This window comes from Pelmatolapia mariae, linkage group LG16_19 (genome assembly GCF_036321145.2).
Source record: "Pelmatolapia mariae isolate MD_Pm_ZW linkage group LG16_19, Pm_UMD_F_2, whole genome shotgun sequence".
Classification (NCBI taxonomy): domain Eukaryota; kingdom Metazoa; phylum Chordata; class Actinopteri; order Cichliformes; family Cichlidae; genus Pelmatolapia; species Pelmatolapia mariae.
In genome coordinates, this window is record NC_086241.1 from 61594093 (window position 1) to 61655013 (window position 60921).

The 60921-nt window shown below is 39.3% G+C and overlaps 2 protein-coding genes across 2 annotated transcripts; both read right to left on the reverse strand.

Moving 5' to 3' along the window:
• Positions 1-6490: 6490 nt before the first annotated feature.
• On the reverse strand, positions 6491-22575 carry kcnk5a (potassium channel, subfamily K, member 5a). The gene is made up of 5 exons (XM_063498470.1): positions 22152-22575; positions 11053-11164; positions 9625-9791; positions 9353-9521; positions 6491-9244 (listed from the first exon to the last, which is right to left on the reverse strand). Exons 1-5 carry the CDS (start codon positions 22335-22337, stop codon positions 8310-8312), a joined length of 1569 nt encoding a protein of 522 aa, XP_063354540.1. The 5' UTR covers positions 22338-22575; the 3' UTR covers positions 6491-8309.
• A 30408-nt stretch (positions 22576-52983) lies between these two features.
• LOC134644719 (potassium channel subfamily K member 17-like) lies at positions 52984-59280 on the reverse strand. Its single transcript, XM_063497756.1, has 5 exons — positions 59065-59280; positions 57302-57416; positions 54984-55150; positions 54718-54886; positions 52984-53249 (listed from the first exon to the last, which is right to left on the reverse strand). The coding sequence occupies exons 1-5, from the start codon at positions 59278-59280 to the stop codon at positions 52984-52986; spliced, it is 933 nt and encodes a 310-aa protein (XP_063353826.1).
• Positions 59281-60921: the final 1641 nt, after the last annotated feature.

The following is a 60921-nucleotide window of genomic DNA, read 5'->3' on the forward strand; positions in this document are numbered from 1 at the left end:
TAACGAGGTTAGCAAAGGTTTCAATTTCATTCTGACGGAAAGTGCTTGCTAAGCAGTCTTTGACATTTCACAATCGTTTCACATGAAATCTGCAATGTTAAACACAAACCTTTTAAGGAAACGCTGCAGGGTTCGGGTCCTTGCATAAGCATATCACAACCATATAATTATATAAAGTAAAAAAGCTGTGCAGCTTTTAGGTGTTCTTGAGTCTCTTCATTTGAGTATTTAACCTGATCTTTTCTTTGTTTTCTGGTCTTTTGAAACAGCTTCAAATAACTGTCGCAGCAGTGCAAGGAAGGAAGCGTTTTTGAAATGAATAATAACATTTCAGCTTCAGTCTATGATATGCTGTCATTATATCTTAAATCACTCTGTCTCGCTTGAATCTGCATTTTACAAAGCGGGTAAACTTTGTAAAAGGTAAAAGGCTTCAGTGTGATTCTAAATGTTTTCCCAGAAGTCTTGCAGCTGTTGTCTTACTGTAATCGATTACACAAGCTAATAAGGAAGCTGTGCCAGAAGGTGCTTTGCTGATGGGATAGACAGAGGAGGCTTTGAAGCCTGGTTTAGGTCATTCTTGCATTATCTTACTCCCTAAACGAACAGCACAGAGCACACCCATGAAGAATGGAAAACCTGCAGGTCATTTGATGTGCTAAACAAGGATAAAGTTAAAGTTTTACTGTAATATAGATATAATTATTTGAGTATTAGCAGTTAAACTTTATCTCATCATTGCTACTTTGTGGCTATCCATGGAGGACTGTTACAGGTTTGATTTTCCACCACGCCCTCTACATCTAGAGACAGGTGAATGCCCTTTGTGTTTTTAAATTCTCTTATAGTCTTGATTTGTTCCACTGTTTCATGTAGAAAGTAATTTTATATGACATTATATAGAGATATTAACTTCAAATTGATGCACATGATTTCTTTTTTCCATGATGTGATCAGAATATCTAAAATACCCGCTGAATATTTGATCCTGTTTCGTGCGTCTTTGTTCTTTATGAGCCTATAAAAAGCTGCAGGAATGTAGATTCAAAGGTCAGACTCTTTTATGACAGGTGAACTCTGAACTTTACAAGGTGAGATTCTAGGTGTCAAGTGCCAATGTGCAACCCTTTTGCTTTATATTACTTCTAATTATAACATAAACTTTATAAACTTTGGACCATAAACTTTAGGGCAGCGGTCCCCAACCTTTTTTGCGCCACGGACCGGTTTGTGCCCGACAATATTTTCACGGACCGGCCTTTAAGGTGTCGCGGATAAATACAACAAAATAAAACTAGTACCGGTACCGAAAAAAAGAAGATTTATTCATAACACACGTGAAAAAAACGATAACAAAATAACGCTAAAAACCGATAAAAACCCTGAAAACTATACATTTCACATCCGAGTCTCAACTCTCGCGGCCCGGTACCAAATGACTCACGGACCGGTACCGGTCCGTGGCCTGGGGGTTGGGGACCGCTGCTTTAGGGTATTTAGTGTGGCTCAGATTCAAGTTTCCAGACAGAGCCAGCACACTTGATGGAGGCATGTTCTATCTAAAGTGCAAACAAACCTCTCACCCTGATCTAATCTGACTCCAAAAATCCCCTAACCATATAAAATCTTCATGGCTGACATTGTGATAAAATGTGTGAAGCGTAAGCACCATGAAACCAAAGACACGAGACCCTCTGATCCTCCTTCACCTGTGGTTATCGCCCCATGAGCATGACGGCATACACAGCCACCAAACAAGCTGCTCCCTTTTGAGCCGAGTGCCAGACAACACTGACTCTTTGAGTCCGATCACAGAGACCAACTGAGACTTGACTCAGACCAAATGCCAAGTATCCCGAAGGCATCTTGCACATTGCAATTACTCTTATGATGAAGAGAAAAGCCTTGAATGCCCTCTTTGCACACATTTGCACTGTGATGTTCAACACGTGCTGCATGTCAACAACTTCCTGGTATTCCTGGCTCTAATAATAAAAACCATGAAATAATTGCTCACGTACATGCAGTACGATTGAGGCTCTTTTAGTTGCACATTCAGATGGTAAATAGACAGTATTTCAGACTATTTTTTTCAGACTTGCAGACAAAGTGATGTTTTTCTGATCGCAGCTTTTAAAAAACCTTCCAATTCAATTTTATTTTTGTAGCAATAATTCATAAGAGTTGCTTCCAGGTAAGAGGATCAGATCAGTCAATCTACTTTGAGCAGCAGTTGGTGACAGTGGGATGGAAGAACTCCCGTTTAACAGAAAGAGATCTCCAGCAGAGGCAGCCATCTATAACAACTGATTGGGTGAAGGTGAGGGCAAAGAAAAGAGAACAAATGGATGATTGAATAAATGACATTAATTGATTTTCTTATGGAATATGTTTAAACACAGAGGGGAAAAAAAGTTAAGTGAAGCATTACAAATGATGATGTTACTCCATTTCACAACTTTATTTGCAAGTGTTAAACGATGCCTATTTTAGAATGGAATCACAACTGAAGGATGGCCGGGTAACAAACTGTAGGTAAAAATGAGACCTTTCATATGACAGAACCTGTTTTAACCAGCAGCCTATCTCATATGGTGATGTGGCCCTTGAATGTTTACACGAAATGCACTTTTTGAAGCTTCCTCCGGTGAATACCAGAAACTGGTGATCTGAATGTTCGATCCAAAGTTTTTTTCTGTTACTCTATCTCACAGCCATTAGACATCATTGCTGTTTAATGTTTATGTTATAGCCCATTATTTTGATGCTTCAATTTATGGAGTGAGTGTAAGACTTTTTTCTCCCTGCTTTTAAAAACGATTGAAATCTTTTTTTTCTGTCCTGACCTTTTTCATATGGATAAATCATATACTAACTTATAATGGACTAGATCTCTAGAAGTGTTCAACTTCTGCCTACTCTTGTTTGGATATAGTATGTACATAATATGTAAAGTTTTAGATTTGAGATATTTAATATTGTTTCTTAGATATGGCACATGGAGTGTAAGCATTTTTGCAGATGGTACTTACATTCCTCTTTGTTTTCATTTGACTTTGAATTTGTTTTCTTGATATGAAAGTATCCACAGAATAAACTAAGATAAAATAAGAATCTAAGGCTCAAAAATACTCAAAGTTTGAATGAAAAAGTGAAACATTTCAACCCACCCCCGTATACTTCTGTGAGTTAAATTAGATATGCAAGAGTTATAGTATAGAAAATGAGCTTATTTAGAGGTGGGAACATTTGCTTTAAGATTTTGTTGATTTTAATTGAACTGACCACTTAAGAAATTGATTCAAAAAACTCAGACTGAGTCGTTTTGACGAAGTTGCAGAGTGATGGTTTAGGTTTTGCTTCAACCCCACAGTAACAGGAGACGTTTGTGTTTCTGCCACGCTCAGCACGTTTTCATGCTGAGCTCTCCTTTTAGTTCGGTTCAGTGAGAATCATCAGTGCTCAGAATCGGCTCATATTCAAAGTGTGAGCACTTTCGGATCTTTAAATTGTGTTTCGGCTCCGCTACCCAAACGACAGATACGGGAAATATGTCACAGCTCATGCAGTAACTCTACAGTGTAACAGATATGTATGAAAAATAATCTGTTCTCACGTTAATAGTTTATCTAAGTGTTTGAATGATGAGTATCATTTCAGTGATTTCATTAACTATGTAATTACACTTGGTGCCACTTGCAACATTTTCTCCCATCAGGTGAGAAAGACAGGTGTTACGACCCCTCCCTTGTCTGTGAAGTATAGGGGGCACGAAGGGTGTGACATACGAGGGCAGCAGCGCAACTCATACTACTTACAACTATTTACATTTACCTTACTCTAACTTAAATAGGAGGGGAGAAGGAAACAAATGAATCTTCAGAGTCTCCAAGGCCAAAAGAACAAAGCCCCCCACTCTTCCTGGAAAGAAAAGAAGGCAAAATTCTAGAGTTTTTGGAAATCAAAAAAAGGGACAAAGCCTAAGATCACCGGCTGGCCACAAAACAGGAGAAAAGGTTTGCATAAACAAAAACGGCAGTGCACCCCTCCCAAGCTTCTGCTAACCTCTAAGTACTTTGACTAAACAGTGAAACAAACTACGTCCCACAAATTTGCCACCTTTATCTTTCAATAACAACTGAAGCTAGACAGGACTAACGCAACACTTCCCAGCACTCGATGGTTAAAAGAGAGGGCGAAGCACTTGTTGCTAGAGCTATATATACTTTTCCACAAATGATCTTGATGCTGCTCTGCTGTGGCAATCAGGTGTGGTAACCTGGAACAGAGAGGGAGGGAGGGAGAGCAGCTCTCTTCTAAGAAGAGGCTAAAAGGTCAGTGGACATAACAACAGGTAAGAAACTCATTATTCTCACTTCTGAGTAAAACCCCAGTTTTCTTATAAATCACTTTAAACATATATGTTTAAGTTACGAACCCTGTTACAACCGCTGAGATGGTGGATTTGAACCCATGACCTTGTTAATATGATGCAACAGTTCTAACCACTGCTCCACTATTGCTCAGTGTCAGTGTGCTGTTTTATTAATTTCCCCCAACTACATGATGTTTATCTTACACCTTTTTCACACGCCTTCAAACTGAGAAGCAACAAAACAAAAAGAAAAAAAAGTTTAAATAGAGATTAAAAATATCAGCTGCTGTCCATTTTAAGCCTTTTCTGCAACTTTTTGGAGGCTCTCTGAGCAGATTTCTTGTAAGTGGAAGGCGATCATAGTTTCTGTGGGCGACTGTGCCAACAAAAACTGGCTGTCAAGCAAACATTAACCTCATGTTCTTTTAGCAGATCAGGAGATGTCAGCAGCCTGGCTCCACCCTTATGAATAAACTGAGTGTCATTATTATAGCTGCTTTGTCTGTGTTTACTTGTCTGCCAGCATGACCCTGAGTTTTGTGTGCATAATGAGCAAATCCAGGCAACAACGTGCCAGGGAAAGTGCACCATGACCCTGTACAGACTGAATTAGTGTTTCAGAAAAAAAACAAACTAGGGGAAATAACACAATTACAGTATTTTTAATACTGTAAATGTAACTTGAAGCGTTACTTTCTTATAATAAAGGACAGACTGTACAAGACGATATGAAAGTATCATTAAACCCTTGAAGGATACTTAAGATGCATTCCAATATGGATTCAGTTTAAAAGGAAGTCATTCTGCTCATTTCCAGAGTAGCTTTGCAACTCAAAATAAATTATCAATTTAGTATCATTTATCTCATAATTTTACTGAATCCTTAGTTTAGTATTTTAAGCCAACATTCTTCTGATCGACTGGCTCTCACTATCATAAGATCCAACAGAAAATGGTTGGAACTAGTGAGTGTCCTTGACTCACTCCGTAAATTAGTTGTTGAGAAGGAAAAACAAATTATGCCCACTTTAATGGATAGTCTATGTGTGCTACACAACTTCTGGGGCTGCATAGCAGAGATAGTGTTAAAAACATGTTTGCAATACATTTTTTTCCTCCTAACGTAGATAAATAACAGAAGAAGAAAGCTATAATGGGTGCACAATGCCAAAAGCTGGACTTTTCCCTCTAATGGCCACTTGAGGCTGGCTCCAAAATGAGTCAATGCCCAGACTTGCGTGTTTAAATGTCCAAATTTTGCAGCATGCAACACCAAACGCTTTAGATCTCTGACCCGTTTATATTTAGGCTTGAGCGACAACTGCTATGAAATTGTTACAAAATGGAAAATGGCAGATTACATGGTCACTCATCATTGAAATGATGCCATCCCTGGAATTTAGTGTCTGCAAACACGAAAGCATTCAATTCATTGAGGATTCACCATTCAGTTTAATTTTGTCATTCATGGAAGTGGGAATACTGTGGAACTCATCTGGCAATTAACCTGGCTTGAAGTATAAAAGAACATTAATCCAAAATTTCAACTTCTCTCATAAATACATAGGGGTAATTATTTTTTTAAATAACTTGTCCTCTGAAGTACATTTAGTCAAGCAAGTGTCCCCCCCCCCCAAAAAAAAAAAGAAAAAAAAAAAAAAAGTGCGGTGACCAGGATAGATTTGTGGTCATTTTTGGGCGGCAGGACTATTTAATCCCCTAAACCACCCACGACTACAACATTTGGAATGCAGGTAGTGATGGAAAGGATATTTGGTGTATCCAACAGTTTTTCCTTATTTGTGCAAATAGGGTTTACAAATGTAGCACAATTTACGGACGATTGAACTGTGTATTACTACCTGTGCAGAGGAGGAAGGAAATGCCCTTCAAGTAAAACATAGGGCAGTGCAAAGTTACACATTCAAAACCTTTAGATATCTGCACCAAAATGCCCCCCCTCTTTCAGTTATATGATGCATGGCCACAGCCAACCATGAACCAAGAGCTACCTCGTACCTCCACCACTGGAAAAGAATTACATCAGTGCATTACCAGTCAAATAAATGGAGAAAAAAAAAAAACAACCTCAAAAGATTTCATTCAGTGTTTATTTTTAACGAAATATACAGTTTTGTTCAGAACTCATATACAAAATTTACACAAAAACATGAATAACTTAATCATAACAGAAAGAAACTTACAGACGAGTATAATGGAGTTTTATTACACCACGGAGCAACATTAGGAAGGAAACAATGAACAATGGCCCTAAATCTACCTAACCTGTTCTTAAGTAATCATTTTTTGCTAGAAATTCAGTCTACACACACACACACACACACACACACACACACACACACACACACACACACACACACACACACACACACACACACACACACACACACACACACACACACACACACACACACACACACCTTGGAAAACGTGAAAAAAAAAAGTGGCTCTGATGAAACACAAGAGAGGAAGCAGAACTTATTTCCTCATCTTCTTTCACCCGGTGTGAAAGAACTTTTCAGTGAGTCACATTCAACAGATGTTACAGTGTTGTTCATCCTCTGCTTCACAGTGGATTTAAAGCCATTTCAGGTGATGGCGGTCACCTGCAAGGCAGTTTGCATGTTTACATGAGGAAAAAAAACCAAAACCAAAAATGTTTTAATGTGTATTTTATGCGTTTTTAATGAACTTTACTAAATTTAGTTGGCTTTAGATTTAAAGTAGCCCTTTGTGGCACTGGATCTCTGCCATTTTACCATTCGGAGTAATACTGTTTCAAGTTTGTGTGCCAGTTCACGTGCAAAAAAGGCAGAAATAATTAAGGCTGAGACGCATCAGACATCAACAAGTTACAGGCCTGTGCAGGCACGACTGAAACATGCGTCAAAGAGGATCGATCTGCTCCAAGTTAACCTTGGCTCCCTTTCACAAGTGGCACTTCAATCACTGACGGCAGTGCGAGCCCCCCGAAGGCAAACATGAGTAGCAAGGCCGCGTCCTGAGCCCGAGCCATGTTTGAGGCTACTGACAGGCCTTCAGCCAATATTTACATGGCAAATAAAAATCGAGTAAGAGTGGTAAGGAGGAATGTTTTTACTGTTAAAGGCTTGTTCCAGTCAGGCAGCGCCATCCCAAGTCAAAATATCAACTTTAGGAAGCAAATGCCTAAGGAGGCTTCGAACAGATGTGCACAAAACCACAACACCGCCCCACAACTTCACAAGTTTGGAGTCTGTTCACAAAGACGTTTGTTCTAGGACGCGTGTGTAGCATAGAGTACAGTCACAACTCTGTTTCTTACAGTCAAAATAAATTGAAATCTCAGACACAGCAATAAGATTTGGCCCTTCATTTCTTTAAGACATGCTTGGCTCAGATTATATAAAGAACAATGTGCACTGGGATGAACTTTGGTCTATCCTCACTTGGTGGAATTGTGCAACGGGAAACATAAACCCACGTAGCCACTGAATAAAAGCTACCCTTTCCTTCATTTGAATAAATATATTAAAAAACAAAACAAAAAACACCAATATGGTGATTATAAATACACGAAAATACAGGAAATCAGAAGAAATCCCATGTGAAAGTAGAAAAAAACAAAACAAAGAAATACTTGCTTCTTTGGACATGACAATAAAATGTTGCTTATAGTTTTTCAAACCGTATAAAACAAAGAAACAGATCAGTCGTTAAATACTCCTGGGGTTATGTGTCACGTACTTTGCAGTTCAGATTCAGCAAGACAAAGAACACGTGCTCAAGAGTTTGATTTGAAATTTGATCTTGACTTCTCATGATCAGACCCCTTCAAAGTGCAATGCAACTTTCCTCTCAAACGCTTCACATTACAATGCTTCACGTGTGTTGCCTTCACGTGTGTTGCCTTCACGTGTGTTGCCTTCACGTGTCAGGAGTCTGTGTTTTCCTCCTTTGCATATTCCTCTACCAGTTTCTCGTACGAGTGGCTGTGTTCTGAACCGTCACTTGTGAAGACAGATCCTTCGGACTCGGCGCTTTGCTCCTCCTTGGAGTTCGTCTCAATGTTTTCGTCGCACGTGGTGATGGAGAGTTTTGCTTTAGAATCGTCGTCGTCCTCCTCGTCCTCCTCCAGCTCCTCAGAGTTATTGCTGAGGAAGTTCTCCTCGTCGATAAAGGTGATGTTGGCATTTTGGAACGTTAGAGAATGGTACTCCTTGGAGTCCCACGCCCTGTGACCACCTGATACACATTCTCTCTCTCCTCCGTTCTCCAGATTCACATCCTTGTCAAGCTGGTTCTCAAACATTTGATCATGGTTTAGTTCTAGGTCACCCTCCACCTGGTCTTCTTTTAGCAGTAAACCATTGTCTGAGCCCAGGAGGTAGTTCTTAGACTTAGAAAACGCAACAGTGACGCGGTCACTAAAGCTATAGCGCCTCTTTTGACGTGGCGAGCGGTCCAGGCTGAGGATGGTATGGCCGTTAAACATGGGAGCATCGTTGCAACTCTTCGAGCGACCCATCTCTTTAGATTTACTGACCGTTTTGCTGCCATCTTTTTTGTTGCCAATCTGTTTAATCAGGTCATTGTAGCCTTCCTTCCTCTTTGACAAGAAGCTGAAAATGTTGACATCATTCAGAGTGGGAGGCGAAGTAGGGGAAACTTTGTTAGACTCTTTGTAGTGGCGGAGCTCTTCGAGAGATAGCTTGCGCAGCTTGCGGCGTTTCTTCAGGGCTTTGTGGGCTTCAATCACCATCCGAACTTTCCAGTTAAAGAACAAAGAAAGCCAGGCCAAGCCTAGATAAATCCAAACCTCCACAAAGTAACGATACAGAGGTGGATATTGTTTGTTTGGATCCACACCTGCATGGACAAAGAACAGTGTGAGTGATTTGCATTGAAGTTCAAGGACATCAAGAGGCACCTTTTACTATACTAACTTAACTGTCTAAATTTTAGAAGCCAGCTTACCTGCCACCATGTCTCCAAATCCAATTGTGGTCAAGGTAACAAATGAGAAGTACAAGCCATCAATGTAAGTCCAACCCTCCTGAGACATGAAGACTAAAGGCGGGAGGACTAAATGGATCAGGACACCCCAAAGAAGAAAGATAGCCGTGCAGGTAAACTGAGATTTCCTCTGGAGGGAAGAAAAAAAAAATTACTTCAGCTGAACAATAGATTAAAGTACTTTTCAAAGAAATTAAAGAAGGGAGTGAGGGAAAAAAGGAGTATCAGCTTACCAGTGATAGGCCTTTTTTGGTTAAAAATAGGCCCAGGTGCTTGGCTCTACCGCCAAAAAACTTCCCCAGTTCACTGATCCAGGTAAGACACAAAGGCACACCAAACAGGCCATAGAAGATGCAAAACACACGTCCTGCTGATGTTTTCGGAGAAATGTTCCCATAGCCTTAGGAGAGAGACGGGAAAAAACCTCCATTGTATTATACAAATAAGTGGCTCATGATCAAAACTGCAAAACTATGTGGACTGACTACCGTCAGAGTTACAACATCTGATACTCCTGTTGGCTCATTTATAAATAATTTGTTCTTCTGATTTATCTTTGAATTTACTTTTATTATCATTCCTAACAGCATGTTTACATTTGGACAATCTATTGGTTCCTGACTACCTGAAATGTCCTGTGTTGTATAATCAGAAAACAAGAGGCCCTTTAATGTAGCATGCATAGATAATTTAAGAGGATTTGAGATTCCTACATTAGAGGTAAGCAAGTTATAAAAGACTCCAAGAAGCCACCTGAGCATCTCTTACAATTTGAAGATAAGCACACTGTTGAAACATATAAAAATGCATGATGTAATGTTACTTTCAAGCAATAAACAATTTTACTGTTCACATCTGAATGGATTGTAAGTCGCTCCCGTTGCCTCCAAGAGCTTTTGGACTAAATTCTGTGTAATGGAATCCAAAGGATGTCAAGCTTTTAGGTTTGTTCACAAGTGTCTCTTCCACTTACAGCTTCAACAGTGTGCAACACTTCACTAATCACAAATGCGAACAAACATTCAGCTCCCGGGACAACACGAAGTCCTTAAAAGGACAAAACTAAAAACACAGATTTTGCTAAAATGTTAGCTAGCATCCGCCCTACCAACTCAGCTGCCCATTTTCCAGTCACCAAAAGCTAGCTGGCTCACGATATCACCAGCAAAAAAGCATATCTGAGTGGAAACACTAGTTGACTAGTTTGCCAAATTCCTTCAATATTTAACTCTACAGTACTGATTTTGGAAATCACGTAATGGCACAAAACAAAGAAATGCAACTAAAACTGGCTTTCTACAGCAAACTGTTACCCATCAATCTGTTACTTAGTTTTGTGATTATGTAGCTATCTGAGATCAGTAGCTTCACAATGTCCAAGTAAACTCTGCCGTCAATATGCTGATACTAGTCTCTAAGTGGTTGCATGACATACACTACAAACAGGACAGACTGTATATCTCATCGCTTTGACTGATACAAACGAGCACGATCTGGTGTCATTAATAACTGTCCTCTGAGTTTACATGGCGCTCCTTTAAGATTAAATTTGAGTGTAAATATAAAGACATTTAAAATATAAAAACAACCAAGAGCCCAGCCTTAAAGTGATCCTGCATCCGTTTCATAAATCCAGCTGTCAAACATCTAGAAGAACTTACCGATGGTGGTGATAACTGTAGCGGCAAAGATAACGGCATTTGGCCAGTTCCAGTTATTGAAAGTCTTATTGCCTGTTATTGTGACCCCTTGGCCTGCAGCATCTGACACCACCTGGGGACAATAAACAAAGACGGTGCATGAGAAAAGGCTGGACTTTGTCTTAGAGAGAATTAAAGATAGAACAACAGATGGGTGCCATCAACTAGCATTTAGAAAATAGTCCACCGAGCTCAGTACAAAAACACAGGAAGTGCATCCTGGGCAACCTGCGTTTCTTCTAGCACATCCTTCCTCTGATATGCTGATAGTATCTAGAGTACTACTGATGAGATGAAACGTCACTCTGGCACCCTTGAGACTCATCTTTAACCTGAGGGCTTTGTAGTCTAAGCCTTTGCTTACTTTGGTAGAGAAACAGGAAGGCAAGCACTGCAAACCTAAACACCCATTTCATAATCGCATGATTATGCAGCATTAAAAAGATCAGGTAGTTTGAAAGCAGTTCTTTTGTTGGACTGTTTTTCCTTTTCTCAAGACCCCAAAACCCAGTTTAACCATGTTATGTGTGGAATATGTCAGCCAACTCTTTCAATGACATTTTGAAATCCAGATGATAAGGCAAAAGGCGCTTAATCAATCATCCCCAACCATACGTGTCCATCCGCAACCACAACAAAAACTGAATTTTTCCTCCTGGGAATTAGCAAACACCCGACCATGTGTGCCGGGACAATGCACTACCCCACGCTCTCTCTCCCTGAGGGCTGAAAAGGGGGGAAATGTGCAGGCGTTGGCAAAATTCACATAAGCCCTCAAGTCCTGAAAGATGCTTGGTTCTCTAATAATAACAGGCCTGTTACAGTTCTCCTCTGTAATTACCAGAACAAGGGGAGGCCAGTCTTTTGTCTTCTGAAACAACACAGTTGGACTGTTGGGCTTTAGGATGACAGCGGTGATGACCAAGTTTGTTTTCAATGCATGACTAGAAATTAAAGAGGAAAAACCTCAGTCGTTTGCTGTTCGCTTACGCACTTTTGCCAATCCTCCCAGCACATCTAATGACTGCTTACATTTATATGCATGAGGTAAACTACTTATTGGCCATGTTGAGGCTTAAATTTTGCTTGCATAAAACTGATTACAGGAACTGCAACTGCATGTACCAGATGATCAGAGCAAGCATCTAACTTAGAGAATAATCTACCTGCATAAAAGAAAGAAAACGTAGCATTGTATTAGACTCCTCCTAAAAGAGTTTAGGATGTAAGAGGATTTTTAGAATATATGTCACAGATAAACAGGCTAATTAGCTGGATATAAACAATGTTTGGTCAAGTCTACGGTCAGCCTTTTTAGGGCACGTATTAAAATATGCTAATTTCATCATCCTTCCTTTTTGTTTTGCTGACCGTGAGTGGAGAGCTGTACACATAGACTCATGTGCGACTACAAAGTGATCCATTTTTCTTTCAGTTTTGTCCACTTTTTCCCCCACAGTCAAAGGATCCCTAAAAGCTTATGAGGATTTTGAATTCTTGCATGCATTGCACATCCACGCTTGTGCAAACATATCACCAATCACTGGCTGCTGCACTGTCGGCAAAAAACTAGAACGTTTTAACACATGTTAAAAAGCTATTACGCAAGCTGCCAGGGTGGAGAGATCTATGTACCGATCTCCTCTCTCGATGAACAAAACAGGAGGTGGCACCGAAACCAGCAAGCTGAGGAACCGGAATAAGATGAAGGATGCTTCGCAGCCTCTAAATGAACAGATGGGAAAAAAACACATGGTATTAGCTAGCTTACCAGGCATGTGAATCATGTTAGAAAGTGTAACAGAGACTCCCACATAGGTGCTTTGTTCCACAGTGCTACTCACTCACTAATCTTTTCAAAGGCTGTGTCATAGAGTGTATTAAAAAATGCACCTATTCAGCTGGTCAGCAAAGGTCTCTTTAACCTTAAAAATTATAGATACAGATATAACGTGTCATCTTCTAGATGATGATGACTCTCCAAGAATCTAATATGCACAACAAACATGGCTCTAATCTGAGCAATGCACTTTTCTGACCTGAAAAACCTGTCTGTTTTTTGTTCTGTGTCAGACTTTGATAGCTTGGGCTGCTTTAATGCAGAGTGATGGAATTTCTAATAATACAGCTAACTTTCTGGAAATGATGGTGGATATTTAATCTCAAGATGAAGCGATAAATAATAAGCGGTTCGTTCATTACTCTGAAATTGATGTGAAACTTGTATGACCCCATGAGTTTAATTTATTTGCTCTGTGGAAAACGAATGTCTCGTGTCTGTGGTCTCGGTGTTTGGAGCTCTTCACCTCATTCTTGCCTTATACAGAAGATCTGAGGATGTTCAGTCTGTCTGGCAGATATACGTGGCTCAAGATTAGCACATATAAAGCTACTGATTAACAAGAATAGAATGAGAGCACAGCAAAGGCTGACGCATGAAAGCAAGTACCACATACATCCGGTGTATGTCAGTCAAATAGAAAATGTGATGACATCTAAAATTAAAGCAGACTGAAAATGCAAGTCTTCAAATTTCTTGTGTTTCCACAACTAAAATCTCTCTCGAACAAGCTCTGCAGAGTTAAAAGTCCGTGAAAGGTTAAAAGGTCAGCCAGAGGCCACCTCAGGTCACTAATGAGCATGAGGAATGAGCACAAAAGTGTGTTTGTGTCAAAACGGGACCAAACAAGCTCAGGAGGAAGCTGTTAAACTGGCTTCATCACATGTCTGCCACTGTCCAAATAGTAGCCAAACCACACAGATTAAACTCCTGCTGGGCAGCTTATTTAGCAAATAAAGTGATCACAGAATGTAAAGTTTATTTATAAAACTTATCTCTGAATGCACAAATCAGTTTTGGTGAATTATTAAAAAGCCATTTAAAAAAAAAAGGTAAAATAAAAAGAAATTTGGCAAATCTTGTTAAGCAAACTGCATTTTCCCCAATTTGTACACAGAGCACATGACAAATTAAATGAGGAGGGAAAATGAATAAAATGCTGCTTTCAATAAAACGAACCACACAAAGACTTCACTGCATTACTGGACTATAACATTAATGACAGCAAGATGCTTGTAACTTTAAGCAGGTTTAACATGCTTAACGCCTCTCTAACATGATAAAGTTTTATGTGAGGACTTCTGAATGGCACACTTTTAGTTACGTCAGAATCAAAGACTGCTTATTAATTAGAGAAAGAACAAACAAATTTAACTGTTGTGGAGTTGGGCAATATCTTCAAATCTTCCAAATGGAGATCTGTGTGCGACCGCTCTCCTCACTGCCTCATTCACAAAATGAGAGAGAGAAAAAAAAAAGAAAAAAAATCCACCCCTTGCAATGACGCCAGAATCGTTTTCACATAAAAAACAAACACCCATGGCAGACACACATGGCCCAGAATCAGCCCATAGACCATCCTAATCCAGCCCCCGAACACCCAAAAGAAGTGAAACAACTCCACCTCAATAAAAAAAGAAGAAAAAAAGAAAAAGAAAAAAAAAAGAAAAAAAGAAATGCAGCTTTATGTTAATGCATCTTGAGCTGATGGATGTAATAAGTCTGTATTTAACTCCATTTCAACTGAAAGTAGCCCAGTTATATGTAAACAAGCGCTTTCTGTAATGAGCAGCCACACCTTGACTTTAATGACAGAACTATTGAAAGCATTAGAGTGCATCGTTTTACGTCACAATATACAAATAACTAACATTACCATTTGTGTCTCTCACGTAAAGTTCCCGGACCAATTATCTGTTCTACCAAAATTAGAGAAGAGCATAATTCTGTGTCTCAAGTTTTCACAGTGTGTCATTTTTTTGTTTGTAATTCAGAGCTACAATCTTCTCAACTGAAAAGACAGAGATGAAATCTTTAAATATTTCAAATTACACCACTGTGTCACAAAAAAGTAAAAACAAACAACCCAGCCCAACACTAACGCTCATCACACACACATCGCATGACAGAACACAGTTCACTCCTCTACTAAAAGCTCCTTTTATTTCTGTTTAACACTCTGCTGCAGGACACTGATAAGAAAAATAACAGTTAAAAAAAAACCCCTCCACAATGACAAACTAACTGTTATCAGGACAGCGGCAGCTCAACACACCACTCCAGCTCTTCTGTGTTTTTCCACTTTCAGTACAACAGAACCAAACAGCAGTGTACAAAAGCCCTTTTTGAGCTGCAATCAATGAAGAAACTGAAGCTCTTCTGTCTCATTATGCATTTATTTCTGAGGAAGAGGCGGATAAGCTGCAAACAATGCATCTGGGTAACAGTACTAACGTCTGACTGCATGTACTGCAAACAAAGATCCAAGCATGAGGAAAAACAAAAAGTTAGATCTGCGATGTCTTCAAACTTTTTAGGATAAATGAAGTAACAGTAAAGAAAAAAAATAAGGACTATCCATCTTTTTCATGGATTTAATGAATGTATAACAAGGGGAATAAAATTGTAAGCCAGCTGTAAAAGTGAAAAGATTTTTATATCCAAGATGGTGAAATCAAGATTTGTGAGTGGTTGCTTTGAATTAGGTTGTTACTATCACATGAAGCACAGGCTTGCTTTACTGACACCACAGCATGTTCTTTATTATCCAATTTATTGAGTTTATTAGTATTTAAGTAAATTAAACCAGGCTCATTGCAGATTCAGAGCAAACAGGCCTTATCTGGAGAGAGGCTGCACTGACCTAAATGCTGAATCAGCATGTACAGACACTGTATAGTATGTGCCGTTATCTGGATAAACGCTACAGATTATTTAATCCTTGCTTCAGCAGGGTTTCCCCATGCTATTACTGCACAACACAACCCTTAAAACTTAATGTACAAATTTCTGTCAAACTATTCTGCTTGGCCACATTTTCTATCAGATATCCTGGTGAAATGGCAGGTTTTCACATTAAACATGGCCAAAGTTTAAAAAATAAATAAATAAGGTCATTGTATATTCAAGTAATCCTTGTGAGCCCAGTATATTTGACTGCAATTAAAAAGATGCCAGATTGTTGAAGACTTTGCTGAGAATCTGCAAAAATTGTTGCTGCGACCATCGTGATCTTTGTGACATTCACTCGCATCTGGAGAGATGGATCTGATGCTGAGGCGTTGGGATTCACAAGGAGTCAGCTGCAGCAGCATTTTAGTGCAACAACAGTGATGCTTTATAGAGTTGTGCTCAGAAGTGTACATACACGTATGTGCATGAATATCATCGTAATTTTAAAGACTTCAAACGGTTCTTTTTCCAGGATGGCTATACTGTAAAGGGACAGATATCCATGCAGAATTAGGCCAAAAGCTCGTTGATGGCTACCAGAAGCATCTGAGGTGCAACTATATGGACATTAATCCAAATATTAGCATGTCTGTAATTACATATCTGGCCTGTATGAGTGGATTAGAGAAAATCCAAAATGAATTCGAACCACCTAATTTCATTTTTTTAAATTATTAACAAAATATCAACAGCTCAAAGAAATCTTTAAACTGATTAAATTGCTTTGATGATGGCTGCCAGCTGGGGAAAATCCTCCTCTGTTGTACTGGTTAGGCTGATCTGAGTTTTATGATTGTGTATTGGTAAAGTTAGTGGAACTTTGTAGAAAGTAAAAGGCATGAACCACACTCTATTTGTGCATACTATAAAATTAGGTCCCGCCGGCACCTCTGTCCATGTACACAAACAAACAGATCCCATTTCCACGAGATGTCATGATGCTGTGCTTCATTAGAGAATGAATACTGTATTTGTTAGAGCTCTAGATAATCACATGTTTTGATTTTGTTTTTGAATGAGTCCAGACTCCATATTTTTGGCCCTAATGTTAGTCAGCGCAAACAACTACCAACTTTATGTCACACTTGAAAATGTACAAATATTAAGACTCAAGGCTCCTTTAGATCAGTGTCTACAACTCATCATGTGCTCACCCATGAGGGAGAACAATTCTGGCTTTAATTGGGACTCAGCTCAGTTTAACCTCCTGGAGACTAATGTATGAGTTTTGAAGAGCACCTTAAGAGAGTCACCTACACCCTACAGAAACTTACAGGGCACACCCTGTGACCTCTTCACTTTCCAAAATGAGGAACAAAGTCTTGGTTATCACAAGTCAGTGACCGGTGGACAACATTTCCAGGCACATGACAAAATAAGCTGTCCCCAAAAACAGAGAGCCACTTCTCTTTTCTGCTTCTTTTGAATTTCTTGCCAAACACGTGAAAGTAGGACTGGGCGATATATCGAGTTTTTAAATATATCTATATACTTTTATTTGAGATATGAGATGTGACAATATCGTTTATATCTATATAGTCTATGTTACGTCATAATTATACTTGTGGAGACGCAAGTTTGCTTCTCTTTCGTCTACTTTTGTCTCTCCCATGCACAGGGGCTGCAAGGCCTAAAATCCTTTCATTTTCTCAAAAGTGCGCCTTATGTATGAATCCTGGTTGTGCTTACTGACCTCGAACCGATTTTATGTGGTACACGGTGCTCAGCAATCTGTCAAAAAATGTTTTAGTACGACTTTGGTAAGCTGCGAAGCTGCACCGCTTGATGGATCGTCGGCGCATTACGGCAACCGTAGTCAGGAGCCTCGCGGAGTGATACGTACTGTGCTTCAACGTAATATTACTGTATTGTGTGCGTATAAGGACCACAAATGGCACCTGTTAAGAGACACGGTTACAAAGAGGATTTCAAACTCAAGGCTGTCAGTCACGCAGTAGAACTTGAGAACAGAGCAGCTGCGCAATCTGTCTTTGTTATTATGCTCAGCGTCTTTTAGTTTACATTTGACTGCACAGTTCTGAGTTTTTTGTTATGCACAAAAACATTGTTTTATTTTATTTATGGAGCATTATTATTTAATAAATGCTGATAATTTATTTCTGAGTAATTTTTTCATGTACATCTACGCTGTATGTTAATAAAAGTGCCTGTGTGAGATCTGGGACACAGCTTTGACTAAGAACTCTTTTTGTTCTTAATTTATGGCTTTAAAATCAAAAAATAAAAAAAATATCGAGACATATCGTATATCGCCATCCAGCTAAAGAATATCGAGAAATGAATTTTGGGTCATATATCGCCCAGTCCTACGTGAAAGTGCTAAAAACGTCTTGTTCAGACTCAAATTTAACCCCCCCCCCCCCCCCCCAACTAAAAATACCAATTTTCTTAGCAAGAAAAAAAACCCCTGGAGAAAACAAAACAAAGAAAACTTTCCATCAGAGACTCAAAAATACTTAAATCTTAAAATATATTAGTGAATCTGGTAGTGTGGATGGCTGTGTGCCTGCCAGTTTCTTTTAAAACTCAGACTCATCCATGGAGAGACTGCACTTTAAAGCACCAACTACACATGCATTCTTCAAGTGGACTTCAAAGAGTGACCACTGGTCTGGTTATCTGCAGTTTTCCATGTTTACAACAGAGCATAATCCCACTTTAGACTGAAGGTTAACCTGGTAATGCAGCAGATAATCAGAGGATACAAGCACTACAATTTGTATGTTTGTCTGGAGCCAGTCATTTGAAACAAACAAAAATCCTATACTTCACTTGCATTTTCAGGAAGTGGACACCTTTTTCCAAGATCATTTAAAGTCATTTTACTGCAGAATTCTAACCACACAGAGTTTGAGTGGGTTTTTTTTCTCCTTCATTTTTGGGGCACTGTGGGGAGTCAGATTTATAGCGTCAGTTTATTTTACTCATGCCAATGGGAGTAACAACTGAGCTGTACCTCTTATCAAATTATTTAGAGGCTTCTGAGTAATGTCAGACTTCTAAAAACATGACTTAACACCAAAGCCGTTCCAGTCTGGATGATTTCATCTCAAGATACATTTTCTTCCAAGAGATGTCACATACCTTAAAAATGGCTGACTTCTTGATTTTTTCAAAAGGCTAAAAAGAAAAGGCCTAAAATTGTTACCTGTTGTGCTACATAGTACAGTTTGAAGTGCTCGAGAAGCCATCTCGGTGTATATGATAGGCAGGATAATGATGACGTAACTGGTAAAAATCTGCAGACTGTACATAAAAGATGGATATAGCCACTGAGATGTAACTGACTGGTTTGAGAAGGCAGGTTTTGAAACATCGAGCTGAGGGTGACAAGTAAGGTGTGAACCTGCCTGGCAAACTAAAAGATATTCATATGGTAGCAAACTGGCAATCTGAAGTTAGCACTGCCATAAATCACATCCTCTTGACGATAATGTGATCTAAATTAATATCACATCGTATTGCATAAGTCTTCAAACTTGCAAGCCTGTAGATTCATTTTCATTCATTTAGCAAATTTTCTCAGACTTTTGTACAATATGATTTTTGTTTACACCCAAAAGTTACCCCCTGGTGGCCATTAGGAAGAATGCTGATTGACCACATTACGGCACTGGATTCATTTTGCAGACCAAGAATATGCATCACACTTTTTTTTTTTTTTTTTTTTAAACTTTAACACTTATTTAATATTGTGTGCACAGGCCTCAGGACTACACATGGAAATTAGCTACTAGCTAAATGTAGTACATCTTTTCTCTTACTAGATTAGTGTATAGTGGTGATGAAGAATACAACAAAACATGCTTCTATTTGTGCCATAAATGCTTAAAGATAAAAACCAAACCCAAGCAAATAAAACACCACTTGCTGCAAATGCAGCTCAGAACACTTTTATACCTGCGTGTGTAAATTTCAGCTCCTCCTCCTCCTGTTTATTCTGGGCTGAAACACAAAGCACACTGCTTCCACTTCTCTTATAACAGCTACTTCTTTCAGGAAACTTCAATCTTTTTTGTGGGAGAGATAATGTTCACCCCCCCCCCCCCGCTGAACTTTTAGCAGCCTCTCAAGAGCCAACGTTGATGGGCCATAAAATCCAATCTGCAAACTGTGACCACTTCAAGGCTCCTGCAGTTAATAGTAAAACTCCTTGTTAATAAAACAGAACTTTTACAAGAGTGTTACCGTCTCTCGTTAAGCTTGCTTACATTTGATTTAATCGTTAACGAGCTGGGCAGAGTTTCCACAGTGGAAATCTAATAGAATCTGCTTCTTAAAAGAATTCTTCTTATTATTAAACTGACTGTAATGCTTTTGCAGCAGGTGTTTCAGCAAACAGCAACAGAGGAAACATAATACCACAAGAGGAGAACAACTGTCTGCGCAGCTGGGGGAACATGTCAGTGTGATCTTTTGAACCCCCCCAAACACACACAACATGTTGCCTAAGACTTCAGAGAGAAAACAGAAGCAGGAGTCATTTCTGCTGCAGCTCAACTACATTCATATGCAGATTTGGCTGCTTCAGGGGTTTTGGCTGTTTGAGACTCTTTCAGCTGTCCAAACACAAAGAAGCAGAAGGAGGAGGGGGTGGGGTGTAATCCCCCCCCCCAATACTGGGTGCAAAAAAAAAAAAAAAAAAAAAAAAAGGGGGGGGGGGGGGGGGGGGGTAGTAGAAACAGGTTGAGACATGTTCCAAGTGCAAAATGTGAGAAACAGGACCCAGATACGGTCTAAATTTTCACCTCTGGCAGATGGTGAGGCTTCTCTCCTTTCTCTGATGCGTCCCAGAAAGCAATGAATGCTTGGCCCAAATATGGGAGTATTCTTTGGCCTTTACTGATGCTCCCAACTCTGAAACAATCTGACAGATTATATGGGCCACTTGTTGGGTGTGTTGGCATTCGGGCTGCGTCAGGCCCTTGCACCTCTTTCCAGCACTGAAACAGAACTGAAAGTGCCACGAGTAGCCTGAATATGTCCCAAATATGACTGCTATGGATTGTGATAAAGCATGTACTGATGATAAAACAAGTACTTTGAGCATTCATTTTCACACAGCACAAATTAATTCACAGTTTAGCTCAGCTAAAGTGTCAAGATGACAAAAGGAGAAGCTTTGGTGTTCAAGATCCTTCTAGAAAAAGTGTGTTTCTGCAGGTGATCCTTTGGAAGGACTTCTAACACTGGGAGCATTGCATGCCAAGAAAAGGTGTCAGTTGGTGGCTTCAGCTCACCATCAACCCCTTTCCAGCTGCCTTGCTGTTCTCACGAGGAGCAGGAGTTCAGTCTTATGACCCATAAAGAGCCAGCATGGGTTATTCCCAGTTTTGGGGGGCCCAAATGCAATTAATGAAAAATCCATTTTAACTGATAAAGTTGGATCTTTGGCTGATTCAAGGAAGCTAGAAAACTGCAAATATGGGCCAAACAGTTTGTTTCAGCACTCTTCTTCTCCAGTGTAGGACTTCCCTCCAAGTTCAGATTCAACAAATGGAAACCGAAAGGTCATAAAGCTCTGACAGTCAAAGTAAATGAACAAACAGTATTGCGTGGGGCAAACAAACAAACAAACAAAAAAATTACATGATTGTTGACATATTGTGGTCATTCAGTGCTGACGGGGGAAACCACAGAGGTCAGTGGCCCCGGTTTTTTGGTAAAGAAACTGCCACCGTGACAAGAAAGTAAATGGAACAACAAGTACTGCAGATTTTAAGATCTGAGGTCACAGATTAGGACATCCACACCCACATAATCACTGCTTTAGATACACTGTCAAGTTTACAAGTAATAAAATAATTATCCTAATCATTAGGCATGGACAGCAGGACGCCAGCAAAGATAATAAGATTGTTTGATGATAATTATCACATGAGTTCTGGTACTGTAAATTTTAAGATTGGGGGCATGTAAACAGTTGAAGCTAAGTTATCTCTCCTGTTAAGCTTTTTCCCTGCATCAATTTCTCGTGGAAATTTGTTAATTTATGTTTTATAAAGGACTAAAAATAGGCACCGTTAAGTAGTGGATTTATATATTGGAGAAACTGTGCCAAAAGTTGAGCCAGAGTCTGACAGCAGCTGGTTAATCAGGCCAGGAGGTTTGAGTCGTAAACGCATACAGACCAGCTGGGGCTCAATAAACACTCAAGTGTCACCCTCTTCCAGTAAAACTAAACAGGAAGTTATCTTCATGCAGCTGTGAAACACAAAATGAAACTTTTGAATGAAGATGTCCATACCTCCAATATTCTGTCCAAATCCCCCCCGGACAAGCACGGAAATTTCTCCAGTATTTTGTCCTTCTGGGCATTGTACTGCTTTACAGCCTGGTTCCAGTTGGGCTCCTCTAGCACCTGAAAAATGGCTGCCCCGATGGACAGGTAAAAAATGATGGCAGAAGTCAACAAGGGACCTTTATCTACCATACTTCTGCACAAAGGCTCGGAGAGCGCGCGGGACCGGGGAGAAAGACAGAGGGAGGGGGGGGCAGATAAGAGCAGGAACCGAGGCTATGCAGAGTTCATACTCTGCAAGTTTACCAAAAGTTTCCCAGAAAGAACAGCTGACAGCATCGGGCTCCGGACAGGGAAAGCCTTTAAAAGCGCTTCAAAAAGCTCGTTGAGCGTGCGCGCGCGTGGAGCTGCAGGAGTAGTAATGTGTCCACGTGCGCAACCAGTGGTAAACTGAGCGCTGAGAGCAGCAGACTGCAAATGAAGAACAACGGGACCGAGCACCGCCCACGAGTGAACCACTCTGAAATCCGCTTCCTTCTTTCCCTGTTTTCTTTTTTTCCTTTTCCTACAGGTGCACTCCTGAACACCGTTTACACATCCAAACCTCTTTAAATCGCAGAAGCTTCAGTCAAAAAGAATGAAAATTTTTAAGAGATCACCAGAGCAGGAGCGTTTCCACGTTTTTTTCTTCTTTTTTTGTAACAGGGTGGCCAAGAGCAAGGGAGGAAGGGGCCCCACAGGAAATTAGTGTGGAAAATTGGTGTAGAAAAAGTCTGGCTACGATTTTCAGGGTCGCCTGCAGGCCCAGGTCCTCACACAGATGGTTTTATTCAGTGTCAGGTTATTATGTATTTTATTTTATGTATTTAATGTCAATTTCATAGGCATTTCCTGTTTTCATTGTCCTACTTGTGGCAATGCCAATAGATACCTCATACATTTTATTGTGGTAAGCACCAAAACACCTAGAAGATTCAAACCCAGACAGGGCCTTTCTGTTCCGGTTGCTTTGGACTCTGAATGTGGTACAATTCACAGTCGTGAAGTCAGTTTACTATAATAACTGTCGTAACAAGCTAAGTAAAAGTAAATTAATTCAATTCAAAATTATGCTAAAAATAACAATTAACCATTAATTAAAACCACACTGTGCACTTGCAAAACAAACTAAATAAAATAGAAATAAACAGTTAATGTCTTAGTTTTAGAATTTCTGAATGGGATCAGATTCTTCAGGTTTTACTACGTCCATCTACATATGACAGATGCACACACTTTGCCTTCAAAATAAAAGTCCTCAATTGGTTTCAGTGTTAACAATGAAAAAGAGCCAGAATTCTAAATAATAATGTGAATAAGTAATAAGAAGAAGAAGTAAAAGAAAATAGCTCTTTAACCACAGTTAATGTGGCCTTTGTTATAATATTGTTTGGCTCACTATCTATGCCTACATTCCATCCAGTTAAAGATTACTTATTTATTCCATTTGTACAGACAGTTTGGTAGGAATTTACATGGATAGAGTGATGTAATTGTCATGACAGGGGCCAGTGATACAATACAGTTAAAGTTAAATAAGCTTTCTGTCACAATACCATAGACTTAAATATACATCCCAAACCTTTATAAAATACAGAAACTGATGAACGATCTCCCCCACAGGCTATCAATTTTGCAAAAGGGCAGTGTTTGAACTAGCTGATTTGTATTCCAGAACATGAATTTCCCATCCTTATTTTTATGCCATCTCCATGTGCACAAAATTTATTTTTTCCATTTTTTAAGCATTAAAAAAAGTCCACATTTGGAGGGTGGTTGGGCTAGTGTTGGAGTGAATTATTTAGCAACCGCAGACCCAACTTTTACACTTCATTTGTATTTTTTTAATCTGTCTTTCATTAAAATATGTGACTCAGTTGCTTCATTTTTCAGCTCTAGAGATGCATGCTTGGCTCTAAAATCGAAGCCACAACCCCTAATGTGGGGTTTCTTCTTTCTAGTGTTGGTTATTCAATGTTATTTCTTTGCACCAGGGGCAAGGAAAGCATGAAATTTGTAGACGTCTTAAATGTGGTGTGCTATGATTTAAAAGTGAGCTTCTCTCCTGCCTCGCTGTAAAACCAGAAGGCTCTGGTTTTGGGAGTTGGTTTTTTTTTTTTTACTGCTGCTACAAAATTATCTTAAATCTGATGCACATTTTTACACCATGACTATGCCTATGTAGGCCTGTTTTGACATGTTTCAAATATGCAGTCAGTTCTGGTTGAAATAAACTTTCTAAACTACTGAAAACAAAATGGGTCTGAATGCATCTTTGGCATACTGATGGTCTTTATTTGCAATTTTTCCAGGAGGTAACAGGACAGTCACCTCTAGGAAAAAGCGCCAGCACAGCGTAAAGACATAAAACGAGGACTCTGTCTTGCAACATGGAAAATTACTGTTTTGGAGTGAACCTAAATATTTTAAAGAAGGACGCTCTTGTGTATAATTATTTTAAGTGTGTGTTAATGTAAAATGTCAGTGACATTCTTTGACATGATGAAGGTGTTTTTTTCTGCTACTTATTACTATATTTTATTTCTTTGTTATAGAAATCAAACAGGTTAACACTTGCACTGCCAGCCTGCACAAAGCTGTGTAGCCAGCCAGATATTTCCCACACTTTCAAGTGTTATGCAATGAGAAAATGAGCTATGGATAGGTTTGTCAATCATTTGGTGCAGCTCTGAATACAACTGTTATGTTAGGAAACTTAATATGTCTCTAAAAATCTTTTTACTTTTTACTGCAGAAAGCAGAGCTCTAAAAACGTGTCTGTGAGTCAAGCAACCTAAAAATAAACTGAGTTTATACCTAACTTGTACTTGCTAGAGCATAAAACCAAACACACTCAAGGAAGAAAAAGCCTAAGGCTAGCAGTACATGCCTGATGCAATACCTTAAATTCATTCAAGCTGAACTCATATACTCAGTATAAGTTAAAAACTTGTAGTGTTTTTACCACAAGCTCGGTAAGATTTGAACATCCCAGAAACACTGTTGATCTTGATTAAGAATTTCAGAGCTGCAGGTCATCCTAGTACGTTTTGGGGCATTTTTTGAGCCTTCATTACTTAATCACAGTAAGAAACGAGTGCAGGAACTAACCACGTGAAATGTTCAGGGATCAAGGCGACATTTAGATAGCCATGTCCTTTCAGTGACTTTGAAAAATGTCTTCAGAACTTGATTGATATGATGCAGTCACGTGAAAAACAAAGGACACCCCATGTTTCAAAAGCTTGTAGAGCCACCTTTCATAGGAATAAACTGAAATAATCAATTTCTGTTTGGCTTTATAAGTCGCTCCCATCAGTTTGGGGGAATTTTGGCCTACTCTTCTTCTTGCATCAGTTTAATGTGGGCATTTGTTTTTTCACAGCTCTCTTAAGGTCACAACACTTCAGTTGGGTTCAGATCTGGACTATGAGCCATTTCAACACCTTGATTTATTTCTTTGTCAGCCATTCTGTTGTGGATTTGCTGCTGTGCTTGGTGTCATTGGCCCTCTATATACTTTGATATACAGCAGCGTTTATGGTTGAATCGGTCGACCGAACGTGCTCAGGTCAAACAAGCCCAGATCATCACCCCTCCACCACTGTGCTTGCTGACAGTTGGTATAAGTTGTTTGTGCTGATATGCTGTGTTTGGTTTTTACCAGACATCTCCACTTTGGTCTTGTTTGTCCAAAGGAGATTTTTCCAGAAGTGTTGTGGTTTGTTTAGATATAACTTAAGCTATGCTGCCATGTTTTTGTGAAGAAAAGAGGCTTGCTCTTGCAAACCTTCCAAACAACTCATAGTTGCTCGGTCTGTTTCTAATTGTACTGTCATAAAGTTTAACATTAACACGCTAACTGAGACCTGCAGTCTGAGATGTATTCTTGGGCTGTTTGCAGTTTCTCTGAGTATCGCATGGCTTGACATTATGAATTGGCACATCCTCTTATGTGGCATTGTGCTAACATACACCTGAATACTCCAGACCAGAAAACTGCCAAAACATCTGCTTTTATAGAGGTGCTCATATCTGCTGATTACTAATTAAGTATATCTGATTGGCAACACCTGGCTGCTGCTCTCTTAGTTTCCCATGCAAGCAGAAAGGGTTTACTTATTTTTTCACGACTGTGTGCAGATATATGAAAATGTTCTTTTTTTTACAGGATTGCATGTCAAACCATAAACATAAAAAATGCGCACACCAATTTTGTTTCTCAGATTCACAGCTGCAAGCTGCATTTCTGAATGTTATAATGCATAAAGTATACTTTTTGGATCAGAAAACATACAAAACATCCAGGGTACCTTAACACCATTAAACTGGTGCAGGTACACTACTGCAACTCTGACATATTCTGTGATACTGAACTTTGATTAGAAAAAGTCATAAAATTTTCATGTGACTATCTCCTGTATTTCTGAAGTTATAAAGGCTCTATACTGTTAAAAAAAATACTACAAGGGTACCTAGACCCGGTTCTTAGAGTACGCTTGGGGAGTGTGATTGTGTGTACAGCGTCTCTTTATGTCTGTCTCCAGTTGGTTGAGTGTTTAGTAATTGCCTATGAGAGCATGAGGGTGGGAATGGATGTTTGTATTTGAGTGTGCCTGTATGTCTGTGTCTATATGTCAGGTTGGGTATCAGACGCCACCTCTCTGGGGACATCTCAGGCCCTCCAAGGTTTGGAGGCCTATCTCCCCCCACCACTTCCCCTGCCGGTGGCAGACGCCCTCAGACATCGATGCGTTGGTGGTTCTTTGTGTCCGGGGGTGGGCGTCCGGGTACGCACCGGCTCACTCCTTGGTGGCTGCTTATCGGGGCCTGGAACCTGGGGCTCGCTCGGGCCACTTCGGGGGTGGGGTGCCCTCGGCCTCTCGGCCTGGGGCTCGGTCACTCAGGCACAGCTGGCTGCCGGCGGAGCTCACGGGCACGTCACTGCAACCCCCCCTGGCTTCTGCTCCGCGGCTGCTGAGTGATCCCTCATCTGGGACTCTCCTCAGCTCTTTCTGGGACAGTGGCGCGGCTGCCCCTCTGTTGGTCTTCCTTGGTCTCTTGTGTTCTGGGGGCCTCTGGATGTCTGGAGTTTTGATCTCCTCCATACCTGCTTCATGCCCTGGAGGATGGGACTGTGGCCCCCCACACCCTCTAGCAGATCATTACATTAAGGAACCTTTTAAATACAAGCGCGCTCATGCTCACAGGTGTACACACAGGTGATCACAGACACAAACTACACCCCTTTTGGCTCCTACCTCAAAGCACACTGTGCGCTGTCGATCTTACGTGCTGCACAATAATGTTTAATATTAAGTATTTAGTGTTATATTCCCATATATCATTGTGATGTTGTTTATTCTATTACTCTCGTTTTCTTCTGCTTGTTTTCTTTTTTCTTTCTCAACAGGTGATCCAGGTGATCGATATATGTATTTTTTGTCTGCTTATTTTGTTGGTTTTTGTTTTTTGACCTTTATCCCCGTCCCTCTTCTCCGCTGTTTTTTTTTTTCCCCCTCTTTCTTTCTCCCTTTTCTTTTCCCCTGTCCCGTATCTAGCAAGTAAAAATAAAATAAAATAAAATAAAATAAACAATAAAAGGTAAATCAAATGGACCATTACGGCAAGGCTGGGATGGTCCATTTGGTAAAGTAAATCCGTTGGGCATCTTTCTTCGCCTTTAGACAATAATTCTGATGGCAAAAGAACCAAACGGGACAGGTTTTAAAAAAAAAAAATACTACAAACACCCATATTTCAGTGGCCTTAATATAATGAAGGTAAAAGCTACTTTACCACAGCACCCCAGCTAATTCTGAGGATGTCTGGCAGGACCTTTATTCATATTTTGTTAAGTTTACATGAAATAGCCCAGCAGTGATTTTGAAAAGTGTAATTGGTGTAATTTTTTCATCTTTCAACCTTTAAAGCAAACTTCAGACTCACATATAATGATAATAAACCCTCCTATCTCTGTCTGTTCGGCTGAAACAGAACAGACAGGATAAGGAAGTCCTTTGTTTGATCTTTGCTCCTCTCAGTATCAACAAAGAAAACAGAGAGCATCGCTTGAGCAAACATTTAAGAAGTTCATATCTGGACACTGACACACGTTACCTTTAGCCTTCCAGTGACTGAGTGCGGCCATTTAGTCATTTTTTTCAGCAGTTTCTTTTTCACCTTCACTTCTTTATTTGCATGTCTGCCACATATTGCCCTGATTAACAATATCTTTCCACACACCCTGAGGACATACAGTATACAGGTCACACCTGTCAAACAGGTTCAGGTACTCAGTGGCTATCTTCAGAGACACTTATAGTACATAACTGTTTGTGTCTCTAGTGGATTTTTATTTTTTTATTTTTGAAGTGGTAAAATCTAAAAACCCAAATAAATGAAATGTCTTTATACCTTTGAAGGACATGATGTGAAACCTGCATGTTCTCTATAGAGAGGCAGAGGCAGCACGTTTTCTCATGCACATTGGGATGCAAAAGTTTGGGCAACCTTGTTAATAGTCATTATTTTCCTGTATAAATCGTTGGTTGTTACAATAAAAAATGTCAGTTAAATATATCATATAGGAGATACACACAGTGATATTTGAGAAGTGAAATGAAGTTTATTTACAGAAAGTGTGCAATAATTGCTTAAACAAAATCAGGCAGGTGCATAAATGTGGGCACTGTTGTCATTTTATTTATTCCAAAACCTTTAGAACTAATTATTGGAACTAATTGGCTTGGTGAGCTCAGTGACCCCTGACCTACATACACAGGTGAATCCAATAATGAGAAAGAGTATTTAAGGGGGTCAATTGTAAGTTTCTCTCCTCTTTTAATTTTGCTCTGAAGAGCAGCAACATGGGGGTCTCAAAACAACTCTCAAATGACCTGAAGACAAAGATTGTTCACCATCATGGTTTAGGGGAAGGATACAGAAAATGGTCTCAAATATTTAAGCAGTCTGTTTCCACAGTTAGGAATATATTGTGAAAATGGAAGACCACAGGCTCAGTTCAAGTTAAGGCTTGAAGTGGCAGACCAAGAAAAATCTCGGATAGACAGAAGCGACGAATGGTGAGAACAGTCAGAGTCGACCCACAGACCAGCACCAAAGACCTACAACATCATCTTGCAGCAGATGGAGTCACTGTGCATTGTTCAACCATTTGGCGCACTTTACACAAGGAGATGCTGTGTGCAAGAGTGATGCAGAGGAAGCCTTTTCTCCGCCCACAGCACAAACAGAGCCGCTTGAGGTATGCTAAAGCACATCTGGACGAGCCAGCTTCATTCTGGAATAAGGTGCTGTGGACTGATGAAACTAAAATTGAGTTATTTGGGCATAACAAGGGGCGTTATGCATGGAGGAAAAAGAACACAGCATTCCAAGAAAAACAGCTGCTACCTACAGTAAAATATGGTGGTGGTTCCATCATGCTGTGGGGCTGTCTGGCCAGTGCAGGGACTGGGAATCTTGTTAAAGTTGAGGGACACATGGATTCCACTCAGTATCAGCAGATTCTGGAGACCAATGTCCAGGAATCAGTGACAAAGCTGAAGCTGCGCCGGGGCTAGATCTTTCAACAAGACAACGACCCGAAACACTGCTCAAAATCCACTAAGGCATTCATGCAGAGGAACAAGTACAACGTTCTGGAACGGCCATCTCAGTCCCCAGACCTGAATATTATTGAAAACCTGTGGTGTGAGTTAAAGAGAGCTGTCCATGCTCGGAAGCTATCAAACCTGAATGAACTAGAGATGTTTTGTAAAGAGGAATGGTCCAAAATACCTTCAACCACAATCCAGAAGCTATGCTGTCAAATTGCTATGCTGGCAATTTTCATTTGGGTAGGGTCTCCCATGGCAAATAAATCCTGGGTGAGGGACCAGACTTGTGATGACCAGAAGACCAAGAGACCAGTTCACCTCTCCTGAGACAGGGTTACTGGAGTCCTACCCTGGCATCAGGCCTGGAGTAGGGACTTATCATTTGATGGCTGGGACTTAGCCCATGGCCACCAGTTAGGCTTAGCCTGAAGGAGCTACACAGTGTGGGTGCTCCATCTACAGCAGGGGTCCCCAATCCCAGTCCACGAGGGCCGGTGTCCTGCAGGTTTTAGATGTGTCCTTGATCCATCACAGCTGATTTAAATGGATAAATTACCTTCTCAACATGTCTTGAAGTTCTCCAGAGGCCTGGTAATGAACTAATCATGTGATTCAGGTGTGTTGACCCAGGGTGAGATCTAAAACCTGCAGGGACACTGGCCCTCGTGGACTGGGATTGGGGACCCCTGATCTACAGGAACTCTGGTGTCAGCAAATCATCACCTGGTGGTGAGTTGGATCAGGTAGCAGGGGTGCAAGTAGCATTCCCTGAGAAAAGCTGGAGACATTGAGTCTGAATGGACCATATTCCACACCTCCAGTGCTAAGCCTGCTGCACAAAACTGCGGTTAAAAAGTTACTGGTGCTTGTTCTGGTGCTAAACCCAGGAGGTGGAAGTGATGCTCTAGTGACACAGCAGGAATAGGGTGCTGCTGCTGCTGCTGAGAATATGGTCATATAGTCCAGCGGTCCCCAACCCCCGGGCCTCGGACCGGTACCGGTCCGTGAGTCGTTTGGTACCGGGCCGCAAGAGTTGAGGCTCAGGTGTGAAATGTATGGTTTTCAGGGTTTTTATCGGTTTTCAGCGTTATTTTGTTATCGTTTTTATCGTTAACTCGGTTTTCCTGGGTCTTTTCACGTGCGTTATGAATAAATCTTTTTTTCGGTACCGGTACTAGTTTTATTTTGTTGTATTTATCCGCGACACCTTAAAGGCCGGTCCGTGAAAATATTGTCGGGCATAAACCGGTCCGTGGCGCAAAAAAGGTTGGGGACCGCTGATATAGTCTATATAGTAGTCTATATATATAGATAGATAGATAGATAGATAGATAGATAGATAGATAGATAGATAGATAGAGATATATATATGTATATATATAGATAGATAGATAGATAGATAGATAGATAGATAGATAGATATATATATATATATATATATATATATATATATATATATATATATATATATATATATATATATATATATATATATATATATATATATATATATATATATATATATATATATATATATATATATATATATACATATATAGATATAATATAGTCTCACTGAAAGGAGTCGGTTGAGGTGGCTGGGAATCACCAGTTAACCTAACCCTAGTAATTGCTTGTTTGGACAGTGGGAGGGAGAACAGGAAAACTCCATACGGAATGGCTAGATGGTGGATTCAAACCCAGGATCTCCATGCTGTGAGGCGACCGTGCTAACCAACATACTACTCTGACTCCTTAACTCACCTGTTTAAATTGTTTTAAGGCTTAAATTTTAAATCTTTGATGGAAACAGGCGTCGTAGCTGCTAGCTGTTTGCCAGGCTTCACGTCAGCCAATTGGAAAAATTAAACTGGACCTGTGCACTGTAATTTTTTTTTACTGTTGGTGTCTTATTTTACATTCCTGTGCTTTTCACATGGTTGGATTTTCCAGTTTTCCAGTTACTGAGGTAAGCTAGCTAGCTGTCCAAGCTAGAGCCCAGCTGTCACAGGATGAAAGGCAAGTTAAACCCTGGACAGGTCGCACGAGGTCACAGGAGAACTTCATTTAACACGCTGAACTGTGTCATCTGATCTTTGCGCCTGACAGAGCATCTGCAGATTCAGCATTTTTTTTTTTTTTAAACCGTAATGCTTTTGCACAACTTTCCTGCATACATGGTTGAAACAGTTTCAGTTCAATTCAATGCAGTTTTATTTATATAGCACCAAATCACAAAAACACTCAGCTCAAGGTGCTTCAAAGTAGAGAACCTACAATTGACTGCTGCAAAAAACCAAAAAACAACCCAAAAATTAGAAAAGAGGTTAATGTCGTTTGCACAAATAAAGAAGGTCCAGTCAGGCCACATTTAATAATTATATAACAATCATTTCTTTTATTTTTTAAAAATATACACACTTATGTTATTTATGTATATCTGGAATAAATTAAGTCTCATTGTGTGTTTCGCTGTCATGTTTCTTGTCTGGACTGTCACCACCATGTCCTTCTTTAGTGTTTTCATCAGCAAGAAGTGGCAAGTTTGAGTCTTCCTTGGGTGATTTAGCTTTTGCAAGTTTCTGTCATTGTCCCGGGTTGTTTGTTGTTTTTTGAGCTTTGGTTTCAGGTCTTTTTGATGAGTGCATTGAATTTTTGTTCTGGCTTTGTAATGAATTAGATTGGACATACAAACAGAAATGAGCTTCCTCATTAGGGTGTCTTGACTCTCCCTTAGAAATGTGTTGAGAAGCTTAATCATTCAGGAGAGGCTCAGCGAAGAGCCACGACTCCTCCACACTGAAAGTAGACAGCTGAGAAAATTTAGGCAACTGACCAGGATATCTCCTGAATGCCTCCTAGATGAGGTGTTACAGGATAAGGCCCACAGGAAGATACTTACATCCTGAAAGAGAGATTGTGTTTTTTGGGCTACTAAGACACTTGCTGTGTGTCACGATTCTGGGTCATTTTGATCCAGCATTTTGAGTTTCTTATGTTTTGGTTTATTTTTGAATGATGGATTGTTTTCTGTTTCTCTGGTGCTTTGTTGATTATTATGATAAATCTATGTTTCAGTTATTCTGATATATTTCTGTATTATGATTAATGTTCTGGTTGTATTTTGTTATTATTACAGGTTTAGTTCAGTGTCTAGTCCAGGGGTGGGCAATCTCAGTCCACGAGGGCCGGTGTCCCTGCAGGTTTTAGATGTGTCCTCGAACCAACACAGCTGATTTAAATGGCTAAATTAGCTCCTCAACATGTCCTGAAGTTCTCCAGAGGCCTGGTAACGAACTAATCATGTGATTCAGGTGTGTCAACCCAAGGTGAGATCTAAAACCTGCAGGGACACCGGCCCTCGTGGACTGAGATTGCCCACCCCTGGTCTAGTCTGTCTCACCCTGTCTAGTCCGTGTCTTAGTTAAGTGCGTCTTGTTTCCTGTTTTACTTTGAAGGTTCATGTTCATGTCTGATGTCAGTGTTTCTAGCTTTGCTCCCCCTGTCTCGTTAGGTCTCATTCCTTCCAGCTGTGTTCCCCTTCTGTCTCTAATTCCTTGATGACTTCCTCAGTGTATTTAAGCCCAGTGTTTCTTTGTGTCAGTGTTGCGTCGTACCCTCAGAATTGCCTGTGTGTTTCAGTTTGTGTTTTCACGGTTTATTGCTGGCACGAAACAGAAACCAAAGCTGAGGTTTTCAGTTACAATTCTATCTCAGAATCCTGCATTTGGATCCTCATCTCCGCCTGCCCGCACACAGAGCCCTGACACTGTGATCCTTTTGGAAGAACTTTCCAAAGCAGTGTTTTTGTAAAAAAACAAAACCCAAAGAAACAACAAAGCACCAACAACATTTAATCATGATTAGAAACAAAAATATAATCTTATCGGTCTTATCACCCAAATTGTGTTTTGGAATTTTGGCCATGTGAATGAAACACATCACATATCCATTTGTTAAGGAGTAAACACTGAGTATTTTCACATGCCGCGAGAAAAATGGGGAGAAACAAAGTCCTCTGATATTGACGTCAATACTCTTTTCTCATAAATTAAAACCGATAAATCTTTTGTAAATGTTGCCCGATTGGTCCATTTTGGCTGCAGTTGTATACAAGCCAAACATGAGCAGATGTTCCGAGATACTGCAGAGATGCTGAAGGCCATCTTGTTGGTTTGTGGTGAAAAGAGCTTTTGGGATATGGGGGACTTCCAGATTTTCCGTCAACCCAGATAAGACAACCGGAAGAGCCACATCAGATAAAACAACATCCACTGTGGGTGAATTAAAACAATGTTTCATTTGGAGGAGACAATCTTTGTAGAGATCTGTTTTGACATTTAAAAAAAATTGGTTTCTGTATTTACAGACAAATGTTAGTTTTAAAGTGCACAATAACAGCTAAAGTACGCCATTCAGCTGTTATTTCTTTTCTCTGATCTCTCATGCTATCACACAAATAGTCTGTCAGATTTGCAAAAATGAAACTTGAGTTCAAAGTTGGATTAGCTGGCATTGTGTGTACTTCTTCCTCATTGCAAAAATATCCTTTGGGCACACAGCTCACCCTCCTGTGTAATCAATTCACAGTCAAAGGTCATTTCCTTCAAATAGAAGAAAATGAAATACTTTATTCCTAAAGTTGGGATCTTATAGAAGAAGCGATTCCAAAAAAAAAAAACTCAAGTTACTCATTAAGGGTCCTAAAAATCATTGTAGGTAAGGTGAGAAAATGTTAGAGAGAATATTCAGCTGCACAGTAAGCAGTACAGAGGGTGGTTAGCTTCTCTTGATTATCCACAGCAGTTACAGTTATTTGGAAGTGCTTTTTGTCACTTGATGGAGGAATCCAAGCAGCGTTGATTCAAACAGCAACAACAGTTATGAATTCCCTCAGCGAACGACATGGATGCATACCCAAATTTAGTGGCTCTTTATTCAGGACATAGAACCTACCTCTTGACAGAATGTCATCTGGGGTCACATCAGTTTTCCACATTTCTTCCTATTGTCCAGGTTAACATCTCTGTCAATGTTCTAAAGCCAGGTACTGTCAGAGGATTGGGAAGTGTGACTGTGTCGCATTGCAACGTTACATCGAGGGCATCAAGCGCCACTCATCCTAATCAGCTCACCGAGTTTGTTGATATTATTGTTGAAACATCCGCCACGATGATTGCTTGAACAGCTCCAGTGCAATGAAACCCTATCATTTCCTCTTTAGGTCCTCCAGGATTACAGCCCTCGCTCAGGAGGCAAAACAGTGAGCACGATCAGCTGGTGTTGCCAAGAATGTAATATGACGAAAAAGCACCAGTAGACTTGAAATGAACAACATCACAACAAGCAAGAAAAATCAGCCTTTTCCAGCAATAAAGTCAAAATTTTAAACTAAATAAAAAGATAACTACAAAAAGAGCTGCTTTAACAGACTGCCACTCGGCATGGCACCAAAGAATCTTATGAAATAGACTGTGATATTGTTTTATGCTTTTATAAACAGTAGTGACTGAAAGAATGAAATCAGACACAAGGGATGTTAATTAGATTCTTCCGAATGGTTGCTGGCTCCCTTTTAGTGACTCGTTGAAGAATTTAGACTTGGTAAAGCTCTTACTCCTCCACATTGGAGAGGCCATTTGAGGTGGTTCAGGCATCTGACTAGAATGGAGGAGGCCCTGTAGCAGACCCAAGACATGCTGGAGAGATTATATCTCTCAGCTGACCTATGAAGACTTTGGTGTCCCTCGGGATGAGCTGGAGGAGGTATCCGGAGGAGGAAGGTTCTGGACTTTTCTGCTTAAACTGCTGCCCCCATGAAACCGGGCCTCCGGATAAGCTCCCAGGGTAACTATAGGTGCATGCGTGGAAGGATGGAAAATGTCCAGTCCTCCACTCCTTTGGCGTAGTCGCAGTGAGATTCTAGATTTATAAGCTAGTAGTTTAGTGCCAAAACCCCACAGAATAGTTTCTAGTTCTAATAGTTTACTGTGTAAACCTAAGTCATTTTACTTAAAGTAATTTTTAGTGGATAAACCTAACCAAGATGTTGCTTCATTATATTGGCAGCATTTTTGAGCAGTGTAATATCATCTTTTACAGACTGTAACAAATGTAAGAAGATGCATGAGACACATGTCAGTGTTCTTCAGGTGCAATAAATGGCATGTCATTAAAATCTTTACTACAAAAGGATGAGAAAAAAGAAATTATATCATCCAAAAAAGTGAGCGAACTACCAGTATGGTGTCGGTACCCGTGACTGGGGACAACCACCAAACACAGGAGGAGAGGACAGGGTTACATTAAAAGCCTACAGTGAGTACAACTACTAACATGACTCAAAACAATCCAACTACACTGACCATCCTAAAATTAACAGCAGTCATTGCTCTCCCTGTAAACAGAGAATTAGTAAGTAAATATAACGTAACAATACAGAAATAAAACATTACAATAAATAAAACATGAACTATTAAAGTATCTTTGGGTCCAAACCATATGGCGAACCCAGCACAGTCCAGGAAGATAGCTGAGAGCGCAACTGCCAACAATCACCTATTTAACACTTTGTACCTCACTTCTGATTGGCTAGTCTCCCACTTAGCATCCCTATGCAACAACACTATAACTCATATTCAAAAGCTGACAAGCATCTGCCCTGCTAAACAGTCATTATGCAAGAAGAGCACGCTGCTCTGTATGTGTTAGTGACCTGTGATTTTAGAACAGGGAGCAGGAGCAGTTTCTCAGTACCATTTAACTTTATTACAACAAATAATTAAATTTGCAGCTAAGCTATTTTTGTGGGGACATTAAAACAAAATTTAGTTTCCTCTCAATCACTGAAATGTCTGTTTATGGCAAGTCCTTCCTGTTTGTTAATTAATATTGTACGCCAGCCCTTTGTAAAGTGATATTTTTAGCACGTCCGGGTGTATAGAGTGATTTTACCATGTGCAAAGAGTGAGAAACTGCTTCCTACTTTCCCATTGTTTGATGTTTGTCTTGTGTGTTTTCCAAGCTTCTTGATAGGAAGGAAAGCGGCACAATCAGTGAGCTAATTTACCTGGGGTCTGTATGAGTTTCTGTGAATGCCCATCGTTAATGTATGTAATTCCAAACATGAAATGGAGGACAAATGGACAGAAGCTCCCAGGTTTTTCACATAATAATTCTTTAATTAAGTCTTAAACTTTGGGGCTACTAATTTAGCTTATGCTATCACACTTAAGCTTTCTATATTCATCTGTAAAACAAATGAGTAAAAACCAGTTTTACCAGCTGATTAGACAGATTTTAAATAAAGTACTTCAAGACTATTGTAAACTACAGCCTTGACTCGGGGCAAGTTGTTACACTCTGTTTACTCCTGCGGTTTCTCTGACTTGTTGCATAACAAGTTAGTTCACCATACAATTCAGAAGATTCATCTTCTCGAAGATTCTGGTCCTTTGTAGTGAACATTGCAGGAGTAGTGCAGTCTAAGTATTATCATTGCTCCTGCAGATTTTTCTGCAACATATTTGCTTGGAAGAACAGAATTTGATTTTATTTATAAGCTATCATAGTTAAATGCGCTCTGTACAAGTTAGCTTTTCATACTAAACATTTTGCAAGCATATGCACAGAAGCTAAAATAACACTTTTTACTGTGTTTGTCTGAGAGATTCAAAAATTTTGGGAAAAGACGCTATGTCTGCTTGGTTTGATTTTATACAAATATATTAAATGCCAAAAACACTAAAAGCATTGTTATAAAACAACAATGTTGCGCACTGTGCATGACATACAGCATTGTGAAATAACAGTGCAGAGCAGTCTGTGCATGTCTCATCCCTGTTCGGGCTGATGGTAGCGTGGAGAGGGCATTCACATACGTAAGAGAATGCGAACTGCAGTTCACTGCGGGTGTCATTAATAACAACGGTATGTTGAAGTTACACAAAGCTCATTTAAAAATGTGGCAACAGTGTTTAAATGTTCTCAGTGTGACAAACAGACTGCTTCATTCAGACTGAAAAATGTGAAGTCCTGCTCATCTAGTTTAAGATGGGGTGTCTGTTTCTGGACCACACAGTGGGAACATAAGCAGCTGGTAATGAAGTACGCATAGTTTCATAGAGAGAGTTAATGGGAACTTGAGGCCTTCAGACACACATTCATTGTTCCTTATGAACATGTGAAGTGTTGCATAACTGTAATTATCACCCCTATGACATATGAGAATGCACTGAACAACAGGTTAGCACAGGCTACTAAATGTCTATAAATAACACACTAAGAATCTCAGCACTTTAGTGGCCTTCATGGCAAAGTGTCACATACAAAAAGGTTAGTTTATATCGAGATGTTTGGTGTCAGTAGGACGGGCGTTAGCTTCCTGTTTATTACTGAGAGGCTTCAGACTGAGATAAAATTAAAGTACAAGCTGTCTCAGTGACGCAAACAACTTCTGAGAGCACCTAGCTGCTGTTTGTACCAAGCAATATCCTGGATCAAAGTGAACCTTATTCTGCTATTTCCTTACTTTCGGTCGTGTGTGTATATACACTGTAGCAGCAGTGGGTGAGCATCTTGCACGAGGTCAAAGTTTCAGATATTTAGCTCATCACTGGTCTGAGGGCTATATTTGTAGACAAACCCACAGAACACGTAATATTCATGTAAATATTGTGACTTCCCGTGGCACACAGATGTCAGAGAGTGATCTGAATAATCTTAAAAGGCTGCACTGCCACTGCACAAATGAAAAGGTTCATTAACAGGGACCTATTCAGCATTTCGTGTCTTTGAAGTTCAAAGGTTGGATGTTCATATTAGACATAAACAAAAAATAAAAAAATAAAACACCCTCTCTATGTGTATATATAATATTCATACAGAGAAAGAGAGAGAGCGACACTTTAAGAGGGGCAGCCAATCAGATGATAGTTGTCTTTAAGTGAGCCTGACCTTATGGGGGGAGGAGCTAATAGCTTGTTTTGACAGAGGGGCTAAAGAAATTAGAATGAAGTCATTCTGTCTGTTCCTCCATTTACACCTTTGTGGTTGTCTCGTTTTGATGATGCCCGTTGTTTTATTGTTTTATTCTCTATAAGTAGAAGTGATGCAGAGGTGCAAAAGGAGATAGGCTTGACTTTTATTTGTTATTATTTGTTTGTCACAGGTCTCTAAATTTATTCCCTTTGTCCTTAATTTCCTGTCAAATGAAGGACAAGAGTTGTGATTACGTATCAGACCACGGAAGGTCAGTGTAGTAAGTATTTACCAGGCTACACTGCAACGTGAAAAGTATATCAAATCACAAATACACTCTATATGAAAATCAGATGTAGATAAGGTTCCTGAGAATGCTTTTCAAACACTAGTACTGGGAAAATGTATTCACTCCCCAAAGTTGTAAGCAATCTCCCAAAAGGCTTTAAAAAAGCCAAGCAGAGGTGCTGACTAAACACCACAGGTTGTTTATGCTGCTGCTCTCCTCTCATGCACAGCCTTGTCCATGCTGAAGAGAGGAAATGCTCTGGGATGAGTGAAGGCATGCCATTGGCTTAAAGTATAATCTCTAAATTCACCTTTATGAGATTCCTGAAAAGAGGCATGATGGAGATTATGGTTTCCCGTGTATCAGAAGTGCTTAATTCCTGGAAACCAAAACTCAGCTTCCTTTATCGGAGTTCAAAGTTTACCTATATTATCACACAGCTTCATTATGTGTGTTATTTAATAGCCAGATTACATTAGGGTCACCTCTCACCTGCCCCTCTGTAAATCACAACCTTATCATGGTGGAGGGGTTTGTGTAGTCTAGTGATCCCAGGAGCTGTGTTGTTGAGGGCAGTCTGTCCCTGATAAGGTTTCACAAAGGAAATGGTCCCGAGTGGGGTCAAAAGTTTGTCATGCACCTTCTGTGCTCTGAGCCCACCACCTGCAGGAACCACCATAGGGATTTCATGTGATGTGGATTCTACGGTGACCAGGGGCAGAAGCCCTGGCCGTCTGATTAAATGGCATCACCTCTCATGGGGAATGAGTCTAAACTAGTGCATCAGGTTTAGAGGTGATTAGATATAGTCTGAGTCTCAGAACTTCTTAAGCCCAAGAGACAGCCACATTCGATGTTTAAACTCTGTCAAAAACTTTGACCAAATCCATTTTACATCCACTGCACTCAAGTGTCTTCTTTTTGAATTAATATCATATCAGAAATAGTTCATTTAAATTATTTTGACCCATAAGGAATCAGAGCTACAAGAGCAGGCAGGTAATGAAATGTAGGTAAACCAGAGACCCCTCATGTGGGCTTCATTTTGACTAGTTGCCTGTCAAACATTTTGATATAAGTCTTCAAAAAGCATTTTTAAATACATATCATCCAATGAGTTACCAGAACACATGACACATCCAGGAGGCCAATGGCTGCTTTTGTTTCTCTACTCCATAGACGTCAAATTGGTGCAGTTAGGCATATTAACTGAAGCTTTGTAAAAATTTCTATAATGATATTTTTGTATTAACATCGTGTATTATAGTTGCAATAGCAAAAGACCATTTAACATTTCAGACCCCCTGGACTTGAAATATTTAAACATTATGATAAAAAAAGAAAAATACAGTTTTAAGCATTAAGAGCTGCTTTTTAAAGGTCACTGGTACAAAGCTTTCATTCAGCTGTAACAGCAAGTAATAAAGACAGCAAGAGTTTTATTACAGGCTCATATGACAGCAGTCACAAAACAGTTAGTGTAAGTCAGTAGAGGCGCCTTTATAAATCTCTGCCCTTTACTGTGAACATGTGAGCAGCAGCCGGAGGAACGCACCCTGTAAGGATGCATTAGATGTCTTATAAATATTTTATTCACGCAGGTCTTATTGAGAGTTATGTGGCATGAGTTCAGTAAGCGACGGGGAGGAATGTGCAGTGGTTTGAGTTAGTAAGCTCATCGGAAAACTTGTGTAAACTTGTGGATGATTCAGTTGGTTTTACCAGAAGCCACTGCAATGCAGCTTGCAAGTGCTATTTAACAATAAACCTACACTATTAGAGGTTTTTAGGCGATGCTTTTGGGCGGTGGGGGTGGGCTTTGATTGCTTCTGGTAACCAGGATTGGGATGAGACCTCATGCATATAACACGGATCATTGCCCAGTCTCGTTATAAATTTAAAATAGCCACAAAAATGAATTTGTCTGTGCTCCTTTGACACAAATTGTGACTTTTTGCGTTATAAAGGAAGCGGACTCTGTGTCTGCAGACTGGGTGTTCCTTTGAAAGATGTTGCAACTGTTGCATTTTAGCATTGTGTCTGAACAAGTTAAAGCTCCAGCAAAATTCATAGTATGATAACCAGTTTTAGCATGTTTCATCACATGGGCTGCATCAGAGTCTAGGACAGATTATCCAATGGGCATTCTAGGCACTTGCTCAGGGTCCAATCCAGAAAGAAGGAAAAAAACAAAAACTAAACTAAACACACGTTTATTCTCTTAAACTTTAGTTCTTGTAGCCAGATTATTTATTATTAAAAACATGTTTGTACTTCACCTGCTCCTCTATCCCCACCCCTACTGAGACTAATACTCTCTCCAAACTCAGCTATTACACAATGTTGACAAAATGAATGACACAAACAGAAGTGGGCTTACCATGACAGAAGAAAATATACAAAACAATGGGGATGCACAACCTTTATGAAAATTGCCATTTTTTTGTTCAGCCAATTCAGAATGAAAACACAGCAGTTAATGTTATAATTGTTGAAACATTATTCAGCAAAATGACACTCAAACTCATTTAGACGTTAGCAAGTGGTGCTGACAGGGGGAAAAGAAGGAGATCATCAGGGAGACAGCCAGACAGAGAGACAGGGAGGAGACAACAACAGGTGTGTGCATGTTATTGGTCATCTTGTTGATGACCCTGAAGTACATGGGCATGAATCAGTTCACACGAGGCTGGATTTAAAAATGAATGTCCATAAAAATGAACAAATAGATTACTCTGTAATTATTTTTTGCTACGAGAGTGGAGTGTACATTTTTAAATGTTAGCATTCTTTTTTTTTTTTTTTTTTTTTTTTTTTTTTTAAATGTAAAACAAATGTAGGAGACCAGAGGACATTACTACTACCAAACCCCAGCCAAATCCTGCTGGTAGGACTGTTGCAGGAATGCTTTTGAAAGCCAACATCAGTGAACGCAGTTGATCGCTGCATCCACAAATGAAGTTGAAACTTTATCATGCAAAGAAAATACAAGAAAAAGGATCCAGAAACACTGATGCTTTCACATTGACCTCATTTAAGATGGACTGAGACCTCGTGGAAAAAGTTCCTGTGGTCTCACCAATCAGAAAAATCATGGACGCTGCATGGGCTAAAGAGAAGAGGGATTATCAGCTTGTTATCAGCACACAACTCAAAGCCAGCATCTGTGATGGTATGCAGGGCTTTAATGCACATGACAGGGATAACTTTCACATCTGTAAGGGCCCATTAATAGTGAACAATATATAAAGGCTTTGGAGTGACGTATGCCGCCAACCAGAGGATTTATTTATCAGTGAATAATGTGTATTTAATAAAAACTGTGTCATTGCAATTATCTGATGTTTCATGTTAGAAATGAGAGGCTCTGAAGACAGTAGAAGAGGAAAAAAATTCATCCAGTGGTTGAAGTTTTGTGGTAAAACAGTTGTTTCTTAGGCTGAGAAATGTTAGTTTTTTCAAAGAAAAACACCACACACACGGGCCTAATGGTATGTTTTTAAAATGGCTCTTGAGAGACAAACACACAAATATTGTCACTTTTGAGAGATTGTTGTGGTTATCTTCTCCGCTATTACTATGGATTGCACATCCGGATTTCTCTGATACGTAATCTCTTGCGCAGTCTGTAGTGAGTCAATTACGCACACATAAACATGGCTCTGCTAACAAAGACACAGTCTCAGACAAAAGTCGTGTTTTTGTGCGCACGTCCTGTAGTAAGCATGTTGTGTGGGTTATCAGCGAGTGTGTAAACAGATCGCTGTTTCAGCTCAGTTAACCCAGAAAAATGTTGACATTTAAGACTGGAGTATGGCAGGTCAAGGCGAGGCCAGCTTTTAAGGAAGACTTTTGGTGCGTGCCGCAGACACGTCTCTGTTTAGTGGTGATACTGGTGTTTAAGGCAAAGTTAACATAACATACAAAGAGCGGACCCGGAAAATAGAGACGTCTTTCTTTCTGGTGCAAACCGAAGATTAGAGACTTTAGAAAATGTCACTTTTTTTCTTAATTTTTTTTCAGACATATTAACTTTATGATCTCATGACTTTTCTTTTTTGGCATCATCAAATTACAGTTTTAATTGGCCCAATAAAGGGTTCTATATTGGGCACAGTGACATTATTTAAAGGCTATTAGTGTCCTTATTTGTTTCTTTTACTTCATTTATTCCAAAGTGCTACATAAATATGCTCAGTTCAAAGTCAAATATGTTCTAGTTTTGGAAATAGAAACGCTGTGTGGAGAGTGCCTTATCTTGTTATATTAAAGAAAGTTATCTTCACCAAGTTTCAAACCAAGTTTACGCTCAAATGTTTGCGAAAAGCAGTGTCAGATGGGCAATTAGGCACATTATGGCTTTAAGCCATCATCATGTTAAGACTGCCTTGACAATTAAGCTGAGTGAGTAGCTTTGCAAACATATACAGTGGGGTAAATAATTATTCTATCCCCTGCTGTATTTGTAAGTTGGCTCATGGACAAATGAACAGTGTAGTTTCATTTTAATGGAGAGAGAGAGAAAATATCATCCATGAATCCAGAAAAAGAAAAGATCCCCAAGTAATGACCCACCCCTTTTTCACACCTTGGGTCATGTGATGATGCACATGATTAATAGTGGGTCAACAACCAACTTTAGAAGGTGGTATACCTGGGACTCTCCACTCTTTGATAAGAGGTGAAATGTCTTCAAAAAAAATAATACAAGTCCAATCAACTTCTTTTAAGCTCTTAACAATAAAAGAAAGTGTAAAATAATCTCCTTTAACAAAAGGAATAAATCTATATGATTTGGACCAGTTTGTAGCATAGTCAGGCGATATAAATGTTCACCCTCAGTCATTCAGTTAGATGAATTTTGTGGCTTGTTTAGCTCAGTTTGCTCTGTTTTCATGTTGTCTTTTTGGAGTCAGGAGGGTTTATACTGAGACAAGAGACCAGAGTGGAAAGTTACAGTTAATTATTACGAAATATCTTAAACAAGAGCAACATATTAGCCCATTTTAGCAAAAATTAGGACACACATACAGTCGTGCAGACTAAAATGAAAGAGAAAAGGTGTCCTTTAAAAAATGCTGATATCCAAAGAAAGGTGATTGTGGATGAAGACTCACAGAGGAGGAATACAAATGATCCTACAAAGACACAAGCATTATACAGTATATATGCAAAGAACACAGAGAAGACACAGGTGGCAGTAAAGCATAGATGGAAAAAATCAACCAAAACACATGACATATAAACTATCAAATTAAAACACAAAACAATAAATAAACAACAAAAACAATACTAAAACCAGAAGTCACTAAAAGGCTAAAATCACTGTGATGACAAAGACAAAGGAGAAAAATTGAGAAAATAGAGAAAATATGTACCACAACCATAATATTTAAATTTGACTGGCAGATTTTCACTTATGCATGTATATATTGTATGTTTACCTTAGTCAGGATGACTGATTTTAAAGCAGACTGCTGATTTTCAGTCCAGTTCTTGTGTAATATAAGCCTTTCCTCTCTGTTCTCCTTCCTTAAGAATGGCTTCTTGACAGACACCCCTCCCACTGACACCATTTCTGATGAGAACAGTAAATGGATCAACTGAAGGGCCAGATGTATCTCTCGGGTCCTGTGTCAGATCTCTGCTGGATTTTTTTTCCTATTTCTTAAGGTCATGACCTTCAGATACTGCTCATCTGGTTTAGACAGTTCTTAAGCACGTCTTCCGCTTGTCCAGTTTCCTAAATATTTTAAGGACACACTGAACACGATGCAAGATATGTCAAGTTGATGTAAAAGTACAAACTGTAATTTTTTTTTTGACATTTATTGTAGATGAATGTGTTTTTGCAACAGGCTGGTATTAACAAAATACCTAAACAAAGAAATTTAAAATGAGTTCTTTGATAAGTTTTCTGTTATGTGTAGACACAACACTGGTTCTGTCTTGAGTTAGATACTGTTTTTATGAGTCAGTGAGCCATGGTTAAGTGGCTTACCAAACAAACAAAAAAGAACATCCCTCTGAAAATGGTCAGGTACAATGACTGGAGTGGAAATAAGTGAAAAAGCAGCCAATGTCCAAAGAAAAACTTTAAATGCAGAAAACTTGGAGAACAATTGATCTAGACTACAAAACTACAAGAATGTCTGGCTCCTTGAAAATAAAACATAAAGAACTGAATGATGGGTAAAGGCTTTTTGCACAGCACAGTGGTGCCAAAAGGTTCCCATACAGTAAACTACACATTTCCTGCTGAAGTAAACAGTTGGAAGTGGACAGACATACACTCTGCAGCTTTGGCTCAGTGTGTATGCAGACAGACATGTTTTGACACACGTGCTGTGAATGAGTATTTAAGGTGAGGTGACCTCTCGTGTTTTGGGCAGGTCAACTTGTCCTGGGATCATTATCTGTCGACTCTGCTCAGATAATTTCAGCGTGACCTTGCTCAGAGCTCTGTGTTTTGTTGGGCAGTCAAAACGCCCTTTTTACTGGCAAACATCCTGCTCTCACATGTTCTCTTTCACACGTTTTGTGTATAGCAGGCGCACTGATATCAAGGTAAAAGCAAAAACACAGATGTGTAGAGGGTTGGCAAACACCCAATACAAAACCCACACTGCAAAATTCAGCCGTCAACATGGAAAAAATGATAAAGATCAGAAATATTTCTTAAAATACAGGAACTCCTTGGAAAACAGAACAGAAAATCTTTTAAATTAAAACCTTGTCTCAAAGAAACCTCAGATTAAAAGTATCATGGTTCGGGTATAGAAAATTGTTATAAATTATTAGAATTATTTACAGTTGTCTTAAAAATAAGTTCAAAGGTATATCGTTGAACATATTTTTGGTAACACCCTTTACCTTTTACAATAGCAAAGCACCAACACACCAATCCAAGTATCAACCTCTGGAGTCTGCAGTTCCTCTAATGGCCACTTGAGGCAGGATACAAAAACGATTAAATCCTTATAAACTCTCATGTTAACAGTTTACACGTTTGCAGTCAGATTTGGTCTCTATAGCTAATTTTCCCCTTATAACAGCTGTTTTTAATAAATTGTATTAAACCTTAAAAGTTAGTATTACTGGTGTGGTGTTTTTCACTGACGGGTGGATGCAAGCACAAGTGGATATAGCACCTACCTATCCGCTTTGCTGCTAATGAACTAATCAGCTTCCTTAAACTGGACCAGTTGATGCCCCTTGGAGTGATTTGAATGCAGTTATCTGATACAAAAATAAGGTTTACTGTACAGTTAACTATACTAACATACCACAAACGAGTCTGTGCTCCAGTTGTGGTAAATGAAATCCTAGCACTGTATTACAATTAGAAAAAGACTGAACAACTATGGCTTGTTTGGTAGGGTTACCAGGAGACAGCATCTTCTTGCTAAAAAGAACGTGGCAGCAAAGCTTAGGTTTTAAAATTTGCAACTGAACAAACTACAAGACTTGTGGAACAGTGTCCTTTGGACAGACCAGACCAAAGTGGAGGTGTTAAACCATCAAGGTACAGCACTACGTTTGAAACTCAAACACAACACATAAGTAAAAAAAACCTCAAACCAGTTATCAAACACGGTGGAGGAGGAGTGATGATTTAGGCTTGTTTTGCAGCCATAGGACCTTTTTTTACCTTGCAGTCACTGAATTGACCAAAGTATTCTAGACTCAAATGTCCAATATCTAAAGCTTGGCCTAAACTGGGTCATGGAAGAGGGCATTGATCCTAAAGCTAACCAGCACCTCTACAGAGTGGTGGAAAAAAATAAACCAAGAGGTTACAATGGTCCAGTCAAAGTCCAGACCTCAAGCTGATTAAAGATGCTACAACCTCAATAAAAGAAGACAAGGCTAAATTATATAAAAAAATAAAAACTACTCTGTCATAGAGTGTATTCAGCTTTTTCAGAGTCCCCTGAAAAGTTTCCACATTACTATATTTCACTACTTTTTTTGGGAAAATGCACATGGGCAGACACACTTATAGATGACCTGACAGGTGATGGTAAATTGTGTGGAGATATTAAATTCAGAGTTAATTTCTCTGCCTTGTTCAGTTTACCAGAGGCTATCCTCTTTGGCTTTATCTCTGCGCTGCAGTTTTTGGCAGCATGTGCACACTGTTGTTAGCTCAGCTAGAGTCTACCTGTCCGTTCACCTGATTACAGTAATTGTTAGGATTTGTGTGAAGTGCAGCTTGAGCCGCGTAAGTAAACAAGTAGGCCGGTCGATCAGACAGGTTCAGAAATGCACACGAACAGAGGTTAGGTATTACGTCAGAGGTGAGAGGTTAAAGGAGGGTAAGTGTGTCACAGCAAGGCAGATCTGGTGGAGGAGGAGGGGAAGGTAGGAGAAAATAATGCACTTTAGAGGCCGAATATGCATTTTGTCTTCTCATTGGCTCAAAACAGTAAGCTGAGGTCCAATGAGTAGGATGGAGAGAGGGATACGCATAAGGCAAACATATCAGTTGACTAATACGAGAGCCCACTGTGAAACCTTGAATAAAATGAGAGCAAAGATGAACTCCTCTCTTTTACATACAGTAAATATCGCTGATCATTGAATGAGACATATCCTTAATAAATGCCCTGTAGCACTTTTATTGGTCACAGTGTCGGAGTTATCACTGCAGCATTTGCCCTTTGCAGCAGTAATAGGTTTAGCTTTATTGCCTGGAGTTATCTGCATCGAGTTGTTTCTCTTTTATCACCATGATTGGAGCAAATGTTCTGCTGGTCAATGATTTATAACCACATAAAAATTTTGGCTGGCTATGGAAGTAGAGCAGGTTGTCTACTAATCAGAAAGTTGGTGGTTTGATCCCTGACTGTCTGTGTGCCAAAGTATCCTTGGGCAAGATACTGAACCAATACATGGATGTGTAATGGCGAATTACATTAGGAAAGGCTTGTCCAGCTCATCTCATGTAAATCGCCATTACATGAGGAGATCTGGATAGGACCATAAAAGGACAACAGCCCACCAGCAGGACGAGCATCTTTTCCTGTGTGTGAAGAGGAACTGGACTGGCACTACCTACAAAATGACTCACAGAGGATTACTCACATGTATATTTCAGACCAAACTGTTAGAAATAGACTCCATGAATATGGCATGATGGTCTAGCAAGCTTTAGCGTGGTCACAGCCCAGCAAGGTACTGAACACCAAGTTGCCACACTGAGTGTGTGTGAAAGTGCTTAGAAATAGATAGAAGTGTTGCATGAATGTTTGTGTGAGACTGGGTGAAAGAGACTTGTAGTAATAAATAACTTGGAGTGCTCAAATGAGTAGAAAGGTGTTGTATGGGAACCAATCAAATTCTGCTGGAAAGTTGAATATGTTAACATGGGAATGTATGGGAACTGACTCACTTTTGGAGCCAGCCTTAAGTGGATATAAGATGAACTGCAGGTTTGTGACATTCCTCATACTGCACATGTTTCATAAAGAAGTAAAACCTTAGCAGCACTGTGTCCCATTGTGAAATATTCAGGTTCACACTGCTGTAGGTTATAATAACAGTGTCACCTGGTTTTTGCAGCCCGCAGCCTTGTTTGTGCTGTAGGAAGCAATAAGAGCAAATGATTTATAAGGTTTAATCACTTACACTGAAGCACATAATACAGTATTTACATAACACTGAAATCTCAGTCATATATAAAAGTCTGCACAAGCCCTAAGTTTGCTGTCACATTTCCTGTTTAAACAAAGCAGAGGGTCTGAGCGGGAAAAAAAGGTCTCATATTTTATATCTGTTCTTTTTTAAATTGGGTTTGTGGTTTTTAAAAACAACATTTCTCAATGAGGTGCCACAAAAGGTCAAAAAGCAGGTCACACACAGGAGCAGTGAGAGCAAATCCGCATGATGAATCACGTCTCATGGAAAATCACAAAACAGTCCCGAAATGTGATCTGTTTGTTCATGCACACAAATTTTCCCTTTCTTTGACCAAACCACAACTAACCTCCAATGACCTACCAACTAAAGAGAAGTACTGGGCAGCAGACAGTACTGTGAAAGGATACCTGGTCTGTTATGGAAGGCAGAAAATGTCAAAATAAAAACTATTAAAGAAATGAAAACAATTAACTCCACCGTAAATTAAGATAAAAAAACTGTGGGCATTTATTAAGTTTACTGGTCTTTGAATGAAATTCCTCTTATTTACATAGTTGTAATACATAGTAATAAATTGGAAGTCAAAAAACAAAAAAAGAAGCAAAGAAGAAGCAATTAAATTCTTATGATCATGATTACCAAATTATGTCATATTTCAGAAATTATTAAATATCAGAAAAACAAAAATTCAGGTGGCATATTTATTTGTGTCAGGCAATTTATTTATGTCATTATGATTTTGGCTGTTTTGTTCCTCTATACTTATATTATGAAAGTAGTGTACTGAGTCTGGGTGACACAGATGGGCTGTTAAAAATGTCTTTTTCCCCCCTCCAGGCTCTTGTCACTTCATTCGACTTAATTATAACCTTTTTTTTGTTAGTTACATGCCATGTCACAAATAACTCTTGTGTGAATAGCTTTGCAATTGGTTGTGTAATAAAAGCTGTTTAGTAAAGTTGTCTTTAGCATCTGTTCAGAGGGTTTTTGCTACATGGAAAAAGAATAATTGATAACATCAGGAAATAGGTCAATAATGCAGTCATCTTTAGTCACATGCAGACATGTGGGCCACACACCACAACAAAGGTAAAAGATACTGTAGCCAGCTACTATAACTAACACGAAGTATCAGCTATTAATAATTACCACACTTTTAGTGTTCTGCAAAAGATTTAGGGCACAGAATGCTTTATCTGTGAATGACTCAACAAAAGCTGAGCACCCATAATCATATAGATAACAAGCCCTAAAGTAATTTTCATTGCAGTTATATTCACCTTAATTTCTCAGGTTTTCTTCCACTGCGAGCTGAATCGTTCGATGGAAAATCAGGAAGTGCTTCCCACCTGAGCCAATCAGAATAGGCAGATTGTCTTTCTGGAAGTTCATTGTAGTTAATGAGGGCGTGGCTATTAGGTAAATAAGGGGGGTGAAATTTGACACTTTTTATCGCCGCATTTTTTCAGCTGCTACGGAGATGCCGCCTGAAATTTTTAGGGCCAAAAACTACATTTAAGCTCTGTTCAAAAAAATTAATAATAATAATAATAAAAATTAGAAACCCACCTACATCTGCTTTCACTTATGCCTAAGCAATTTTAACCTCACATTCGTAACTCGCGGTTCAGCATCTTGTCCAAAAATACTTTGAGCTTTAAGACTGCAGGGATTGGCCCACTGACCTTCAGACTGTTAGACGTGGATACCTCCTGAGCCCCTCAGCCTGCTTTTGTGTCGACAAATGATTTATTCTATTCAAAAGAAATTTAATTAAAAAATAAAACTAACACTTAAACTATTAAGCAAAACTGAAATTGGATATTTTCAAACAATAACAAGTAGACAGAAACTAAATAGAGCCAACTACAACTTCCACTGGTGGGACTGATTGTTTTTCAGCATCATAGCCAACATTCTGGCCTTGCTGACCCTAGCTGACACAGATGAATTGCAAACTGCAAGTCTGTCGCAACATAAATCAGAGCATAAAGTGATACCATCTGATAATAACATTACATAACAGCTGGTTCTCAGATGCGTACATATGTGGGCTGAATTTCAAAAGGCACCAGGACCAGCAGTGGCAACATACAAGTGGGAAGAAAGAAGTAAATTAGGACTGGGGACAAAAACTCACTCTGAAAATATACTGTACAACTGTATGTATGATAAAAACTAAAACTAAAAACTGATGATCTAACATGAAGCTGTCATAACTCTGGCTCCAAGTTTGGGGCCCAACTATTTTTGATTTTTCCTTTTTCCTTCCAGAAAAAAAATTCCCACTGGAGTTTTTCTCACATTCCCTCAGATATTTATCCCTTTTCCATCACCTCCATCCTTCACCTTTAATGCCAACACTTTCCCACTCATTCAGTTTTCCTCTCCACCATCTGTCTTTCTCATTTTCTCCTCCTCGGTGTTGACTTTGTATGTGAACATTAGGATACTGACCGATACTGCGCTGTATGCTGTGCTGTGTCAGCATAGAAAGCATGAAAGGAAGTGAGGAAACCAATGTGTTCTGGTTTGTTTGCATTTAATTTGATAGTAATTTGTCTCCACACTTTGTATTTATTGCTTTGCTTCTGGTTTTAATAGCCAGTTTGTACACTATTGGTACAGCGGTGCCACCTAGTGGACATAGACATAGATGTGATTTGGACTCATGTTTCATCTTTTTAATCACTTATTTCCACGTAAAATTGAATGAAGTAAAGAAAAGATGTGAAGGAGAATTTATGAAAAACACAGTTCAGAGAATCTGACAGTACTCTCACAAATTTCCTAAATTATACTGGATAACATCAGCTGTGGTGAAACTACAATAGCCTGAAGATGGACTACAAAAACTTTATTTTTACCATGCTGTTGAATGCAGGCGTTACAAACATTTCATAATTAAGGTTGCAACCTTACTGAAAAAGGAATAGAGGAATGATTTTTCTGAATAGCTGCTCATATTGTCCGTTCATGTTTCCCTTCCTAATGGAAAGGTTATCCAAAGCAACTCCTGCTTTCACCAAGGCTTCCTGTTATTAAAGTCTAAAGTTTCTGAATGGGTGTAACTAATGCAAACTAAATCAGGGTGACCCTTACTCTTAACAATCTTAATTTACAGAATTTAAAATATTTATAAATCAGTTTTCTTCATCCATGGCATGGATGAATCTTTCCAGCTTTTATTATCCCAAATGGGTGAATTAAACTCAGTGAGGAAACTCCCTAAGCTAGACTATTTGAACCTTGCCCAGATCCCAAGAGGTAGACTAAAATGTGGCATAACTAAAAATAAATTCATGCAATTAACCACCGTTTTGGCTTTCAGCAGTAATGAAGAATATATTTTATTCAAATCCAACTTTCTCTTCTCTCTCCCTAAGTAAATAAACTCATTGAGTATCTAAAGAAGCTAAAGCTTTTTGTTATGATCTGTGTGTATTTTTGTATTCCCTTTGACCATCCAGGTAGCTGTTAAAACTGCTGGTAACAGTTACTTCCTCTTAATTCCACTGTATAGAAATTGACTGTAGTTGCAAAAAACAAACAAGCAAATGAAAAAAAAAATCAATTACTTGTCTGAATGCATTATGGGACAGGTTTGTTGGGACTTCTGTTCTAAGAGTAGAATAACTGTGAACCTCAGCAGTTAGAGCAGTCTGACAGACAATAAGGAAAAGCAGAGCAGGTCCCTTTTAATAAATATTTTTAATTTGGTTTGGAAGTGTTAAAACAATACTTAAAACAAAAACTTTTTACACCTTGACAAATGAAATAAAATTTCCTCGTCTTTCCCTTCTGTAAGGCCACTTAATTTACTTTACTGTATTTTATAACCTAGGAAATTCCACCACCTCTTAAGATATGCTGAATAATAATAATCCTCCGGCCTCTGTGGACCACGGAGTCCCTATACCATGCAAAGTAGATCATTTTAAAAGACTGTGGCTTAGACTACAGCCAAGCTGGTGCCACTGAGTTGGTAAATGACTTGTGGTCAGCTGATTAAGTAGGAAACAAGCTGTCCAGTCTACTAGACCACAGACGGACAGAAGTGCTGAGTCCTTCTCTAGACTTTAATCTAAAGAGATTTAGACTAACAAGAGGCACTTAAACAGTACATAAATGCTGCTGTCACTTAAACCTGGCTCAACAAAAATGAGCCAATAGTTTAGTGGCAGTTATGGAGAAAGGCTGTAAAACTGACAAACAATAACTCAGGCACGTATCAAATCACCACAGACTGATGAAGATAACTCTATAACTAGGTGGACTCTGGAGTAACTGGAGGCTGGATGATCTCGTCTTCCTCCTCCATCTGTGTCTCTGGGTTTTTATCAGCTGTACTGCCTGCCTCGTCCTCCTGCTGATTATCATGCTTTGTGAACTGCTTTTTAAAGAAGCTGTTGAGCCGCTCCAGGATTTCGATTGAATGGTTGATAACCAGAGCCAGCCAGGCCATGCCAAAGAAGATCCACGAAGTCATGAGGACGCTGTACCAATTTGGGTAATATTTGTCTGGATTGCTATCTGGAAAGAAGAAAGGATTTGGGGATTTTACAAGATAAAATTCAGTTTGAGGCGAGTATACAAAACAGATGTGATCAGAGTGTGATCATTTCTAAAACGTGGCTTATACTTTTTCAAGGTTTTCTCACTGTGCACCACTGAACTGCTTTTCCTAAATCACTTCTTAGAAGTCCTCTTCTAACTTCCTCCTAAACAATCTCCCTGGATTCCAGAGAAAAGAATCAACTTGCATAGATACAAATTTGATGAGCAGGGTGGAAGGTGAGGAAAGTGTGCTGAAGTTTCTAAAAGTAAAACGGGACCCAGAGCTTTCACCTATCAGACTCCTCTCCCTATAATCAGTTTGGATCCAGAAACTCTTTAGTTTTAAGACTCAAAACTTTTTCAATAAAACTTACAGTTAGAGCCAAATCAGGTGGACCTAAACCAACCGTCAATTATTCTGCTATGGGCTCAGACTGCTGTATGACTTAATGTGATTCACTGAGTACTTCTTCTCTCACTTGTTTTCATTTCCAATGTGTTTATACACCACCCAAATGCCAGTACATTTTTGTTGTTTGTCTTCCTGCTAAAAGGGAAAATTTAGAGTACTCAAGTTGGTTTTATAGTGATAGTTTTTAAAAGCATTAGCTAACTCCTTAGCAAATGATAGTTGAAGTGGTCAAGCGCAATACTGATCCTGGACTGGATTCCTGTTCAGGACAGCGAATGCAGATTCCATTTTTAAAAAATGGAAAGTATAAAGATATTTTACTGGTTATCCGGGGCATTTAGGCAAATACCATTCCATTTTTATCTGTGCACAAACAAAGCCTGCTCAAACAGGCTGAAACTGATTAGTCAATAAAACTGGGACTGCAAACAGGAACCCAGAAGCTCCAAGTACCAAAGATCTGGTTCCACACCTGCAAGAATTCTGAATATGCATGTACAGAATTAATGAAATGATATCTGTGAATGATGATAAAAATTATGGAGTATCAGCTTTCATGAAATTCTGGGTGGTAGTTAGCGACCCAGTGTAGATCAGCAGAATGATTTGAAAGTCAGGCCACTCTGACTCTGAAGTTAATATTTACTCTCTGCACAAGTTTGACGTTGATGGTGAAATCATAAGCAATGTGTTAAAACAGAACTGGAAGAGGCCAAGAGGTGCACATAAATTTGACTTTGAATATAAGATCTAAAATTGTGAAATCAGGTATGAATTTCCATTTTTACAGGCAATTCTATCTTGCAGAAGCTGATCAAATGTTGGCAAGTCTTAGGACTGATATTTAAGCTCCCTTAGTCTGCCTGGAGCTGCTGCTCATGTGCAAGCTGTTTTAGAACTCACCTACACCCCAGCACCTATTTTTTCATGGTGCTTTTTGACTCGACTGGTGTCAAGTCTGTTCCATTTAAAACTTGATTTGTTCAGCTTAAGTACTAATTTCACAAAACAAAAAACACAATCCTGCTTTACCTGCCACAAAATCTCCAAAGCCAATGGTGCTGAGGCTGATGAAGCAGTAGTAGATGGCCTCGGCATATGTCCAGCCCTCTTGCTGCTGGAACACAATCATGGGCATGATGAAGAAAAGAACCACTCCACAGATGTAACAAACAAAGTGGATGGAAAAGCGGGTACATGTCTGCAGCAAGATATGGGAAAGAGAAGCAGCGTTAGTCTTCCTCTAAAGAATAATCTCTCCTTTTGAAAAGGTTTATCTAAAATCAGGACATCCTTACTTTTCGACTAGTCTTTTTCTCCAGGAAGTCTGAGATGTTCCTCTCTATGGCTAGGATGTACTTGCCCACTCTGTTGAGAACCACAATGTTGAGTGGTATACCGAAGAGTGCAAAGAACACGCAGAAGATCTGGCCACCAGTAGTGCTGGGACACATGTTCCCATAACCTGAAAAACTTTACACTGTTACTGTGGTGGAAGAAGAATGGTACTCTGGAGGAGTGTACCGATGTTTAAAGCATCAAACCTTTAAAGTTATAGTGTTCAAAATATGACAGATGTCAGTAGATCACAGTCAAATGAATTCCTCTTTCTTCCCTACCTGCAAGTGCAAGGCCGTAGCTACGGGGGCGGCTGTACCTCATAAAGCAGTGGTTCTTAACCTGGGTTCGATCGAACCCTAGGGGTTTGGTGAATCTGTCTCAGGGGTTCGGCAGAGCCTCTGCCGTGACATGCACAGCTCATTTTGTGCTCCAGTAAAAAACATATCTATGTCTTGAATTTGAAAAAGATCATATTTTATTTTTCACTAAAGAGGGGTTCAGTGAATGCACATATGAAACTGGTGGGGTTCGGTACCTCCAACAAGGTTAAGAACTACTGTCATAAAGACATGTTTCTATTGCTATTTGTGTAAAAAAACAAAAACAAAAAAAACCCATTTTTGTGCACACTATATTTTAACATGTTTTAATAATATTAACACTTACACAATAAATCAGGAATAAATAAAACTTATACAGTCAATTAAATATTTTGTGGTATTTAGGTTTATACCCCAGAGTCACCTGAAAAACTCTGTTTGCTGTTAATTGGTAGTGAGTGCGCTCACATAGCAAAGTGACTTTGGACCAGATCTGCCGAGAGTTTTTTCTAAGTTGTCAGTCCATTGTTTACCTCAGCTGTCAATACTAGTTCAAAAGGGTCAACTATTTACATGGTAAGAGGAACTGAAGGTCAGTCAGTCCAGAAAACTGCTAAAACTTTGAAGGTGTCTCCAAGTGCAGTTACAAAAAACCATCAAGACCATCAACCCTCAATACATGAGGAAAGGAAGACCAAGAATCACCTCTGCTGCTGAGGATAAATTCATCAAAGTCACCAGCCTCAGAAATCACAAGTTAACAGCACCTCAGATTAGAGCCCAGATAAATGCCACATAGAGTTCAAGTAGCAGACACATTCTACATCCTTTTCAGAGGAGACTGTGCAAAACAGGCTTTTATGGTCAAATAGCTGCAAAGAAACCACTACTAAGAAAAAGCAAAGAGCAGAAGAGATTTGTTTGGGCCAAGAAACACAAGGAACGGACATTAGACCAGTGGACATCTGTGCTTTGGTCTGATGAGTCCAAATTTGAGATCTTTGGTTCCACGTGTGACGCAGAAAAGGAGAAGCATGGAGGAGAAGGTGTGATGGTGTGGGGGTGCTTTGCTGGTGACACTGTTGGGGATTTCGTCAAAATTTAAGGCACACAGCAACGTGCTATCCCATCCGGATTGCGTTTAGTTGGACCATCACTTATTTTTAAACAGGACAATGACCCCAAACACACCTCCAGGCTGTTTAAGGGCTATTTGACTGAGAAGGAGGGTGATGGAGTGCTGCGCCAGATGGCCTGGCATCCACAGTCACCTGACCTAAACCCAATCGAGACGGTTTAGGATGAGATGGACCGCAGAGTGCTCAACAAGTGCTCAGCATCTCTGGAAAACTATTGCAGTTAATGACCTCATGAAGATCATCGAGAGAATGCCAAGAGTGAACAAAGCAGTAATCAAAGCAAAGTGTGGCTCTTTAGAAGGATCTAAAATATCAAACATGTTTTGAGTCTTTTCACACTTTTTTTGTTTACTAAATAATTCCATATGTGTTCATTCATGGTTTTGATGAAAATAAAGAAAAACCATTAAATGAGAATGTCTGTCCAAACTGTTGACTGGTAATATATATGGGGGACTCTGACAGCTTCTACAAACCAGTGCCCACTCCCTTATATTTTTAATGGATGAATTTTAAGTTTATTAGAATGCAGCAATTTGCTTGAAGGTGTAATTACACACTAATCTGTATATTCATGAATACAGCATCTTTTTTCTATGACATAACCTAAATAAAATTACTGACTGAACCTCTAACTACTTGTTCATTAGGACATAGCGTTTCTCCCAGTTACAATGCTACGTCCAGATGAACAGAATCAACCTATGTTTTGTATTGTGTTGCTTTTTAATAATGAGTGATGCCTAAATTATATCTAACCCACTGTGATCATGGGATTACAAATCTCATGGGTTGTTCCCCTCCCTTATCGCTGACCTATAGTTGTGACCACAGTGGCAGCAAACACAGCTGAGCTGGTGAATTTCCAGAAGCCGTCCGCCGTGTAGTTGCTTTTCAAACTCAGGCCCACCTTTGATGTGTCTTTAACAACCTGAAAAACAAATTAAAAATAACAGAAATCATAACAACAATAAAAATAATCATGACCACATCTTTATCTTGGTTTTCACTAGTTCTTCACCTGACAGGAACCTTTTCCATAAGACCTTATGAGTCACAATTACGTAACTGCTTTGCATACTGGTCCACCTTGTTTAAGAGGTACTGAAACACAATGACCTTGCTATCAGACAGAAAGCAGCAGAAGGTAAATCAATAAGAAAAAAAGTTAAAATTAAGATAAAGGTAAAAAAATTGATGTGAAATGCAAAATATATATGTATGGCAAGAAAGGCATAAAACCAATAGCAACTAAAAACAATCAACGAACCACCTTTACAAGCTGCCTGCATTTGCTTTGACACAATGCAAATCAAAGCAGCTCCTCTCAGTGCCTTAAATCACCAGGCAGAACGTTTCAGCCATTTATTAAATTGTGATTACCATTTCTACTCTTACATGCAGCAGAATATTCATTTTAGAAGGACGACTTTCTACCTTTAAATGAAGTTTATGCATTTAATGGAAAACTGTGTAAAATTTAAAGCTTCATAAGTAAAGTCTGGTCACAAGTCACAGGCAAAGCAGAGTGCAGCAGGGAATGTCTGAAGGAGCTGCTATTTGCATGTAATCCTTTTTCCTTGTCACATAAAAACAAGTTTATATGATGCTAATTTTCACCTGTTTTGCCCCACTACTGTTGCCAGTCACTTCAATAATTTACTGAAGGTAGAAAACACTGAGCAGATAAACATCCTGCACATTTATTTTAAATGTACTTTTTCTATTTACCCTCGACGAAATGTAGGCAAACTTTCACCACCAGGGGGCAGCGTTTTACCAATGTGTGCTCAGTCTGATGGTACAAACGTTTTAATAGCTCTATTTATATCTTATCATACCTATGCTATTTTCCCTACCGATGACAGCAATTGTAAAATATTTCAATGCAATTAACAATTACTTTTATCTATAGTTATCTATAGAGGAGTGAAAATAAAACTAAAACAAACACAAGCAAACCTGAACAAAATATAATTATTACAAATAGTTACAGTGTAGTGATTATTGTAAAATTACAATAATTTTACAGTAATATGTGGTAACAAAAAATATAAACATTTGTTGAAGTAAATTAACAAATGTATGGTAGGAACATCACAACAACATATATCAATATATACTCAGCCACTTGAAGTATATATTTATATCTAATTCACTGCATATTACATTGGTTAATAAGTCATCTAACAATGGCTTATTAAAATAGTAAGTTCCAAAAAGCAAACTGTAATTAAATTGGTTCCTTCTGTCAATGTATAAATATATAAATGCATATAGTAACACTTATTTCTCAGCCCAATAAGCTCAACAGTGCCAGACTCCAGAATGCCCTTCCTGTAAATTTGTGGTGATCCAGTCAGTTTAAAAAACATTGAAAGCATATGTTTAAGTTATAAATGTTCCACAGTAGTGGAGTGTCTCCATTAAGAAACATGAAAATGCAAAGTCATTATGGTTGTGGTTAAGATGTAAATAAAGAAGTAGAGAAAGCAACAGAAAGGCCCATCAAAACACGCAATCACAAATTGCAGACATGTATAGAAGTTTGTTTTATAGCCCACATTTCTGTTGCTCACCTGAGCTACGGCCTCCAGACCAGCTTGGCTGAGACAAGGGTACTTGTTAAGGAGTCTTTCTTTTTGGTCAAGCAAGTGGCTGACATCCTTCATTCCAAGATCTCCCTCTAACTTCCAGAAAATCACCCCACCGATCAGCACATATGCCACATAAACCAAGCCGAGCAGAAGAATGGAGGGGATCTGCATCAGACTTAACTTTTCCTTTACTCCCATCTTGGCAAGTGTCTCAATCTATGCAGCCGGGGACAGACACTGCTCAGGCTTTACCTGCTTTTGGCTTCTCGTGCTGCATTGCAGGCAAATGAACCTCCACCTGTGCTACTGTTTCAATCACACTAGGCCTGCCATGCAAATCCAGAAGGACAAAATAAGAACAGGCACTGGACAAAATCATAATCTTAGCATCTCAGACCAAGGATATAGAATTTGACGATTCATTCTTTTCACCTTAATACGCAGAGAATGGCACAAATATGATAGATATAGGTTGTGTGCTTGTATGGTTGTATTTCAGCACGTATTTAATAAAACTCAAGTCATTTTACAATTTTTAGATATTTCATTTTTTGGGGGGTGGGGGGGATTTCCACACCATGCTTTTATTAGAATACCTCAAATATAACAAAGATACAGTAATGGATTTATTTAAATCTACTTAAGATCTCACAGTGCATTAAAAATAGTAAAAAATGGCTATTGAATTTTGCAGAATCATCTAAAACCTTCCCCTCCCCCCCAGAAATGTGAAGAGCATAAAACTGACAAAAACTGCAGTTCCTTTAATGGCCACTTGAGGCTGTCTTCAATCCCCATAGACTCCCATGCTTAATTCTCAGTTCAGTTTAATTTAGTTTTATTAATACAGAGCCAAATCACAACAACAGTCACCTCAAGGCACTTTAGATTGTAAGGTAGACCCTACAATATTATATACAAAGAAAAACCCAACAATCATATGACCCCCTATGAGCAAGCACTTTGGGAACAGTGGGGAGGAAAAACTCCCTTTTAACAGGAAGAAACCTCCGGCAGAACCAGACTCAGGGAGGGGAGGCCATCTGCTGTGACCGGTTGGGGGGAGAGAAGGAAGACAGGATAAAAGACATGCTGTGGAAGAGAGCCAGAGATTAATAACAAGTATGATTTAATGCAGACAGGTCTATTAACACATAGTGCGAAAGGTGACTAAAGAAGAAATACTCAGTGTTTCATGGGAACCCACAGAAGCCTACGCCTATTGCAGCATAACCAAGGGAGGATTCAGGGTCACCTGATCCATCTCTAACTATGTGCTTTAGCAAAGAGGAAAGTTTAAGTTTAAATATAAAAGTAGAAAGAGTGTCTGTTTCCTGAATCCAAACTGGAAGCTGGTTCCGTAGAAGAGGGGCCTCAAATCTGAAGCCCTCCCATTCTACAGGGTGGGCCATTTATATGGATACACCGTAATAAAATGGGAATGGTTGGCGATATTAAAGTCCTGTTTGTGGCACATTAGTATATGTGAGGGGGCAAACTCCTCGAGATGGGTGGTGACCATGGTGGTCATTTAGAAGTCAGCCATCTTGGATACAACTTTTGTTTTTTCAATAGGAAGAGGGCCATGTGACACATCAACTTATTGGTAATGTCACAAGAAAAACAATGGTGTGATTGGTTTCAATGTAACTTTATTCTTTCATGAGTTATTTACAAGTTTCTCTTTGTTCACAGCCATTGACATGTCGAAGAGGTTAACACGTGAGGAGCGGATCGAAATTGTGTTGATATCTGGTGAACGCAGTAACCGGGTCATTGCAGCAGATTTCAATGCAAGACACCCTACGAGACCACCCATCTCCCATGCTACAGTTAGCA

Bases quoted from the DNA above. Each gene is read 5' to 3' on its own strand.
- kcnk5a (XM_063498470.1), bottom strand. From the start codon at position 22,337: ATGGTAGATAAAGGTCCCTTGTTGACTTCTGCCATCATTTTTTACCTG. The intron at 11,165-22,151 runs GTATGGACATCT...TATTGTCCCCAG, and splicing joins ATTTGGACAGAATATTGGAG to GTGGTGTCAGATGCTGCAGG. The intron at 9,522-9,624 runs GTAAGCTGATAC...TCTTCCCTCCAG, and splicing joins CCAAAAAAGGCCTATCACTG to AGGAAATCTCAGTTTACCTG.
- LOC134644719 (XM_063497756.1), bottom strand. From the start codon at position 59,280: ATGGGAGTAAAGGAAAAGTTAAGTCTGATGCAGATCCCCTCCATTCTT. The intron at 55,151-57,301 runs GTCAGCGATAAG...AAAGTTTTTCAG, and splicing joins CACTGTGGTCACAACTATAG to GTTATGGGAACATGTGTCCC. The intron at 54,887-54,983 runs GTAAGGATGTCC...ATCTTGCTGCAG, and splicing joins AGAAAAAGACTAGTCGAAAA to ACATGTACCCGCTTTTCCAT.